Source organism: Trifolium pratense, linkage group LG4 (genome assembly GCF_020283565.1).
Source record: "Trifolium pratense cultivar HEN17-A07 linkage group LG4, ARS_RC_1.1, whole genome shotgun sequence".
NCBI classification, from domain to species: Eukaryota; Viridiplantae; Streptophyta; class Magnoliopsida; order Fabales; family Fabaceae; genus Trifolium; species Trifolium pratense.
In genome coordinates, this window is record NC_060062.1 from 36082847 (window position 1) to 36154652 (window position 71806).

Sequence of the window (71806 nt, forward strand, 5' to 3'; positions counted from 1 at the left end):
TTTCTTATGGTAACCCTGTTCAACATGTAGCAAGAAGTATTGATGGCTTCAGCCCAAAAATATTTTTCAACATTTGATTCATTTATCATAGTTCTTGCCATCTCTTGTAAAGTTCTATTTTTCCTTTCAACAACTCCATTTTGTTGAGGAGTTCTTGGACAAGAAAAATTATGAGATATACCATTATTGTTTAGGAATGATTCAAAGTGAGAGTTTTCAAATTCTCCTCCATGATCACTTCTTATAGAGACAATATTGGTACCTTTCTCATTTTGAACTTGTAAACAGAATGTTTTAAAAGCTTCAAAAGATTCATCTTTATGTTTTAAAAATAACACCCAAGTGAACCTTGAAAAGTCATCAACTATGACAAAACCATAATTTTTGCCACCAAGACTAGTAGTTTTGACAGGTCCAAATAAATCTATATGAAGTAGTTCAAGAGGTCTTTTTGTTGAAACAAAATCTTTTGGTTTAAAACTACTTTTAACTTGTTTACCCTTTGCACAAGATTCACACACTTTATCTAGGTCAAAACTAATATCAGGTAAGCCTCTAACTAGATCAAGTTTAGAGAGTTTTGACATAGTCTTCATACTTATATGTCCAGCCCTTTTATGCCAAATCCATTTGTCTTTTTCAAGAGAAACAAAGCAGGATTCAGTAGGCAGTTCATCTAAGTATATGACATATACATTCTTTATTCTTGATCCATAGAAAAGAGTTTTGTCAGATTGTTTTATTTCACATGTATGAGATCTAAAAATAACTTCAAGACCATTGTCACATAATTGATTAATGCTAATTAAGTTATGTTTAAGTCCTTCTACATAGTGAACATTTTCAATTTTTGCAGAATTATTCTTACCAATAGTACCTTTACCTTTTATACTTGCTTTTTCATTGTTTCCAAAGGTAACTGTTCCTCCTTCCTTTTTGTCAAATGAAAGAAAGATTTGTCTATCTCCTGTCATATGTCTTGAGCAACCACTGTCCAAGTACCAAGACTTTTTCTTCATTGCTAGATGACATTCCTGTATTTGAATTTAATAAATTCTTAGGTACCCATAATTTTTTGGGTCCTTGAAGGTTAGTACTCTTATAAGGCATCTTCTTATATTGATAAGATGATCTCTTATAAGGAGGTTTTGAATAAAAATTCCTTTTCAGATTGTTCTGAGAATGTTCTGATCTATAGAGAGATTTCTTTTTAAAACAAAATGGTTCAAGATGTCCATCCTTGTGACAAAATGAGCATTTATATTTTTGAAATCTTTTTTCTTTATGAGGAACAAAAACATTTTCAATTAGTTTCTTATTTTGAAAAGGTTTGTATCCCAATCCAGTTCTACTATATGAATTAACTTGTGATCCCAATATATTTTCAAAAGTTTCTGTGGTACTGACAAACTTTGTTAAATCTTTTTCAAGTTTAGACACTTTTTGTTTTAACATGATATTCTCTTTTTGAATCATAGAACATTCTTTTATTTTATGATTGTCTCTAAGTTCTTTAATTTGCTTAGAAAGTCCATCATGTGCAAGTTGCATATTTTTGATTATCTCTTTCATTATATCATTATCAGATTTATATTCATCTCTTTCTTTAGTTAACTTAGTGACTTCATCTCTAAGTTGACCATTTTTAGAATTTAGAATTTGAGAGTCATATAAAAGATTATCAAAGAGATGTTCAGTTTTTTGACAAGATGAGCAAGGATCTAGAGTTACCTCTTCAATGTTTGCATTTGTCATGAGACATACATTAGCTTCTTGTTCTTCTTCTGCTTCTTGTATTTCATCCAACTCATCCCAGGTTGCCATCATGGATTTGTAAGGAGAGTTCTTTTGTTTAGGACATTCATTCTTGTAGTGTCCAAATTGGTTGCATCCATAGCATTGTATTTTGCTGATATCCACTTATGGTTTAGATCCATTTCTTCTTGGTGGAAAGTTCTTCTTAATCTGATTTCTTCTCATCATTAGCTTTTGTATCCTTCTGGATAAAAATGCTAACTCTTCTTCATCATCTTCTTGAAGAAACTTGTTGTCTTCCTCCACTGCTTCTTTGTTCTTAGAACGTTCTTTAGTCTGTGAGTCTAATGCAATCATCTTGTTTTTCATAGGTTTGTCTTCCTGGAGAATGGACTCATGAGCTTTTAAAGATCCAATGAGATCTTCTAATTTAACCTCAGTGAGATCTTTTGACTCTGTGATTGTTGTTACTATGTGTCTCCAACTCTTTGGTAAACATCTAAGCACTTTTCTCACTCTTTCATGTATAGAGAATTTCTTCCCTAATGAGTTAAGTTCATTTATGATAATTGTGAATCTTCCATACATCTGATCAATTGATTCATCTTCCTTCATTTCAAATAGCTCAAATTTTCTAACACCAATGTCAATTCTTGTTTCCTTGACACGACTTGTTCCTTCATGGTGAGTTTGGAGTGTTGTCCACATTTCTTTGGCCGTTTTGCATTCCATGATCCTGTCATATTCTTCCCTACACAAAGCACTTTTAATAAATAATTGAGCTTTAGTGTTTAGAAGTACCCTATCTGCTTCTTGAGTTGTCATTTCATCTTTTGTCTTTGGAGTAGTAGAGTCTTTTACTAATGGAGTATAATCACCAACTTCAATCACTGTCCACATGTGCGTATCTTGTGATCTAAGAAATAGTTCAATCTTGTCTTTCCAATAGTAGTAGTCATCTCCTTCAAATAGTGGTGGCCTATGTGAAGATCCTCCCTCTGATATAAACTTTGCGCTTTTATTCATTACTTCCTTCCTGAATCTTTTCCTCTAGCACTTGTTAGATGCTCAACCTTAGAGGCAGAGCTCTGATGCCAATTGAAGTAGCAAAGTTTTCACAAGAAAGGGGGGTTTGAATTGTGAACCTTTAAAAATTGTCCTTTTAAAAATTAGATATCAAAACATAAGTTAGAATGATCTCAGAATAAATAGTATAAGTTAGGAGAATGATCTTAGAACGATCTCTGAGCTGCAAACAAAACAATAAGTGATTTGTGTGTGTTTGTGTTTGCATAAAATTAATATGAGTTTAAGGGAGAGAAGAGACACAATAATTTTATCCTGGTTCACCCCTTAATAGTATGGGCTACTCCAGTCCCCACGCTCCTGTGAGATTGTCCACTAAGAGATTCTACCGATCTCAAGATACACTTCTTCTTTGATCTAATCCAAGATCACAATCTTCCAAGCTTCACTTGCTTGATCTACCTAAGTCTTTCCTAGACTTTATGAGGTGTCACTCAATCAATAGTTACGTATTGAATTGAGCCAATTTTTACAATTTTGATAATGGTTTGGATCTAAAGCTTTCTCACTCAAACTAAGTTGAAAAGCTAGTTACAATAAAATCTCTCTTTGTTCACTCAAAATGGATACTGATCCTAGTATGATAATTACAAAATATGGAGTGAAAGAGATCTTTAAAGAAGAGCTTGAAAACTTGTATCACAAAGACAAGTAGATTGATTGTTGTAGATTAAACTCTTGCTCCTCAATGTTGCCAAAGCCTTCCTTTTATAGTTGAACCTTGAGTCTTCAGTTCCTTGGTCCCAAAGGAAGTTTTCCAACGGCTAGTTGATTCAAAATAGACAGCTCATGCTGAATTGTTGAGTGGATAAGCTCAGACTGTTCTTTCTCAGAACGTTCTCCCTGTTGTTCTTCATATATTCAAACAAAAGAGCCATAATGACAGCTTGCAATGGGCTGTGGATAGTTGTTCTTTGCTTCCTCACCAAGTATATCCGTTATAGACCATTTAGGCACGTTTTGGCCAGCTGTAGATGAGCTTGCAACTTCAAAAGCAAAGGACAGTCATTCTCAGCATCATTCTGAGAGTGTTCTCCAATCTGGGCGAATTTTACACTTGATCTTCAAATGGAGAATGATGTAGAACTGTGACCAGCTGTAATGTGAAGGGAATGCAGCTGTGATGTCCTTGCATAACTATTCACTTGTCCTTTCCATGTACTTCCTTTTCTTGATTAAAAATTAATCTCTTGGAGAATGTTCATTAAATAATGACATTGAAGGTACATGACAACTATTGGTTGAATGTGTGTTGTCTCATCCTTATTGGTCTATGTAATTCTTGTCCAAATACTCTTGATACACCTGATGAGATGATGCCTTGAGAAATTATCATGTTGCACATGCTTGATTATTAACTTTGTCCAAAGAGGAAAGTTACTTTTCTTCCAATTATTCCTTGCCTTAATTGTTCATGAACTGTTGTGATCTTGTGAGTTAAAACCAAGATAAAGTGCTTCTTTGTCTTGTATATGGTTGACTTAATGAAATAAGTGCTTTTGCATTTATTCTTGTTCATGAGGAGAATGTTGCAATTAAACTAGAGATCATTCTCAGACTGATCCTGAAGCTTCTCTTTTTGCCAAAACATAATGAATATCATTGATATTAGAAGCTTAATTGTTCCTGACTAATTAAAACACTCAAGAGCACTTGTTAGATAACAATGAGATCAGAATTACATTTAAAATATAATTAAGATGTTTGTTATCTTTAAAACATCAAATTGGGATTTTGCATTTTGCCTCAACAGCGACGTGGCTGCTGCTGATTGGTCCGGTGGATTTTTATGATTTTTATCCTTTGAACTCAATTATCTCATTGCAAATTAATTTTTTATTTTTTTATTTTTTTACCAAAATTCGTAATTTTTTTTTCTCTACAAATAGAGACTTGGTTCATTTCATTTGAACACAGAAAAAAAACTAAATTTTTCACTATCTTAATCTATTATTATCTTTCTAATTAGTCTTTCTTTTGAAGTTTTAATCTTTTTTTAGTGAAATGGATCCCAACAATTCTTCTATACGTTATTTGTGTGTTGTTTCGTATTTTAAGTTAATTTGCATCGTATTAATTACGTAACTTGTGTGTTGTATTGCATTTTAAGTTAATTTGTATCGTACTAATTACGTTATTTGTGTGATGTATTGCATTTTAAATTAACAAAATAAAAAAAATATTTAAATAAATTTTGTTAAGTGTATTATTTTAATTTAATTTTAATCGATAATTATAATTTTATTTAATCATAAAAACAAAAATTAAAATTTAAATAAGAATATGAAATAGAAAGTGGTGGGGTAGAGAAAGTAGTGGGGTAGGGTGTTGAATAGAAAAACCATTGGAGAGGGTAAAAGTTGAATGTGTATTGAATGATTAGGTGGAAGAAAGAGAAAATGATGTGGAGTGAAAAAGTGGGTGTTGAAGGTGTTTTGGTGTTGAAACCATTGTATATAGTCTTAGGGGATTTGGTTTAGTTGTCTCTCTTGGAGTGTTTTTTGTCTCTGGGTTGGATTCTCTCTTCCTTTAGTAGTTGGCTGCAATGGGTAGTTCATGTATTTAAAAAAAAAAAAATTACATTACATTATACAAAAAAAAATATAACAAAAAAAATTTTAATATTTAAAAAGTGAAATACATTTTTTTTACTAAAAAAAAGTGAAATACATAAATTCTATAAAAATTATACAATATTTATCTTCTTAATGTGAATGTGAATGTGATTTTCATTAATTAATATTAGAGCTGTCAAAGGGGCCGGCCTGGAGGGGCCCGGTCAAATAAAGGGGCCGGCCCAGCCCGGCCCGTTAACTTCATGGCCCGGCCCGATAAGCAAAAGCCTACGTGGCTCGATGGGCCGGCCCACTAATTTTCATAGTATTTTTTTAAAAAAAAACCATATTATACTAAATTTATGTTATATTTCTCAACTAAATCTTCAATAAGGTAATTCGTATCCCTATATTTTCTCACATAATCTCCCAAACAACAATATCTTCCTCTTTATCCTCATCAAACAAACAAACAAATCTCTAACAAATAATCTCATTCTAATCCAATAAGTTTTTTGTCATATTATTATTATTACTATAAAAAAAATTCCAAGTTTTATATCTTTCATTCATCCATTTTAATTTAAGTAAAAAAAAACAAAAATATAAAAGAATATAAAATAAATACAATAAAAAGATAATAGGCTTAAAATAACCATATTCCAAGTTTTATATCCTTCGTTGTAATTGCACAAAAAAAAAATTAAAAAATATATAAAAAAATGATATGCTTAAAAATAAGAAAAAAACATATTATAGATAGGAACAAAACAAAAATAATAATAACAAAACAACAAAAATAATTTAAAAAATTATATATGAATTTATGCATAAAAATATGACCAAAATATATCAATAAAAAGATTATACAATTTTTTTAAATAATTTTTTAAATTTTTTAAGGGGCCGGCCCAAAAACCTGTGGGCCGGCTCATGAAAAAACCTAACTCGATAAGATCCGGCCTGATAAGACCCAGCCCCTTTTTATGAAGTCCGACTTGTATAAAACGATAAGACTAATGGATCAGCCCGATAACCCGACACTTTTTGACAACTCTAATTAATATGCATGCATTGATCCTATGCTTCTTTCTTGTTCTTTCTTGGATTCTTTTGGTCATCCACGTGGCAATATGAATAACTGTTATTCGAAAGAAGTTAGCTAGGATCTGACATTGAATAACGTGAGAAAAATCGTAACAAACAAACTAAGCTTAATTTTATGGCGGCAGTTCATAACTAAACAAACGGTCCCTTTCACATTCCATTTCTAGACATTTATTCTCCATGCTTTATTTAATGGATCATTGTTCTTTTTTCTTTTCATGTGGATGATATTATCAGTCAGAACTTTAAATTTATGATATGTTTATATGAGTCTAGTAAGCTTAGTTCAGTCGGCTGGAATATTGTATTAGTATACAAGTAGTGGGTTGATGTTTGAATCCCAATCATTCACTTATTAATATTAAAGGTGAAATTTTTAGTCATTAAACTATTTGACAAAAAAAACATAGTTCTTATACTTCGACTATATTTATGTCTTACTGTATTTTGCAACGAAATTTTTAGTATCTTCGTATACCTATACACACCCAAAAAACGAATTTGACTTTCATATTAGGAAATATATATTTGATAAAAATAACATTATCTAAGTAAAAAAAAAAAGGGAAAAAGAACAACTATATCATGTTGTAGTTTTTCCACTTAATTACAAAGGATGGCACATGTAGAAACAACTAACCAAAGTTAGAAAGTGTATAGGACCCATGTGGGACCAGCTTTTGCCACGTGAACTGATGAAGTCATGCATCCACGTGGCAGGATCAATTGTTTGTGACTTATTTCATGCTTTACCCAATATCAATATGGATGTCAAATTCTCTCACCCTCCTCATCATGCTTTCCCTTTCATGAATCCATCTTTTTGTGCTTTTCTCCTTTATGAGTTTATGCTTCCTTCCTTTTGCTTTTTCCTTCCTAATCTTCTTTCTCATATGATATAAGTGTGACCAATGTTAAATTGTAAGTTCCTTCAAATTATATACACTATCGATTTTTTTTTAAGAAATATATACACTATTGTTGTAAAATTATTTTACATTTACATTCAATAATATATTGATACGTTATATTGTATTTAAAAAAATAACATATCATATTTATTAAATGATATGATAATACATACTAAATGTACGTGTAAAATAATTTTACACTGATGTTATATAGAGATTAAACTCATATAAATATACAATATACAATTTACTGCAATATATACATTCACTTATTTATGAAATAAGTAATTATATAACTAAAAGTTGGTAAAAATAATTTTACACTGATGTTATATAGAGATTAAACTCATATAAATATACAATATACAATTTACTGCAATATATACATTCACTTATTTATGAAAGTGTCTCTTAATGAGTAATTATATAACTAAAAGTTGGTAAAAATACACCTTAAGGTATATTTTTTTTTTTTTGTAAGGAAGCTAAAAAAAGGAAAAAGAAACTAAAAAGAATGATTATTCATGGAGGAAGAAAGTTCTCATTGCGTCATATCTAAGAATATCACGAATGTCTTCTGGAGAAGAAGCATAAATCAAAAAATCGACATCTGAGGAGGCTCAAAGTTTAGCGAAAAAATCTGCACATTGATTCCCCTTAAGGTCTATGTTGTTAAAATACTCTACCTAAAAATAAATAGATGTAAGAAAATGATTCAAAAACATTTATTATAATACATCCATTAATATTTTTGAATGTGTGTTTTAGCAAGTTGTAACTAAAAAGTGTGGTTAGTCAAAAAAAAAACTAAAAAGTGTGGTTAAATACACTTTAAGATGCATGTTATTATTAGTCAAAATAAAAGATGCATGTTATTAAAAACACAACTTCATAAATATTAATTGGTGTATTCTTTTTTTGGTACCATTTTTAGTAGAAATACACTCATTAATTGGTGTATTCTAGCATAAGAGGATGGTTGATGTCTGCAGCACCTCCTAACTTGTAGTTGTATATAGGAATATATTACTAGAAAAATATTATGTGAACATAAAAGTAACAAATTAACAAAAATACGAAGCATGTACTATTTGATTTTTTTTAATAATTTTTTGAGTTGTCCCGATGCATAGAGTAGTTGAGCTACGGTGGATGTGAATTTTCTACATTCAAAAATCTTACATTCACCTACATTTAGTTTAATTTTAATTAAGGTCAATTTTATCATTAACACTTACCATAATATTTTTGTTTTTACTATATTACACTAGTACGAAGTTTTTATCGTCATTTAACCGTGATTAATCTCTGTATGATGACACATAAGGTAAACTCTTCCCTTTCAATCGAATTTTTTCATCTCATAAAAATATATGTTAAACATCGCATCATTCTATAAAAAACATCGTGAAAGGGCCTCGGCCATAAGTCAATACATTTTTTTGGTTTACGATGGAACTGATGAATGATGATCTAACCTAAGATATCTAGTATACTACTCAAATTCTTTACGACTAGACCAAACCTAATAGTTTTAAGTCGATACTTAATCTTCGATGAACTAAGATTCATTTGAAAGGTTTATCTATGCAAATAGATATTCTTTAATTTCATATGCATCATATTTTGTAGTGAGTTGAGTGTCCTTGCTTAGGAGTGAAACTCTTTCAAACCTTTATTTACAAGAGTAAAAGGAACAACATATTACAAAATTCAAACACTAAAATATGATTGGTAAGTTGGCATACCCATTATAGTTGAAAAGCAATACAAATCCCATAGGTGATTCTTATTTAATCTTTTAAAAGCCAAAGCAACAACTTCTAATACATTTTTAGTAATAATAAAAAATAAAAATAAAACAAGCATCATTCACTTCTATGAAGCATATTATGCATGTTGTTACATTATGTCTGAATTGGCGGTGAATCGTCAAAATAATAGTGACACTCAAATTTCATTTTTCGTTAAAATTATAGTTGTTCACCGTGATTTTACTAATCTCACCGTCAATTTAAACATACACTTAATTTCATTCAAGTCCAGACATCTTCCTGAAATGTAGGACAAACTGGTAAACCTTTTCGGGGTCAGGAAGAACTTTTTTCACAGATTCTCTTTCCAAGGACCTTTTAATCCAAGCAGAGATTTTTGGGGAATGATCTTCAACTTTGAAACCACCAAGCTTTTCATATGCTAAAAACCATGCAGAATGTGGAATGGCTATGATGTCAACATAGCCAAAGGTATCACCACCAAAGTAGTCTTTCTCTCCAAGAGCTTCTTCAAGATGCTTTAAAACTTCAAGGAAGTCCCTTGTTCCTACTTCTCTCTCTTCTCCATTGTTAGCCCAAATGTTCCTCCCATTGTCAAATACCTTTCATACATGTCACCATATTCAAAATCATATATATATATATGTATAAATGATGAATCTTTACAACATTTTAATCTATAGCTATGGACAGAGATTTTGAAGTATTGTACACTTTGGCTTTTGAAATTAACAAAATTTTAAATGAATTCTAAAATTGATCTCCTTTTTTTCACATTAGTCCTTTTAAAGACAATTTCAAGCCTCCAAAAAATTTCGGAGATCAAATTAATTGACCTAAAAGGGCTAATGTGATTGTATAGTTTCAATTTCGATAATCATTTTAAAATTTCATAATTTTACAACCAAATTTTCTGATACATATAATTTTAAGACGAAATTGATGATAAACTCCATCTTTTTTATATAGATAAGAGTGATCACCGACGTAAATTTGGTTTCATTCAATACGGGTGATAATTTTATACATTGCAATGATTAGAATTTCTAAATTGTAGGATGCATGTAAACTTTTAAGAACTTAATTATTATATACTGATTAGTGTTAACAAAAAGGTCTTACGCGCATATTGACTATAAAATTTGTGTTGAAATTTTTTACATAGATGTCCATGAAATCAGTAAGATATGTTTGAATTGAGGTATAAGATGAAATAAAGTAGGATAAAATAAGATAACATCCATTTTTAATCTATAAGTTATATAACTTTATATATATATATATATATATATATATATATATATATATATATATATATATATATATATATATATATATATATATATATATTTTGATTTTTGGCTTTCACCACCAGTTTAATCTGATTCGGGGATCAGTTCTGACATCAAGTGATTTCAGTCCCCTCCCGATCATAGTTGTGGGAGATATATTTTGATTTTACTCAAAAGAGTGGAACCAAAAAAAATGAAAGTTCAACTTCTATTCTTTTATATATCAAAATTCAAAACTCAAAAACTACTTAACAATAGTGCAACACTAACCTTTTTGTCAATGAAATCAGCCCAAAATCTAGCTTGTGCACGTTCATATGCATTAGCTGGAAGCAATGAGTTTTGAGGCCAAACTTCATCAATATAGTTAACAATGATAGCAGATTCAATGACAGGTTTGCCATTGTGCAAGAAAACAGGCACCTTTTGGTGAATAGGATTTGAAATCAAAAGAAGCTCACTCTTTTTTCCAAATAAATCCTCTTCATTATCAATATGTTTAACATTTTTTTCTTCCAAAGCAATTTTCACTCTACCACAAAATGGACTGGCCCAAAAGTCCAAAAGTACAACACTGTCTCCCTTTGACATGTTAACAATATAATATTTTTGGAGACTCTTACTCTTTATTTTCTTTACTACTTGTGAGTGATGACTTGTAATTAATGGTGAGAGATATTGAAATTTATAGGGCAATTTATTTATTTTATTTTATTTTTAGAATATGATGTTTACTATGTGTTCTTTGTATTTTCCATCAAAATTGATGTTACTACTACATTGTTGTAAGTGTTAATATCTATATGTTTTGGTATGGACGTGGGATTAGAGGAGCATATGGACAGTATCAAATTGCCGGCAAAAGGTTCTATGTATTTTTGTTTCATTTATTGGCGATATATACAAACTAGGTATCCAAGAGAAGTATAATTTAATCTTCTGGTTACAATTTATGTTCATTCTATTCTATTAAATTTTAAGTGAAACCAACATAGTAGTTGGAACCGAAAGAGTTGGCAACACGACTCTTCTCTCAAAAATAATTCGAGTTCGATTTCTAAAGTCGCTCATTTAGGAGGTAGTTCAGATTAAAAGAAAAAAGATATTTCTCTACCGACTCGAGTATTAGTCTTATATATAGTAGACCAAAAAATCCAAATCTTGGGATACCTAAACTGTCTATTGAGGGTCAAATATCATAATTACGGTAGGTTGAAAGAAACAATAAAGTGAAAAATAGAAATTGATTAAATTATTCTACATAGTAATCATTGGCTCATTGTTCTTTCCCTTTCTCCTTTGTATGGTAGGTTTTGTTTGCTTGCATGGAGAGGATATGACAAAAAAAAACTTTCCCCGTACGGAAACATTTGGACGGAAGGAAAGATAGACTATCAATTTTTTTTTTGTTAAGTTGTTTAATGACTATAAATTTATCTTTTGAGATAAATAAATGGGATATCCTGAATTTGAATCTCAATCCCTACATATAAAATATAATATTCCTACTACCAATTAAATCATGTTCACGTTGACAAAATTATATTCGATTATAGGTTAAAATCTAATATTAACGTTATTATGTTTTGTTTGTTGTTGATTTTTACTTTACACTGACGTTGTAATTTCTTGTTACTATGTTACATTCATGTTAAGATACTTTTCTCTATCGTGGTAGGGTGACCAAAGAAATTCTCTTTTAAATTAAGGGAAAAGTTAATCATTTTTCAAAAGCCATCTAACATTTTGATTATATGCCATTTACTCATTTTGAATGAAAATTAATTGAAGCATATTATTCAAAAACAATTGAAGCATGATGCTGGAGAGCATCATACATACACCTAGATATATTTGGTCTATAAACTAATTGACTAGCACATCACAATTTTTAATGTGAAATTATTTATTTAGAAAACAATTACCATGAATCAGTATTTCCCTTCAACCAATATTTTTACATGAAAAAATTAGTGTGCCGTTGATTGAATTTTTGGAAATTATATCATCTCTTAACATAAATTACACTTTATTGTGTAAAATTAAAAATGAATTGGGAAATCAATATAATATGAAACCATTCTATACATCTATATACAAAAGAATTGCATCTTGTGTTTTTCAGTGAAATAGAATCGAAAGGCTAAAATAGTAAAATTTATCCCTACTGCAAAGCATTGGCCTCTGAAACTTTCAAGCAAACACACATGTGAAGGAAATACTCAGGATTCATTAAGTTGTTAACCACCCAAGAAAAAGGTACTTCTAAACTCGGTTCTATTCCTTGAATGCGCACGCACTTGATTTCTGCAATCTCGACTGTGTGGCTAGATGACTCGGGATCACATGAATTTTCTCCCTCTTCCCCTGCACTTTGGTTTATGCTTGCATCTCCTTCATTACCAAAAGAACTTTCCGGAAAGTACTCGGGCAGAAGTCTCTTAACCGCATCGTTTAAGCTAAAGTATTTGCCTGCATGCAACATATATAACACACTTAATAAACAGCGTAACTATGATAAGAGTTATAGGATAGTGGCAACTCAACTATTCCATGTTTACCACTATGTGCATGTGAAGTATACAACAACAACAACAACAAAAATCAGAAACTTTATATCAATAATACGTGCGTCGTGTAGTAGGAATGTTAACTATAGCACAAGATTGTCAATTGCAGATCGTGGAAAATACCAGATTCTTCAAATTCTGCTACACAGCAGAGCTATTGCGCCACTATTTGACAACGTTTTGTAATAAATACCGTATTAAGGAACAACATCGATTTGTTCAAATTTTTGTGACGTTATAGCGCTATTAGAACTGTTACTTAACAACACTTGCTATAGTCGCACTGTAGTGGATGCTTCAATGGCAAATAGATTATCAAAATCGCAAACAAAGGCATGTGGTGATTTTTACGTTAATTAGCTAAGGATGATAGTATCATATGACACGAAGACTTCACTACACACACATATTCTCCATTTCTCCTCATGTAATCAGAATCCCTTTCTCTAAAGTAAGGATAGCTTCTCTGAGAAAAAACCTTCAAGCTATATCTATTATTTGGACTGCATCCATTGGCTCTCATGCAACATTAAGAATCTGGTGGATTATCACCATCTATGCATCTTGAGATAAAAGAAAGAACATAAGACAAACATGGAAGACATTCAATTTAAAATCTCTATGGATGATTTTCTATAAGACACGACTTACCATCTTCCTTATGAATCTCTACGGGTCGATTGATATATGATACTTTGTCCCAATTATCAATCACTGGAGCATCTTCAAAATCATCAAAATCTTCGTTGACAGTCCACAAATATAAACGAACAGGAATTCTACCTAACAAGATAGTAGATGTAAAAAAAAATTCAGTTTAATATGGATGGAGTAAAGGTGTGCCTGCATGAAACCAATTCAAGTCACGTGATTTTAAAGTTTGACATCTCGTGATTTTAAAGTTGTATGTAAATCCAAGACTAGATGTTGTTCTTATTGCTTAAGATCCTAGAGTAAAATATAAATGATCCATTTTGTGAATTCTTCAAAACGTAAAATTGGACGTCTTATTATAATGTAGTTGCCACTAGTAAGAGTCATTGTGAAACCTAAATAAGTCATAAAGCCTAAATTCTATAAAATGCCAACCTTAAAATACCAACATATAGTCTACACAGTATTGGAAATTATATTACACAAAAAAGTTTGTATAGTGAGAGAACCAATCTCAAAAAACTTATTGGAAGTTCTTTTTTTTTTTTTTTTGACAAAAACTTATTGGAAGTTCTAGATTTCAAAAGTTGGGGAAAACACGAAGCGGTCCATAAAAGAAAGGTAAGCGGGAAAAAAAAGGCAAATTAGCTGAAAAAACAAGTTCATGTTGCTCACTTGTCTTCACTTGTCCAACAGCTTCAGCATCCCCAGTACTTTGTTGAGATTTAGTCGAGGCTGAATCGACATTTTCTGTATATTCATCTTCAAAAGTTTCCAGCTTAAGCTTAGATGACACCCGGCTATAAGATTCCAAATTACCTGTCATGCAAATGAGGGTCGACCATGAGAAGTGAGCAACAAATTTATTCTCCGTAAATTACCAACAGCAGATATAGCCGATGTGTTTTACAGATTTCTTTTGTTAAATTACTATATTTTGCTGAACTTATCTTTTCTGGCAAATAGTGGGAAATGTATGTTAACCGTGTCACTTTTAATAACTTTTGGTGCCTACGAAGCTGTGATGCTCATGAATAGTTGCGAATATTACACATAGATATAGAGAAATTTTCTTCATTATGAAAGCGAAAGCAAAATCAAAAGAAGCTCACTCTTATTTCCAAATAAATCCTCTTCATTATCAATATATTTCACACTTTTCTCTTCCAAAGCAATTTTCAAAATAGCACAAAATGGGCTGGCCCAAAAGTCCAAAAGTACAACAGTCTCCCTTTGAAATGTTAACAGTATAATTGTTTGGAGACTCATACTCTTTATTTTCTTTACTACTTGTGAGTGATGACTTGTAATTAATTGTGAGAGAAATTGAAATTTATAGGAGAATTTATTTTGGTTTTTTTTTTTTTTAGAATATGATGTTTGCTATGTGTTCTTTGTATTATCTTCAAAATTGGTGTTACTACTACATTGTTGTAAATGTCAATATCTATATCCTTTGGTATGGACGTGGGATTAGAGGAGCATATGCGGACATTACCAAAAATTGCCGGCAAAAGGCTCTATGTATTTTTGTTTCATTTCAATTGGCGATATATACAAACTATGTATCACAAGAGAAGTATAATTTAATCTTCTAGTTACAATTTATATTCATTCTATTAAATTAATTTTAAGTGAAACCAACATAGTAGTTGGAACCGGAAGAGTTGGCAACATCACTCTTCTCTCAAAATAAAATTCGAGTTCGATTTCTAGAGTCGCTCATTTAGGAGGTAGTTCAGTCCTAATAAAAAAATCAGATGTTCCACTACTAACCAAGAGTTTAATGATATTCTACTTAATGAAATCAACAAAAAATCCTATCTTTATCCTACACGCATAAACAGGATTTTTTTTTCATTGTAGAATATGAACAGAAAAACAAAATAAAAACATAGGAAGCATATAGGCATTAATAACAAGCAAGAAGTAATCATACCATTCAAAACGGAGCCCCAGAGATCCGCCTGATCAGTTTGAGACATGTTCATGATATTCTTGCAATTCCCAGTTATTACATATGCAGCCTACCGTAAAAATTAAAATCCAGTTAGGCTCAGTGAAAATAAGAACATTAAGCATCTCACATATATTGCCATCGAAATGACATTACAAATTTTATTGGAAGTTTCTTTCAATATTTGTAAACAATATTTAAGCTGATAGTGGACTAAAAACATATTTTAACAAAAGGTCAAAAGCTAATCTTAAAAAGCAAAAGGAGAAAACAGTTCTACATAGATTTTAACAAAACCACGATTGGAGTAATAATAAATGTGTGCAAGTGCAATATTGCAATGTATTCAGAAAAACACTAACTCTAACCTCAACAAAGCATTTCAAAGCAAGGTTGTTCAACAACTACAACATTAACCAAGTTCCACTAATGTTATCCATCTAAAACCATAACCCTAGCTACTGACATCATAATTTTCTTACTATCCTTTTCTTATACTATATTTACTAATGACCCTTGTAAAAGACTAAAGTGAAATATGTCTAAAGAATCATATATGCAGTTACTATCAAATTCTATTTTGTCATACATAGGCATGAGGTATCATTTTATTAATCAAACACGTACATCATAAACACGCTCAGAGAAATAAGAGATCACACAACTGACCTCTTTCAGTGAGTTAATAAAACTCCACTTTACACTGTCTTCGCCTTCACATGGAAGCAGTAAATTACTTGGATATCCTCTAAAGTGTACCTACAAATCAGAAAGTACATAGATTGAATATAGCTGTGCATTGGAAAGATAGCTTCATCATGCCATTAAATGTTTGTAGTGAATTAAACAAGATAAAATTTTAATTGAAGTTTTCTTCAATCCCAAATTCATTAAAGACTTCATTTATTTTTGTCATTATAAAAAACTTCATTTACATCAATCAATGTGGTGCTAAATCAAATTAACTAAAGAAGAAAATCAACATAAAATTTAAAGATCTTACTGTTAAATTCCATGGCCTTTCTGGCTCCATGCATAAAAGATCAAAAAGAACTCCAGTTGGTATATACCTGTACAAGCCATGGCAAAAAAAAGTTTCCAAGATTAAAATTTTATTTTCCATGACATATACTATGCTTGCTGCTGAAGAGTGCAGACATGTTTCTTGTTGAGAAAATAAATAGTTACTGCAATGTAACAATTGAGAAACAATGACAATGTAGCACAACAACGATAAAATGCTTTAAACATCAATGAATGGGGAAATTAAAGGGTAAGCAAATCAATACTATCATCGGTGAAAGTTTATTCTAGAGTAAATATCAAAATTGGCCCTTGTAGGACTCTATCAGTCTAATCTCTCGCTCTAAGGGATTGTATAAGTCTGCTGTTATTTGCAGGGACTAGATAACATTAAGCTGGTAATATCGAGAGGACGAATTTGAAACTAAGTAAATAATGTCAAAGATGCATTTGATAACAGATTCATAATGACGGACGAACTTTGATTAACATTTTGCAATATTGATAATTTAGGAGACTAGGTTGATTCACCCCTACATTTTCAAGAACCAATTTGAGTATTACTCTTCATTCTAATATATCTGATCTTAGGACAATGCCCTATCTCTACACCAATTAAACACTATGTAGCACTGACACTTCTGACCGAAGACATACTCACACTTCTGACCGAAGACATGTCCTGGTGTCCAACATGTGTCGATGTCTGACACCGACACATTGATTACATTGAATTATGTCATTTTTCTCAAAATTTCATCGGTGTTGACAGGTGTTGACATGTCCGGTGTCCGTGCTTTATAGATTAAACATAAATACAATAGAAAAAAACTACAAAATAGTACCACTTGAGAGGCAATCCTTTGTACTCAAACCAAATAGTGTCAACTCCAGGAGGAAGTGTAGCACTGAAGTGAGGCTTCAACAGAGAAATCAACAAAGGCAAGTACCCTATCCTAGGTGCCAAAACCTAAAACCACAAACAAAATGTGAAAACAACAATCAACAATCAATAATAGATAAATAATGGGAAAATATGAAAATTGCAGCATGTGAACTGATTAACTAAAAAGGTAAGATTTTTAAGGTTTAAATGAAAAACCCATGATGTAAAAATTTAAAATTGAAGTGGTAAACAAGAAAATATGGTGAAAAAATGAAAAAAGAGGAAAAGGGTGTGTTGGTTCATACGAGAGCGGGTGGAGGGGGAGGAAGAGTGGTGACTTCAGATTCATGAAGATGAATCTGAAGAGGAATTGCCCCTTTCCATACGTATTTCTGCGCTTCACTCATCGCTTCTTCTTCTTCAAAGATCTCTTTCTCTCTCTCTCTGCAGTCCTTTGATCAACTTCAACTTTTACTTCAACCCTTCTTTTTTTCTTTTTGCTGTTTTTATTTATTTGTGTTATTATTTTAATACATTTAAATTTATTTTAATTTTAATTCATACTCATCTTGCTTTTATTTTTGGTACATGGACGAAAATTGTAAAGTTATCATAGACTTATACACTCGTGTGAAAGAGTTGGATTTCGAACCCGGTCATGATATTCGATCAAAAAATTTCAGCATTTTATTTTGCCCTTATGGACATACTCATCTTGCTAATTGCTATGTTGATTTATTTTTTTGCCTATATATGAAATGACAAATATAATTGAAACTCGTCTCTAACTAATGATTCTAGTCTAGATTTAAATAAGATGGAGTGTTCAGTTTAGTAATATTAAGAGGGTTTTGCTAACAAGTGTCTTGGGCATTCTTTAAGCATTCAATTTAAATAAATTATTTATTTAAAAAATAAAATATTTTAATTTTCAATGTGTTAATTTCACACATTTCCATAAAAACTTACTATTTAAGGTGTTTAAAGAGTGTCACAGAACATTCATTAGCATTTCTCATATTAATATTAATAATATTACAAGTTGATGCGAGACTTATGAATGGTGTTAACTTGTGCCTTTAAGACCATCTCCAATGGTGTAGTACCTATTAGGTACTCATGGTACTTATTAGGTACTACCATTGGAGCACAACACATTTTAGTACCAAATATGTACCACTTCTCAAATAAGCACCCTCTCTCATAGTACTTAATAGAATTTGTGGGACCCATTTATAAATATGTAGAGTTATTGATGAAATGTGTAGTTATTTGTGAGACCGGTTTAGAATTTTTTAAGAGGTGCTGGGTTGGAGAGATTGAGTACTTATTAGGTACTATTATTAAAAAATTATAAATGAGTGATGTGTACATGCGGGACCCACTTAAGTACCCAAAATTGGATTTCTCCATTGTGGATGCTCTAGGGCACATGTTAAGCTACCTAAAAATAGAAATATAACATTTAATGATACAAAGAATTTAATGTTTAGAAAATTGAATACACCACAAGTTCAATAAATTGTTTACAAATTTATCTTCTTAACATGTGCTCTAAGGGCACAAGTTAACATTATCCTTAAACAAAAATTGTTAATTTGGGGATTAATTTAAAATCTAAAAATATAGTAAATTTTGATTTTGGTCTCAAAAAATAAAAATTAGACTGCTATCTGACTCTATAATTCGTTAGTCACTTTGGTTCATGACAATAAAAATTACTATTAACTTTTCAAAAAAGATGATGCGACACCGGGGACTAAAATGAATAATAATATTATTCTTCTTCATCTTCTTATTCTTCCATCTTCATCATCACCAATCTTCAAGAAAACCGTAAAGAAATAAAAAAACTTAAGTGTGAAATGAACCGAAGTACCGAACTAAAATTAACCAAACCAATTTTAGTAGTTCATGAACCGAACATATAATTCAATTATTGTTCTCTAACTAGAACTCAACCGCAGTTACCCAAATTAAACTGTTAAAAATTGAACTGTGATATCTTGATTACATAACAACTTATAAGAGAAATGGAATTTGTAACTTCTAATTTTTTTAAATCATAATGAATTAAGGGAAATAATATTCATTATTTTAATGAAATGGTTTAAGTTGTCGAATTTATAATCTCACAAATCAAAAAAATATTTTAGTGTTAAACAAACTCTTGGTACAATAAATGAGCTCTAATTTTTTTATTTATTTTCTCTAAGTTTTTTCATAAAAAAAAAATGGTTTTGAGTCTTTTTGACCCCAAATCACCTCTTGTACATCTCTTTTCATTTGCTTTAATCTAAATAAATGATTTTCACATAGATTATATTTTTGTTTTTTATGTGATTTTGTGCAACATTATTTGATATCTCATCTTGGTGCGATATTTGTTAGCTTTCCTGTCTTGTTGCGATATCCGTTTGATTGAATCGACAGATAACTTCGATCAACTACCGATTCATTATCTTGACAAATTTATAATAATAAATAAAAAATTATTTATTTGCATAACCTAAAAAATAAATGAATCCAAATGGACTCTTATTATTTAAGTCTAAAATTAAGATTAAAATTATATATTAAAAAAAAACCCACTAGGTTTGGCCTAGTAATAATAAGAAGTTTGGATAATATGCTATGAGCTACGACTTCGATCCTCAGTTTATTGTAAACAAACAAAATAAATAAATAACCTTAAAAAAAACTCAACAAATGTTTGGAATTACCGAATTAGACAAAAAAAATATAAAAGAAAAATTTAAAAAAAAAAAAAAACAGATGCAAAATGACACACAACATTGAAAATCATAGGTCACCGGTTTTTGATTCGAATTGGCGTTTGTGTTGTGTTGTACTCCACCATTGTAAGTAAACAATTCTTCATTCTTACATCAATTCCATTCTCTCCCATTTCCCTTTTTCAATTCATTCTCTTGTTATCACGTTTCCATCACCAACTTTTCCCCCAATTCTTTTTACCTTCATTCACAATCCATTCAAATAAAACACCCCACCAACTTTCACTACACCCCTTTTTCTGGGGTATTGAAAAGTTTCAATTTTTCTTCAGATCTCACCTTTTTTAACCATAAACAACACTACCCACAAAAACCCATTTCTGATTTATGTAAATTTTTCAACAATGTTTGGTGCTGTTCAATTTGGTTTATTTGCAGCTTGTGTTGTTTTGTTTGTTCCAATGGGTATGGCTGGTTGGCATTTGAGTCGTAACAAGGTTCTTTTTTTCAGTGGTGCACTTTTCATTACTCTTGCAGTTGGTGTTCATCTTACTCCTTATTTTCCTTCTGTTACTGATTTTATTACTTCTGTTAAATCTTCATCTTCTGTTGTTGTTGTTGATAATAATAATGATCATGATGTTGTTGTTGTTGAAGATCGTGAGACTTGTGTTTCTTTACTTCATGAGATTACTTGGGAGGTTATGCCAAGTAAGGTTTTTGATCCTTTGTTGAATAATAATTCTTTGAATTATCAAAAGTTTTGGTCTTGGAGTAGATTAGATTCTGTTGATTTATGTGAGTTTCAGAAGCTTAAGAGAAATGACGTTTTGGATTTGCTTAATGGGTCTTGGGTTATGGTTGCTGGGGATTCACAAGCTAGGATTTTTACACTTTCTTTGTTGAGTTTGGTTTTGGATTCCAAGCGGGTTGAATCTGTTAAGAGTTTTTTGTTTAAAAGACATAGTGATTATCATATTGTTGTTGATGAGATGGATTTGAAATTGGATTTTATTTGGGCACCTTATCCTAATAATTTGACTGATTTAGCTACGAAGTTTAAGCGGAAACATTTGTATCCGGATGTTTTGGTGATGGGTTCTGGCTTATGGCATATGCTTCATGTTACAAATGCTTCTGATTATGGTGCTTTGTTGAGGTTGTTAAGGAATTCTGTGACATCAATGTTGCCTGTTTCGCCGAAATTTGGCAACGATGGGCCTGTGATGGGTTCTGTTTCTTCGGTTAGGTCTCCGCATTTGTTTTGGTTAGGTATGCCGACTTTGATAAACTCTATGTTGAATACACAAGAGAAGAGAGTGAAGATGAATGATGTAGTGCAAGGTGAGTATGATAGGGAGGTTCGGAAAAGTAGTATATTGAGGGAATTCGGTGGTCCGTTTCAACTACTTGATATAGGGTCCTTGAGTTTGAATTGTGGAATCAAATGTACAGACGATGGTATGCATTATGATAGTGCTGTTTATGAAGCTGAACTTCATATTATGTTCAATGCATTGCTTATAGAATCACATCAAAAGCTTTAAAGTATACTATGTTAGTGTTTGGAAACAGAAATTTCTGTAGTTGCACTGTGGGTTAAACCAGAAGCTATGCCGTAGAGGATTGGCCGGTAGCGAGGTGAGATCTCAACAAACGCAGAAGTAAATATCCGCTATGTGGTATTGATTCCTTCTTCAAAATGCTTGGCTCCCTCTATGCTAAGGGATATATACACGGTAGGATACACGCAACGATTTTGAATTTTATAAATTGAGTAGTTCTTCAACCATAGCTTGCAAATTTTTGCTAGGTTGGTTAAGGGTTTTACATTCAAATTCAATTAGTTTTAGAGTGATTTTTATAGCAAGTCTTAGCACATTTGAAATTCTTTTGTATTGTTCCAATGTATGCTAACAGCTCATGTATTAGTCACAAAAGTTGAAAACTCAAATTTCTGTACAAACAGTTGATACATGCTTTTAACCACACAATTTAATTGGGATTCATTTCTAATTTCTTTATGTGAATATCCTTTAGGCTAACTTGAATGTATTGCATGATGATTTCTGTTTATTAGTTTCTTTTTTCGTCTCATCTTTGTGTTGTGTTATGGTAGAGCAGATTGATTAATTGCTGAGATCAAACTTGAAAACCATAACCATTGTTGGCTTTCTTTAATTTGTTAATATACAATCAGTAAAAAGCTGTTTTGTGTTGTATTTTTATAAATGAAATGTTGTTGACATGAGTAGAAAGTAGAAACATTTTGGGGCTTATTGCTAGGTATACATCATTCTAATATGATGTCATTAGGTTGAATGTTAGGATACAGAATGATGGTGAATTAGAGTAGTTAAGGGTTGTTATAGAAGTTAGTTAGTTGAGGTCGTCATAGAGCTACTTGTATAAATAGGAGAACACAATGTAGCGTTGATTATTATTAAATATTGTTAAACATTGTGAATAGAGTAGTAACTCTGTTGTGAAAGGGGACACCCTTTGAAGGAGAGATTTCTCTCCTATTCTTTCCTATTTCTTAATAAAAGTGTTCTCTCTTAGGAATCCAATTCTTGGGTTCCTAACATTGAATCACTTCACCTCTTTTTTCTCTATATGTATGCTTACGGATTGATGAATATTTTGTCAAAAAAATGAATGATCATTCATTCGAAGTTTTGACGAAACATTCATTATTTCAGTTATACTTCAACATTTAGAGAAATGTATGCTTACAGATTGATGAATGTTTTGTCAAAACTCTAAATGTATGCTGACTAATTTATAAAGGTTTGCAATTTGAAGTATGAACGAAATAAACGTTTATCAGTTGGATTAATTTGGATTTCAATCCCAGTCCGTTTAGTCCACAGACCTAAAATAGCGGCCTACCTGAATACCCAACTCTAGTGTAGTTACTACTTACTATAGCAGAATTGCATATTGTTCCCTCTTCGTTATCTACGGTAATTTACTTTAGAGATCTTTTAGCTATAACATAGCATGAAGATATTGCAATACTAAATGTACTCCATGTATCCAAGTATGTTGAGAGAGTAGCATTTCATTAGACTTATTAGCCAGTTTAACATATTCGTAATGGAGAAAAATATTGTCTATAAGCTCTCTTCTAACATAAATACAAGGCTTAGTAAGAGAAAATTTTGAGCTTATAGCTTATAAGCTCATATGACCAAAAGAGATTTGTTTGGTACTTTCTCCGTCCCTAATTATTAAGACAGTTTTGGAACATTTGCTTGTCCCTGGCTAAATGTAAGACCCTCTCCAAATTTTCAGATACATTTATTACTCTTTTTTCAATATTATACCACTAACTAATATTAACAATTTGTGTTGGAATATGAAAAGTCAACATTGAATACATTTGGCGTTAAAATCATTCAATTAGTTATGAAGTTGGACTTCATAGTTCATGTTATGTTCAAATGTTCAATGCATTGCTTATAGAATCTCATCAGAAATTTTGAAGTATACTATGTTAGTGTTTGGAAACAAAATTTTCTACAGTTGCACTGTGCGTTAAACCAGAACCAACGCCTTAGAGTGTTGGCTGAAAGCGCGGTGATATGTCAACAAACGCAGGATTAAACATCCGCTGTGTAGCATTGATTCCTTCTTTGAAATTTTTGGCTCCCTCTATGCTAAGGGATATATACACGGTATGATACGCTAAACGATTTTAAATTTTATAAACTGAGTAGTTCTTCAATCATAGGCATAGCTTGCAAATTTTTGCTAGGTTGGTTAAGGGTGTCACATTCAAATTAGTTTTAGAGTGATTTTTTTATAGTAAACTCATTTAAAATTCTTTGGTTTTCTTCTTTTATGCTAATTCAAATGTAGTTGCACATTTGTATGATAACTTCTGTTTATTAGTTTCTTTTTTGGCTCATCTTCATGTTGTGTTAATGGTGGAGCAGATTGATTAATTGTTGAGATCAAACCTTGAAACCATTGTTTGCTTTATTGGACGAGTTAATATTCAATGAAAAGCTGTTTTGTGTTGTTTTTTTAGAAATGTCATTAGATTGAATCAATTCACCCCTTTTGTCTCTAAATGTATGCTTACAGATTGATGAATGTTTAGTCAAAACTCCCGAAAATGAATTATGATACTTTCGGAGTTCTTCTGACATAACATTCATTATTTTGTTCATACTTCAACATTTAGAGAATTGTTTGCTTACCGATCGATGAATGTCAATTGATAAAGGTTTGCATTTTGAAGTATGAACGAAATAAACGTTTATTATCATATGGATTAATTTGGATTTCAATCCCAGTCTGTTCAGCCCACGTGCTTAAAATAGCGACCTACTTGTATACCCAGCTTTAGTGTAGTTACTAGTAAATTACATAATCTAGACAAATTTACTATAATCATTGAGCAATAACATTGTATGAAGAGATGTCAGTATCGATTGTAGTCTATGTAACCAAGAAAGGTGAGTGAGTAGCATGTCATTAGACTGATAGCCAGTTTGTCTGGAGAAAAATGCATTCTTTAAGCTCTTCTAAGACTGCTTATTGTTGCTCAATCAGCTTATATCATTGGTGTTTTTATTTGCATTTTCATTTCCTTAATAGTAATCCTAGAATGTTGTAAGGAAACTGATTTTATTTGTTTCTTATTTTGTTTGATGTGTTCTTATGTGACTCGTGTATCATAGATTCGTATCGATGCTAAAAAATTCCTTTTGAGTATGCCCGTTGATTGGTTTCAATGTCTCTTCGGTTAGAAGTTGTGGATAGTATTAATATAAATGTTCTATGCTATTTTCTGGAATGTTGATACCAAAAATCAACATGTCCTCTCAACTCAAATAACTAAATGTGAGTTAAACCAGAAAAAATAGTATAAGCTGCGGAATTATATACATTGCTGAATTATTTACTTTCTTGTTTGAAAGGAGCTTAAAAGATGCAGAAAGATCTACTAACAGAGGTGATATGATTCTTAATTCAGAGGTAATGAAAATGAACTCAAAGGAAAAGTAAAAGAAGTGCCATGGAATCACAAGTTGATCGATTCAAACACCTGAGATGGCTAAAATCCGTCACACACTCGCATTCGCCTAGTGTTTTTTCATAACACCTGATAATTACGAATAAAAGAAGACTTAAGAATGGTCCTTCAAAAACACACACTCTACTCCTTTTAAGATCATGATAACATAGCTCCGTGACTAGCTAAACTAGCCATGCATGTCTATCACTAGGGTTGTGCACGGTGCATCCTCCTTAAAACTAGCTCTCGGATAAGCTAAATTATCGTGCGGTGCTATCATCCACCAAGGACAAAAAGGAACTTTAACTCCTCCACTTACCGGTGCTCTAGACAAACATGTCTCCTCCAACTAAACTCTCACACCCACATATATTCAACTTGCAATGGCTGAAATTGATGATAGGGGAGTCTTGCTAATAAGAGACCATAGATAACCTTAAAACTTGAGAGCAATTTTAGAAAGCGTAAAGATGAATTATATTGAAAGTGAGTTTTAAATGGTAAATCTTTTGAGGTTACTGTAACTTAACTTGATCCTTGAAGATGTTGTGAAATTTTAATCTCGACGGTTAAGAATTCTCTCGGCAACACTTTCCTCCGCGGCCGGACTTTTCACATTGCATAGATCGACCAAGAAATGAAGTAAATTATAGTTTCATTTTATTTCTCTAATTTTCTTTTATTCTGCTTAAATTTATTGATCCACTCATACAAAATCCAACACGGTTTCCTATATTTTTAGATTTAGTTCACATGTGCAAGAAAGCTATAATAGTTAATTCTCATTCTTTTCCTCTATACTCAACATATCGTTAACATTTAAATTACATATTTAAAAACTTGTCATATATTAGATTATAAAAAACATGTCATATTATTGAACTGTCCCGCGCATATGCACGTGGGAATATTTTTTTTACTCAAAAACAACAATATTGATTCGTTAATTCAAATTCATAGGAACACATGTAAAGATCAAAATAACTAATAAAATACACATTAATTGCTAATAATAATTCAAATTTAGCATTATAAAAATGCTTTAACCTAGACTCATCTTCAGACATTTTTTATCATGGATTTCAATTAAAATCCCCTTTGTCCCATTTTTTTCATTATAAAAACAGGAATTTGGCTATTAACTTTTTTTTGGCTATTAACTTGATGGTTATTTAATTTGCTTATGTATTATTATCTGTTCTTATAAAACCGGTTACAGCAACCTATGCATTATCTTTTTATATATCTGCATAATCTTAGGAGAAGTCGGTTTCGGTTTTTAAATTTAAGGTAAATGGTATCTTCGACACTCTTTGAATATTTTATTTAAAGAAATAATTTATTTAAAAATTGAAAGTGCGAAATATTTCAATTTCTAATGCGTTGACATATTTTTATAAATTTTTAACAAAAACTTAAGATGCTTAAAGAGTGCCTCGAAATACTATTTAGCATTTTCTTTAAATTTAAAATAAATTAAAATTTGTTAGCTTTCTGAGATGTCACTTGGTTGAGAATTTCTTTTTCAATCCAGAGGTACTTAGTTCGAGACCCGCACCGAGAAAAGAAAGAAAAATTAAAATTTAGGGACATTTTTTATACTGTACTTATAGCGTAACACAATCGAGTTTCTTCTTAATCGAGAAACCAAACAGTTTTGGGCGCGACGACGTGTTTCACTTCCCTCTCTCTGAATAAGAATGCGACGCAGAGGAAGCGGTTCACGACGGAAGAAGAATCCATCTTCACCGTCACCCTCAGGTAGTTACTTTCTTTCCATTCCCATTCGCTTTTTTTCCCCTAAATGAAACTTTATTCATCACAATAAATAGGTTGAAATTTTAGCACACATAAGAAATTCCGGAATGTCTTGAACAATGGGAGTTAGTTTGAGTTCAATTAAGTAATTTAATTATCAATCAATAGTATAACGCGATCGTTGAATTCGATACTCAGAAGAACTATTCAGTACATTTATCAAGTTTTTTTTAGTGAAAGTATGCTTGTGCTTACTATGTATGCAATGTTGTTTGTTGTTTTACCTAACACAGACACCATGTACAACAATAATAATGACACGTAGACTCTCGTAAAGAAAAGAAAAGAAAATGGAAGCGATTGAACGTAACTATCAGTGTCGGTATCCACCTGATACAACTCTAATACTTACAAGTAGACAATGGTAATAGTTTAAGAAAATGAAAGTGATTGAATGTAACCATATGTGTTAGGGTCGTGTTGGTTTCAGTCGGATACAACATTGATACTGACACGTAGTCATTGATAATAATGTAAGAAAATGAAAATGATTGAAGGTAGTTATGTGGCACATGGCATTAGGCCGCCCCTGTTGGTGATAGACACCAAATACGCTTTCGATATGAAGTGTGAGTACTACATATGATGCAACTTTAGTATTAGGGGTTGAAATTAAAGTTTTAGTTTTTACTTGAGTTAGTCATGGATCACTTAGTAGAATTGAAAGGAAAAAAAAATTGGGAGGGGTGTTGTCTTAGATTTTCCCTAATCTTACAAACTAATGAACTAACTCTGTAATGTTTGAGGTGGTCTAATTTTAATTTTATTTCAGTGTCGTATGTATGGTTTTCAATATGTTTTGTTTGAGGATGTATATTCTAATGTTTGTATTGTTTTTGGCTATTTCCTGTCAAATTTGCAGATGGTGAAATGAATTCCCAACACAATGCCGAAGGTGGAAACAAAATTCAATCACCTAGTGACAATGGTTTTAATAATATTATGTCTAACAACAATTACTGAGTATAATCATTTTACCTATGAGTGATCGTTGTTAATTCTTGATTTCAGGATCACTGACTGAAATATCTCGGGATGCTGTGGGAAAACTTCTATGTCGTGCTAACAAAGTTGGCACTTCCAAGAAAAAGAAAATGGTTGGTCTCTGTAACTTCCCGTTCCTTTTTAGTAATCTGTTCAGTTCAGCTCGCACGGTGACTTTGTTACATATATTTTAACTTCACTGTTAGCCTTTGAAATTGTATAACCATGGCCAAAATCAAGTTCTTCTTATCTTGTTATAGGTTGAATTTGTGCCAGAACAAAATGGAACTCAAGTCCGGGAACCGATTGTCCCATCAAAAACTTCAGAAGTTGAACACTGCAGTAGAAATTCTATTGGAAAGGATCCTGCGGAAGAGAAATGTGGTCATGTGTGTTTAGACGAGGGCTACATGGATAAAAAGGAAGAACTGGATGACTTGGATTGGGAAGATGGTACAGTTGCCACGGATGATCATTCTATGACAATTGAATTGAATGTGACCCCTGATTCATCTGTACCAAAAAAAATACGCCGAGTTTCTGCGGAAGACAAGGCCAGTTGTTATCTTTAAACATCAATGAAGTTCGATTTAGTGGCAAAATAAATTTTAGCCAGTTACTAAATTCTTTTTCTTTCTGAATTCTTTAGGAATCGGCTGAACTTGTGCACAAGGTTCATTTGCTTTGTTTACTTGCTCGTGGAAGATTAATAGACAGTGCTTGTGACGATCCTCTTATTCAGGTAAACTGTTATTGATATTTTTTGAATGGATAACATGTTCTTCTGAATAGAAAAGGAAAAATCAGCATTGCTTTGTTCTTAGTAGCTAAGTTCTTTAATCTGATTTTTTCACTGTTTTAAAATTGGTTTAAATATGATTTTAATCCCTGCATATATAGTGTTTTTAGTTTTAGTCCCTGTAAGCTTTTTTGTTTGTTTTGATTCAGTCCCTTTAAATTCAAAAACTGGTATTTTTAGTCCCCGACGTCATGCATGGTCCAATATAATCATGACATGTTATGCCACATGGCCCAATAAAGTGACTTTAGGGACTAAAAGCTTTAATTTTTTAATTTGTAGGGACTAAATCCAAACAAAAAATCTTACAGGGACTAAAACCAAAAGAAAGACACTATAGTTGCAGGGCCTAATATCATATTTAAACCTTTTAAGTTCAGTTGTTAATATAGGGCTTTCCATATGATATTTGCATTTTTGTTTATACTCTGTTTTATTTTCTTTCATTAAGTTTGTGTATTATTCAATTTTCTTAATGCTATTTTCTCGTCTAAACTTTAAAGCTTTTTCACTCAGTGAATTGCTTGTTAAGTTGTACATTTCTTGATAATGGCAGGCTTCTCTGCTTTCTCTACTTCCAGCACACTTGCTCCAGCTTTCAAATGTCACAAAACTCACTTCAAAAGCTCTACATCCTTTAATATCATGGGTATGGTTTGACTTAACTAGTATACGTATTTCTTTGTTTTATTTACTGGGGCAGTCTTGGACTCTTGGGCGGCTTCATGCTATATCAGTTGTTATATCTTGTTTGATTCCTTGTGTGACACTTGCAGTTTCATGACAATTTCCATGTTAAAAACTATACAAATGGAGAAAAGGCACCACACTTTGCTTTGGCATCCGCTTTAGAATTTCGCGAGGGCAGTCCTGAAGAGGTAGATCTCTTTAAATAGAAGCTTTGTTGTTTTTGTATTTACTGTATGATATATACTTTACTGAATTCCTAGTTTGTATTTTAGTAAGGTTTTGGTAGGTTTGATAGTTGAGGGAGTTAGAACTACTTAGTTGGTAGTTGGGGGTTTGATGATTAAATAAATAAGGCATGTTGCCTATAAATAAAAAGAGGGATAAGAATGAGAGGTATCTTGCCATTTGAGAGAGAGAATATTTGGTGTGAGAATTGCTGAGACAGTTTGAAGTGTCGTAAAAGGATGGATTGGTATGCTGCGAGAATGCAATGACCCGCATAGTGGAGACAGTAGTGAAACTTTGAGGAGAATCAAAACCATAGATGCTGGTTACAATAGAGATGTAGAATAACAAGATTCATTATTGAGCCATGAAAATAATCAAATACAATAGCCAAAGAAAAATACAGTGAAGTGGAAGGAAAGGCAAAAAAAGGATATAGAATTAGAATCTGTGGCATATCAAAATGAGAGCAAGAAATTGGAACTAGCAGTGTTAAAACACGAGCAAGAAAAAGTTTTTCTAGTACATGAGGAATCATGAAAATTTGAAAGAGCGATAAGACTTGGTACATGACACTGGGAAAGAAAGTCAAACGGATAACAAAATAAAGAAGAAAGAAGCTAATGAACCCTTAACAGAGGAGAAGCAGAGAAAAAGAAATTGGAAGAACAGAGTGAGGAACAGAAGCCAGAAAGGTGTTGCCATAAGTCATGTCATGGTGAAGGGGTGGTGGGAGAACAAAGCCCAGATGGGTCCTGTTCTAGGACACAATAGAAGTGTCAATGGGCATTATGTGGGTGATGGTGTCGATACAGTGATGATGGTGTCAGAAATGAAAGAACCGGCAACGACCTGGAAGGGACATAAGCCACAAGAATTTGGCTTGTCCACTGGGAATGGGACACCAGCAACAGAACTGGGGATGTTAAGTTCTCTCCATTTGAACTGCATAGTTGTGTTGCAAGTTTAATGGCCAACACTGCCCATATGTCAGAGAAGAAGGTTAAACAAGTATTGGTGCCACAAATTCAAGGCCGAACTGTAAAAGAAACGTGGGCATGATCAGAAATTCAGGGCAGGGTCACTTTTTATCCATAAGGCAACTGACCTAATTTATTACAAAGTCCCTAAATTTTCTGATTAAGGATGGGCAAGAGGTAGGACGGAATATGTCTAACCTCATGGGCCAAGTCCATCCTTTTTGAGACATGAAGTGAGCTATAAAGCAAGGGAAAGAAGTCAATGAATACGAAAGCAAAAGGAGGGTCCAAATGATACAGTTGTAGCATGAAGGGGAATGAGCCGCACAACAACCTTTCTTCTTGCCACTAATGTGATTCATAGCACACATGATGCTGTTGAAGAAATTGTACAGGTGTGGCAGAAACTGCAAGGTGTCACAGTTATCACTAGCCAACAGGTGAGATATGAACAGTTGATCACGAAGTTTCTCTTAACTAGTACAACTATACAAGAAGAGAGTGATCCATACTTGTGAAACTTTTAGGGAGGGGGGTATATTGATAGATTTGTTAGTCAAAGGAGATAGAATAATGTAGTTAGTAGTCGGCGGCTGTTGGCTGGGATGATTAGACAAATAAGTCATGTTGGCCATAAATAACAAAAGGGTTGAGAGTTAGAATAGAGGTATCTTCTCAATTGAAAATACTTGGGGTCTTTCGGCATTAGGAGATGCAGACCCTCAAAGTTTTGCAATCTATACTGTATTAAGGGGAAGTCTTCCCTAATTCTTCTAATAGAAATACTAGTTCCTATCAGGTTCATATTCGTTGCAACAAGATTAGCCAGGCATTAAATGGTTGACAGTGCAGGATCTTTTGCTAATTGTGTCTCAGAATGAAATTATTTGACGGTCTTTGACTACTCTCTTCATCTGCTTATAGTTGACTTAACCTAAAGGTTGTTTGAGATAATTTACAGGAAGATTTTTTTTTTTTGTGTGTGCAGCTTGCAGCTTTATCGGTGGCACTATTTAGAGCTTTAAATCTTACCTCCAGGTATTCCATAAGAACTTGGAATGATATCTTTCTTTAGTTCATCAATTTTTATTATATTGGTTTGAAAAATTTGTACATGCATTACTTTAATAGTAATGTTAATAGCAACTTTTCTGTTTCACCGAAAATTCCATGGAATCATATCATTTATATTGTTCAATTTCAAATGAATGGAACAGCCCTTCCAAAATGGGATTACATGAATTATTCACTCCAATATCCTCTCATGTCTTGTCAGCTTTAACCACCTGCGGGATCTCAGTTTTTATTATTTGGGATGGGAGTGTAATATTCTAATAGCGATGGTGTATGTGATGAAATGAGTCTGAAAAAGGAAAGATAACAATAGTAATATGGTCTAACATAATATAGCAATTACATTTTGATCTTCATGGTGAAAATTTTGTAGAATTATAAAATTCAAATTCAAGAGGTATATAGCCAAGTCAGATGCATAGTTTTAATGAAGAGATTAAACTAAATATGGCCACTATAAGGTTTGGAGATTTCTTATTGAAGGTATATTTCAGGTTTGTGTCCATTTTAGATGTTTCACCTCTTAAACCAGATCAATCCTTTAGACCAATTGCAAGTGGATCTAGTAAGGGGATATTTAATACTTCAACACCAATGGTATCTAAGAAAAAGTTGGATTTTAAGTCACCGAAAAAATCGTTGTCTTATGAGAAACAGAAACTCTGTGAAAGCTCTCTTGGTCATTCATGGAAAAGTAAGAAATGCATTGCACCAAGCAATATGCATCAGTCTAAAGATCCTTCTGTTGCTGAAGTTTTGAATCATAGTGTGACAAACTTCCCAACTTCTGAGGTCCATGATATTAACCCCGAATCGCATATAACTGACAAATCTCATAAACCAAAGAGGAAGGGGGATGTTGAATTTGAGATGCAGTTGGAAATGGCTCTTTCTGTTACAGCAATCGGATCTTCTAAGAGTAAAGAGGAGTCAGGTGAAAATGCCGATTCCTCAAGTTTTTCTTGTCCATCAAAAAGAATAAAAAGAGTTGTAGGTGAAGAATCTTCAGCCTCCCCCCAACTAATTTCTACAGCAGTTGGATCATTGAAAGTAGGATCTCCTTTGTATTGGGCAGAAGTATATTGCAGTGAAGAAAATTTGACAGGAAAGTGGGTGCATATCGATGCTGTGAATTTGATTATTGATGGAGAAGACAAGGTTGAAGCCATGGTTGCTGCTTGCAAAGCATCTCTGAGATATGTTGTTGCTTTTGCTGGTCAGGGTGCCAAAGATGTGACCCGCAGGTTTGATATTTTCTACTTTGTATATGTTCAGCATTGTTTCACAGTAGTCGGTTTCTTGATATCTTTGCATAAACACTTGTTTACTGCTTAAGTTGCCAGTTTATTTGTTTATGGAAATTTCTCATATTTTTAGAACAACATGCAATTTTGTCACAAAATCCCATTGAAAACATTATGGATCACTAACAGAAAGGCAACACATGAACAAGTATTACTGATTGCAATATGTCACGCACTTTTTCCCTTTTTAATGATATATACTTTTCATTTGGTGTTCTATATTTATCTAGCTCTACTACTCGACTCTTCATGCATGCTAATTTGTAGTTTCCATAAGGCTATAAAGTTACATTTCATTGCCTGAAAATTCTACTACATATTGACATATTAGGTACTGTATGAAGTGGTACAAGATAGCATCACAACGAGTTAATTCAACATGGTGGGATTCAGTGTTAGCACCACTGAGAAACTTGGAGTCCGGAGCAACTGGAGGTGTAGTTCATTCGAGAACAAACCAAATAATTTCTACAGAAGCAAACATGAATGATTCTTTTGTTCCTACAAGGAGCTCTCTTGAGGATATTGAGTTAGAAACTAGGGCATTAACTGAGCCTCTTCCAACCAACCAGCAGGTAGTTTCAAAAGTAACCTTAGCCAACATGATGTTTGATATTGTAGATAGTGATATTATATGACCCTCTCCCTCTGCAGGCCTACAAAAACCATCCACTTTATGCATTAGAAAAATGGCTTACAAGGTATCAAATACTTCATCCAAAGGGTCCAATTGTGGGTTTCTGTTCAGGTCACCCAGTTTACCCTAGGACTTGTGTTCAAACCGTTATGACAAAACTGAGATGGCTCCAGGAAGGGCTGCAAGTAAAACCCAATGAACATCCGGCAAAGGTCTAATCCGGTTAACAATGCTCAATAATATTGTTTCCCTGATTTCCTTTTATTTTTTCCTTATTAATACGTACTTGTTATTGATCCGTTACCCAAAATAAATTCATCCAGGAGCTTAAACGGCCCAATAAGCCTCAGAAAGTACAAGATTTTGAAGCTGATGACTATGACTGCACCACTGATTCTAAGGAAAATATTAAACTTTATGGGAAGTGGCAACTTGAACCATTAAATCTTCCTCATGCAGTGAATGGAATAGTTCCTAAGGTATTGTCTTTACATTCTACGAATACTCTTTAACGTATAAATAAGGGTATAAGTGTGAAAGACAGTATTCAACTGTTTACCCTTTGGAATGCAACTTGTGATTTGCACACTGGATTGAGACAATAATTTTTGGACATTGGTTAGATTTGGGTCTGGAATCGTAGATTTTGTTACACCAACTTTGCGTTCTTATTGGTCCAGTGCACAACTGTTCTGATGAATATTGTATTTGTTCCGAACTACCATATTCCGTAGATTTAAAAAAACTTGTTTTTGCTCGTTTTCTAGAATATAGAAATTTTCGAATTGCTGACGGTTACAATTCTTGTTTTACGTCTAGAACGATCGCGGTCAAGTAGATGTTTGGTCTGAGAAATGTCTTCCACCAGGTACTGTTCACTTGAGGTTTCCAAGGGCATATGATGTTGCCAAGAGGCTAGAGATTGATTCTGCACCTGCTATGGTTGGTTTTGAATTTAAAAATGGCCGAGCATATCCTGTCCATCAAGGTATTGTGGTGTGTGCCGAGTTCAAGGATGTACTGCTAGAGGTATTTTTTTTTCCCAATGAATAAGTTATATTGTCGCAGTATTGCATATAAACTCAAGTTTGACTCGTGAAAATGTTTATTCTGTATTTTATTTTATTTCCCTCCGTAAATCTGATGAAATTAATTTGATGTATTTTCTGCAGTGTAAATCATGGTAGCTTAGTTTATTAATATGGATTTATTTTGCTTATATTCTTCATTCTTAAAATCCCTTGGCTCCTTTAGATTATTTTTGAAAAGTAAGGACCAAAATTGCAGGTTCCCTCAAGTCTGTATAACTTGCTTTCTTCCTTCTTAACTCAGGCATTTGCAGAAGAAGCTGAAAGACTACAAGAAGAAGAAAAGAAAAGGGACGAAGCACAAGCTCTTCGTCGGTGGTACCAACTTCTTTCATCGATTGTAACTCGTCAAAGGTTAAACAATCGTTATAATAACAATTTGACATCAGAGGTGCCGAATGATGTCCATTGTATAAATGATAACGTGTCAAGTGCCGCAGTTTGTGATAGTGATGATAAGAATCAGACCTCCATACAGCATCAGATGGAGAAATGTGATACTGATCTTGATACTTCGTTAAGTATCCCGGTAAAAGACCATGAACATGTTTTCTTGAAAGAGTATGAGAGCTTTGATGAGGAAACCTCTCTGTTGACAAAGCGATGCCAATGTGGTTTTTCTGTTCAAGTAGAAGAATTATAACTTGATGTATAACTAATTAGTTCATGATGTTGGGAGTCTTTTACCCCCTAATTTTGTAGTCTCTAAAACTCATAATCATTAATCTATTAGAGACTTAGGATTAGATATCTTTGGCTTTACAATCGGATGCAAGATATAACGTGATGTATATAGTGTAAATCCGTGCTGATTGTAACAACCTAATTTTCCATTTCTTTTCGTTTTCTATTGTTTTTCTATCTTATGCCCTCATTTTATCCACCTCTTTCACCACATATTCTCCTAACGAGGAACTCTTAGATGAGCACAAACGCAAATGAAATACATTTAGACACACATACATGAATGGAAAAAAATAAGCTGGCTACTTTAATTTTGTCGAAGATTGGAGTACTGATTAAATACTAGTTCATTACGATCCTTGCACAAAGCATTAATAGAAATGCCAAAAAAGGTCATGCAACTCCAAGACGTATTTTCAATATCTTCATTGTCAATGTTCCATTCAAGCCAATACATGATGAGACCTAAGCTAAAAAAATTTTGCCCAATAATCGGCCTTGATGATTGGGGACCAAAATTCATTGTTTCATCACAATATCTTAAGACATGCATAATAGATGCTGATCCTTCTTGACAACGGGAATAACTACTGTCTTTTGTCATGTTGATTATGTGTTTCTCCTCATTAGTCATAAGTCTTCCATGGACTACTTTCCAAAGAAAAGAACAAATTATGTTGGGACCTTTCCATTTCCAAACCGGCTTGAATAGGTGGAAATCATTTCTCGTTGAGATTTTTGTCCATGAGAATATAATAAGCCGAGTTGATAGAAAACTTACCATCTGTAGAAGTGCAGCCATTTGGGAAATATGAGTGTAACTCTCCAGATGGAGGTTTGACACCATAGATTTTAGTACAAACATCTTTGCATAAAAAAATAGGCAAAGTAGAGATGTGTATTTATATATGTAAGTAATGCGTATTAATATATAGGTCTCCCTAATTTTTTATTTTGTTGATCTTCTTTGATGGGTTTGGTATTGCCCCCCCCCCCCCCCCCCCCCCACGCACCCCCTACCCCATTTTTTTTTTGTTTTCTTATCAATGTTATCTTTAGGGTGTTGTTGGTGATGGAATTCCGACTTTGTTAGGATATCATCAAATCATTATATCAAGGAATCTCTCTAGCAACATTTTAACTTTATTTTAAAAAATGATGAATTAAATATGAATTTTTATATTTTTTGCGCTTAAAATTTTTGTATTTTTTCCCGGTTATCTTTGATAAATTATAAAAATTTCTCTTTCAAAAGGTTAATTTTTTTATCGATAGATGAATTAAATATGAATTTTTGTGAATAACTAATATACACTAGACATAATATCGCTTATAACTATTTTGAAATAACTACTAGGTATACGTGACAAGTTCATCAATACGAAGTATTTTTTTTTAAATAACTATTAAACACAGGATAAAATATTGTTGATAAAAAATTAAATTACGTATATTACACACAAGGAAACAAGGTCTAATGACATTTTACCATTTGTACCCTTACAAAAACTAAAACATTAATTGAATGAATTTTCTCTTTCTAAATAAAGTAAGGATAAAAATGACTTAATATATCGATCTTTATTATTTCTTAATCTGTGTGCAAGTCAGTAGGGCTAAATCAATCTTTATTAATTCTCAAATAAACGCGCAATAAAAAAAATACAGGATATATATTTATCAACGATGCCTAAAGTAACTGCAAGTCAGTAGGAACTCATACTACTACTTCATCCGTTTCAAAATGATAGAAAAATAGTTGTCGATCATATTGTCACATGTAATCTTACCTTACTCTATAGTTATCATACCCTAGACAATAGTTTTTGCAATGACGAATAATTTTATAACGGGACTAATTTCGTACTATACAATATTCGCTCTACAATAAAAAATATCACGGCAACGCTGCGACCCGTGTGTACGCACGGGTATTATGCTAGTAGTTCATTTAACTCTTATAACGTTAAGAGCAACGATTTTTGAGTTTTTTTTTAAAAAAAATATAAGTAAATACTTGTACACAGCAGAGTGATGACCCTGTGTTAAGACTTGAGAGCAGTGATGTTGTATACTTCCTCAGGACATAATGATAAGCAAAAAAACACTTTTAAAATTTATTGAAAAAATAACATATTCAATCTATATTATTAATTAGATACATTATTTTTTAATGTACCTAAAAAGTGGTCTTTTGTTAATAATTGTGTCCGGAGAAAGTATATATTAGATTTTGGTATATTAGATTTTGTGACCAAATTTCGAACAAGCAGCTGACAAAAAACAGAATATTTTTTTAGCTTCAATGCAAAAAATCAACGTTAGAACCCTGAAACACTACAAAAACTCAAACATAGATGTTAGTGATGTTAGCTAGTCCTTACTTTGACTAATAGGCAACGACATGCAATGAAGGGAAGATCTATTTAAGATGTTAGTTTAATGGTCTTTAAGGGTCCGTTTGATTTGCAAAATATAAGTGTTGGACAGAACAGTACATGATAATACAAACAACACAGGATAAAGTTTAAGGTGTTGAACAAATTTTGTCTTTGTACGATGTTTGGTGGACAAAAAGTTATTTTGGTATTTTAGACAATTTGTGCATATGACAAAAAATTGTCATGTGGCTCAGTGGGGCACAAGAATTTAGGTTTTTGTCCAGTTCATTGGCCCTCAGTTTGTCCTGTCCCAGGAACAATTTTGATATCAAACACAGTACAACTGAAGTTGTCCTGTCCAATCGCTTATTTTTTATCAAATCAAAAATAGTTCAATTTCTCTCAAAAAATAATTGTAAAAGTGTTATTAGCATTACTTTAATTAATAAAAATTCTTTCATTTTTCAATTATTATTTTTTAATAAAAAAGAGAAGAGGAGAAATTTTGCAATGTTTATCTTTATCCTCATGTATCTATCATGGAAATGGATTCTGTGCAGTTGATTTTTCTATGCAGTCACTTTATAGTCGTCCGATCGTGATCGGATGATTTAAACAAATACAGTCAATTAATACAACGTTTAAATCATGATCGTCCGATCTTGATCGGACGGCTGTAAATAGTGTGAATGCACGACTGTACCAATAAACCGACTGCAAGAAATCCGGATCCATCTATCATTGCTTCATGCGTTCATTTGACAATGAGCAAAACAATCCCCCACATTTTACAACCAATAAAAACCAAAATCACTTTCAACAACCACCCAAAACCCCCTAGCCAAACCCCAGATAATTTTGGCATCTACAAATTTTAAAATTGTGACACACTCATCTACTAAATTGAAAACTACTCTAATATTTTTGTTTAAATTTTTGGAAGATAGTGTTAAAAATGGTGAACTCTGTCAACAAAAATATTAAAAATTGTGCATCGAATATTTTTGCTAGACAATATACATATTATATATGGATTGCATCTTATATTTTTCAATGAATATTGTATTGCCGTATCGTTAAATTTAAAATTCATATCATCTAGATAATTCATGTAAAAGTTTACAGAAATTTAAAATAATTTGATATGTTATTGAAATTCACCAACATTAAATGTTTAATTTTAAATTTATCGGATAATTTAAAATTTATCATTAAAGGTTTATACACTTTTATTGATAATACTGTTAATTTTAATTGATCTCAATAACATATTAAATTTTATTATTTTACTTTCCTCTCAACTCTACAACTACAAATATGATTTTATTTTTTTTTGTTATTTTTTAATGTGTTTTCTAGAGATAAAACTATTTCTTCAACTAATCTGCAAGCGTGATTTTTTTTAACTATAAAGTTTGTGAACATAATTTTTTTAGCCACACCGATATATCAGGTCTGGATCCGTCCCTGTATCGAATACGTATCGTATCCGATATTTATATCGTGTCCATACTTCATTGGGATTCTCATGGTAGTCAAACTACTATAACAAAGTCATTACTTAGACTACTTTCACGGGTTGTTATGCAAGTCAACTATTATCGTACAGTGACGATCGAAATAGGGCGGTGGATGTTAGATCACCTATTTTTAGTTATTGACACAAAAGACAATGCCAAAACACGTGTGCCTTGGTTGATTCAACAGGGGAAAAAGGCATCCATTCTTTGTTAGCAACGGGCTTCCATGGTTTTCATGTGATTATAGGTACTCTTTTCTTGATCATATGTGGTATTCGCCAATATATTGGTCATCTGACCAAGGAGTATCACATTGGCTTTGAAGGCTGCTTTCAGTTGGTAAAGAAGGGGGATGATCACTACAAGCTATCAGTGTTGTCTTAGATTGAACGTCGACGTCCAAAACAGTATTTTTACAGAAAGCCGACAAGGAATTCCATTAATAACTGGCCGTTTTGATTCTTTGGAACAACTCGATGAATTTAGTCAGGATTTAACCCGAACTGTTCGCCAGATTCCCGCACATTATGCACTCGTTCGCCACTTTGTTTTCAACTTTCCCACCTCCTGGGCGAGACAAGCTACCAGCGCTCAGCCCTATGCCAGAAAGAGATTGAGGGCACATTCCAACCGGCTAAGAAAATTATTCTCTTTTTTCACCAATGAACATCTACCTTTCGTCTGTAACGTGCATTTTTTGCTTTATTTAATAGACCTGATTCTCATGGCGGTCAACAAAATTCGAATGAACAATAAAGTTATGACTACTTTCAATGAGGTCAATCCCTAAAATTTAATCTCATTTAGATCACAAATATATGCAGCATGTTTCTAACAACTGCGGCAAAAAACCACCACAAAAGAGAAGCTAGGTATTGATGCGCCGCAACGCATAAGTTTGATATTGTAGCGTCTTAAAAATATACAAGATTGAAATTAAATCCCATTAGATTTAATCATTGGTCACTCAATTTTGATTCCAAAATTATACTAATAGATCACCATCACCTCACAAATTTGACCAAAGGTATCAATCTCTGTCCGTGTGAGACACAGATGATGCAAGAAGGGGACACAAATTGCAGAGAGGTCAACCCAAATCAAGAATTTGAGAAAATATATGTCGTGGTGTACGAGGTTCTTTCAAAGATTTTTTTTCAGATCTCAAGCAGTGTCCAAATTCCTTTCCCTATCTATAGCTACAGTACTTCATAATTCTTGAAGCATCCCCTTGTTTTTAAAATCCAAGTTACTCCTATCCTAAATCACATTATGACAAAAAAAATTATTTTTTTCATATGAAATTAAGATCTAAAAAACACCCTTTTCCACATGAATTATGACACAACTTTTGAAATCAAAATGAGATCTAAAAATGACCCATTTCCACATTATGAATTATGCATAATTTTTTAAAATCAATCGAGATCTACAAAAACACCCTTTTCCAAATTATGCAACATTTTTTAGATCCAAAAAAAATACCCTTTTCAACATTATGAATTTCTTTAAAAGTTATACTAGTAATTTGAGAACATAACAAAAAAAAACAAGATCATAATATCAGCACAAAGTCACTGTCCTCATTGACACTTAGAAAAACCCAACAAAACCCATCTCATAAACTAAACTACCACTACATCAATTTTACAAAGGCAATTACTTCACATTAATGACATGACACATAATAATAATAATCATAAGACCAAACCCACTTCTACACATCATCACTAATTCATCTTAATCTTATCTTAATGATAGATTAAGACACCATCTATCATCTATCTTATGATTCAACACTCACTTCTGTCATTTGTGGCTTCACCTTAGGAGGCCTACCCCTTCCTCTTGAAGTTGGAACAGCAACAGCAGCAACACTTGGACCATCAACATCATCAGCTTCAGCATCACCACCAGCACCGCCGCCACTTGGATTTGAAACATCCTCAGTTCTTGCAACCTTCTTTGGCCTACCTCTAGGTCTACCACTTCCAGAAGAAACCTTAGGAGGCTTAGGTGGGGCATTAGGGTCCTTTGGAGGACGACCTCTTGGTCTTGGTGGGGAAAAAACAGTTGCTGGTGGTGGAGCCAATGGATCTTTTGGCTTTGGTGGCCTACCACGTCCTCTCTTTGGTGGTGCACTTGGATCAGGTTTCATGTAGTTGTTCTTTGCAAAAACAAGATCACCATTTTCTTTCATTTGGTTCAGATGATTTGAAAGAACAATTGAATGACCTTCTGGTAATTCACCATAGATTGATTCTATGTAGTTTGATATTGCTGATTTGTTTGAACCAGTTGGTTCATTCAGTGCTTCCAGTGCCTTCAGTATCATCTGCATAAAATAAAAAAATCATCAACAGTGTCAAAATAAAGATTCAATTTTTTTCACTAAATTTTCTACCATGTTGTGAAAATCATGTAACATGTTAATGGGTTTTTGAGAAAACAAAGAATTCAAGTTTAATTTAGCTGAAATTCATGAGATGAAAGTAAAAAAATCATTTTTTTCTAATTGCCTAAATTCTTGAAAAACCCTAAAAAAATTCCTTTAATTGATTAAAAACAAACTAAAGATTATAATTTGGTGAGAAAAATAAAATACCCAAGTAAGTAAAAATGGTTAGATCAGTGTAAAAATTTCAACTTTACTAAGAAATATTATTCTACAAGGTTAATTTTCTAGGAAAAATAATTAAAAAGAGGGAAATTGATTTTGGGGGTGAATTTACCTCAGGGTATGGAGGAAGTGACTGAGGCTTATTAACCTCTTGAGTAGCCATTGAAGTTGCAAAATAGTGAGAAAAATAAAAGAGCTAAAAAATTGAAGACTAAAATTTTGAGGAAGTTGGAAAATTTTATGAGAAATGAGATTTTGTTTTTGATGTGTGTGTTTGTTACAAGATCTGAGGATTGAATTTAAAGGAAGATAAATGTATTAAAGATTGGAAAGAAATTAAATATATTAAAAAAAGCTTACTCCTCTTTTTCCCAACCTATATCTTGTGTTCTTCTAAACAAGAAAATGAACGGCTAGGAATTAATAAAATGATGATGATCTGATGGTTGAGATTCTATTGTGGAGAATATCACATGGATTGATGACATGGCAAGTGTGTGTTAGTTCACAGAAATATTTGGAGGTACCTACTGTCTTTTGCATGCTTTGTTCTTTTGGATGAGGTTATCTGATGTAGACTATCTCAATTTTGAATATTTTAATATTTTTTAATTAATGAGAGTTTTTTTTTTTTTTTTTGACTAAACATTTATGGAGAGTTGAAAATGTATTCATTGTTTTTTTTTAAAATTCTAAAGGATATTATTTAATTAGTTGTTCAATCAATAAAAAAATATACCTTTTTTATAATTTTGATTTGACTGAAATTTTAATTATATTTAAAAAATTAAATTAATTTTTTTTAAATTAAAAGAATAAGTTTTTCAAAGTCATGTTGATTAAAATATCATTGAATATGACAAAATAAAAAATATTTAATTATAAAAACAAGAAAATAATTATAAAAAGAATAAATATATTTGCATTCCACATAATATGAGAAGGAAATAATATATATTAGGTTCCGTTTAATAAAAAATACTCTGAGGTCCTTAATATAGAAAAATTTTACTTTTTAGATTCATGGAATTATTAATGTATTTGGTCTAAAAAATGGACCAAATACATCAATCATTCTTTGAATCTAGAAAACAAAAGTTTTCTTATATAAGAGACTAGAGGGAGTAATTACTAAAATAAATTGGATATTAGTACTCTTTAGACAAAGAACAATGTCATATCATATTTTTATATTAATTTATATTAAAATAAATTTAATTTTAAATAAATTTTTCCCACAGGGTACTAGTACCAAACAAAATATTGGGGTACCTAAGAGATAATTTTTTGGGAAGCACTGACGTCTTAAATAGATTCTCGCGTTTTAATAAGTCGGAGTCAAAAGTTGATATTGAATACATTATTTTTTGTGATCTTCGCTGATTTTCAGTATAAAAGTTTGAAATTTCTTACTTCATAGCGTAATATGGCATAAAATTTATCAAAGTGACGCATTTTAGAATCGTTTTGTCAAACTAAAAATGGTGTCAGTCGTACATGAAAAGTATAGAAAGCATGACAATGGGGTAGAGCAGGGAAGGATTTTGTCATTCCCAAACTTGTTTAATAGTCAACTTAAAAAAATAAATAAAAATTATAGGTTTCAATTTGGTCACTTACGTTTATTTTATGTTTCAATTTGGCCTCTTACGTTTAAAACGTATTAATTTGGTCTCTTACGTTTTTACCGTTTGCATTAGTTAGTTAGTTTTGTCACATGTGACAACCAGTTTGCATATGTGGACAGACACGTGGACACTTGGACACACTGATACGTATATAGTTCAAACGGTGTTAGTGACAAACTTAACGGAAATGACTAAATTGAAACCTATTGGAAATGTAAGGGACCAAATTAATATTTTTTAAACGTAAGAGACCAAATTGAAACCTAAAATAAACGTAAGGGACCAAATATGTAGTTAAGCAAAAAAATATATGAATGTAATTTAATAATTTGTTCAAGGGTTTCTAATTTAAGTAAAATTTATTTTTGATTTAAACGGAGCGGGTTCACTTACGAGTTCGGGGTTGGTATCAATGTCCCAGTTACCCACTCCAAACCCTTGTCATTTTTGGGAGGTGCCGACCTCTTAAATAGATTCTCGCATTTTAATGAGTCAGAGTCAAAAGTTGAAATTGAATGCACTGTTTTTTGTGATCTTCGCTGATTTTTTGTATAAAATTTTGAAATTTCATTTACTCCATGGCGTAATATGGCATAAAATTTATCAAAGTGACACATTTTAGAAACGTTTTACCATAATAAAAATGGCGTCAGTCGTACATGAAAAATATAGTTTTTGTTTTTATTTCTGAAAGTCTTGCATAACAGCATAGTAATAGTTAGGCTAAATTGGACAATTGGTCCCTTAACTTATTTATTAGTTTCATATTGGTCCCTTAACTAATTAACGTTACAAATTGATCGATCCCTTAACTTTTAATTATGTTTGTCATATTGGTCCTTTCCGTTAGTTTTTCTCAAAAAACGTTAACTTTCCTTACTTGGCTACGTAACACGCTGAAATGAGTTGTATGTTGAAAACGTGTCATTAGCCATTTTCTAACGTTAATATATTTTTGAGAAAAACTAAAGAAAAGGACCAATATGACAAACAAAATTAAAGTTAATGCACCAATTTATAACGTTAATTAGTTAAGGGATCAATGTGAAACTAATAAATAAGTTAAGGGACCAATTTGTAACGTTAATTAGTTAACGGACCAATTGTCCAATTTAGCCTAATAGTTAAGGAAACCGAAAAAGTAACTTTAATGTAGGCATGACAATGAGGTAGGGTAGAGACCAATTTTACCATCTTAATGACAGTAAATTATATGATGTTTTTAGTAGTATTTTAGGATAGTTTTTAGTAGCTTTAGTAGCAATTGAAGACCAAAAGCAAGCAAAAACCTAGAGAAATGAAGTTACTTGGCCAAGAAGCAAGAAAAGTAAAAAAAAAGCATCAAAAAGGGCAAAAAAGGAAAAAATTGAAGAATTCATCAGACCATGATGAGGACCATTGCAGCACGATGAGAAGTCGGTTAAAAAAATAAAACAAATCAATCCATCGTAGCACGATGGATCGCATCGTGGCCACGATGAGCAGATTTACAAGCCATCGTGGGTACGATGTGCACGATGGATACGATGGAAAAGCCCAAATCCATGAAAAAACTATAAATAGAGCTCTCCTCCTTCACAATTATTCATTCAGAAATATTGAGAACTATTCAATATTCAAAGAGAATTAAGAGAACTCTAAGGAGGAGGCAAGGAGGGCTGAGGGAGCTCCGAAGCAATAAGGTTTCTTTCTTTTATTGTCTTTGTAATTTTATTTTCCTAGATTAGATCGAGTAGATGAACTCCCTTATGAATGCTTGAGAACATGTAATCTGGTTCGAAAAAGATTATATTCAATTGTTATTTGTTATTATCTATAATTGTCTTGTTTTAATGCTTTGTTCTAAAGCTTGACCAAATTATAGAACGAACCCATAGGAATTAGCTGATCATGTGACAACAGACTAATAGGCCCGAACCTAAAGACAATTCAACCAACCTAAATGAGACCATTAAATTCAGTATCTGCGGTTGGGGGCAGGATTAAGAATTACACTTAGTTAAATTCTGCATGATTAGGGTTAATCAAACAAGGTAGGAGAACACGTGACAACTTGTTACAGGATAAAGAAACGTGACAAACAAGGGGGAAACCTACCAGCGGTTGACTAAATTCTTTTCAAATTGCAATAGAAATAAAGAACTGTAGCACTGAACTTATTTTAATAGAAATTAATCTGTTGGATTGAATAATAAATAATGAGGCAGGTAAAATGCCACTTACCGAGCAGGAGTAAGGGAGTGATTCGAAACCCTTAATCACCCCTTGAATCTTTTTTTGAACAAGCCAAAATGAGATATATTAACACAAACAGCCTCCCCAACACAAGACGTACCGAGGTAGACTACAATAGTTTACAAATAGTCAGATAATCAAAACCATAAAACAAATCATACAAGGCCCAAACAAAGTAAAGGACTAGACCACCAGCTATAGTAGTTCGAAGCTAACATAATATTCGTCGTCTTTAACCACCTAAAAGAAAAAAACATGATCTTGTCCAACAAAACATGATACGTGTCAGTTGAGCCTTTGAACAATCGATGGTTTCTCTCCGTCCATACAACTCAAACGTAAGCAAGCCAAATGAGCTGCAGGAAAGATCGGCGCGCTCGAGATCCGCCTGGTGAATATGTAAACTGGACAAAGTAATCACGTAGTGTAGTGAACTCCACCAAAGAAATGTCAATCCACGAGCGAACTAAATCCCAAAGAGGTCCAACAGTGCTACAGGAAATGAATAAATGACGGGCCGACTCTACCTCTCCACATCCAAAACACAAGTGTGAACAGTAGGAGATAAAACACTTCGAGCAACCAGGTTTAGTTTCATGGGTAACCTGTCACGCAATAAACGCCACGCCAAAATGAAGACCTTCAAAGGAACCTGAGGGTGCCAGATGAGGTTTTCCGCAACATCCATATTAACCGAATCAAGAGAAGTCAGAAGCTTATATGTTCCCCTAACGGTATAGCCTGTATCAAGATCTGGGCGCCACTGCCACCTGTCAGTCAACTAAGCCTGCAAGGAAATGGTAAGAAGTAAAGACTAACAGTCTCCCAACATCTCCTCCTCCCACGCCCTCAGCTGCCTCCTCCACTCCCACGCCTCCCCATCCACCCTCACCATAAAGCAAACATCTCTGCCACCGTACGCGGTTTACTCGCACATCCTTTTAATTTAATTGCTATTTATTTAATTGTTATTTATTTTATTCCTCTTTATTTTTATTTGTCAAAACTTTTTCAAACCAACAAAGCGAATGCAAAGCATATTTACTTTCTAAATTCCTAAGCGAAACTAATAGTTTTGCCACAATCACTGTTGAGACGATAACTTACTACTTTATTACTTAATAATAATTTTATAAACTGGCAAATTCCCCATCACATCTGTAAACTCAAACCCATAAAAATCAAATATCCCTGTGTCTGTCCGAATTTTCAACAGGTATGAAAACTATATCCCCAAACCCGTATATGGACGAGGTCAGGTATATATCCTCATCCCACCTCGTCCAACATGAACTTAGGTTGCATTTTGGTATTTTTTAATTAGAAAAAAAGTTAAAAGTTCAAAACTATTTTCTTTCAACAATATAATTTTTTAAGGAAAGAAAAAAATAGATAAAACTACTTGTTTAATTCTCAACTTAAAAATAAAAATAAACATATGAATGTAACACTTTTTAAAATTAAAAATGTATTTTGATATTGGTTCCTTAAACAGTGCTCCGGGGCACCATTTAGCATTTTTCTTATAAAGGTATTCTTTATCAAAAGATTTCCTTACTTCCTTATAGAAAGACTTCAATTAGTAAGCTACCAGAAATTTCTTGCTTGATAGTCTAGAAGGTCAACCTGACTCTCTAGCCCTAAAAGATACTTCTTGCCTTACAGAAGGACTTCCTTGTATGAATTACAAGTTGTTGCCACTAACAGACTAGTTACATGATATCTTAGTGTGATGCAAAATCATGGTCTAGGATTCTAACTCTCATAGAGAGGATTTACAATAATAATCCTATATCAATCTGAGCTTGTATAAAAGACAAACTTAGTTGGTGTACAATGATCAAAATAACTATCAACATAGAGGATAAAACTAAAGCTCGTAGACCATTTTGTTCTTGGCTTTTTAAGATTCTTCTAGAGAATCAAGAACATGTCTTTTACATATCAATTAAGAAGTTGAATGCTTAATATTAACATTAATACATTCGTTCCAATACCTCTGATATATCTCTAAGTGCTTTTGATATGTCATCATCATAAGATGCATTAAATGTGTACTATTCACATCTATAAAGCTCAAAGCATAAGCACTCTAGTGCGTTTCCACCTGGAAAAAAAGATCATGAAATTCACTTGTTGAATTGTCATGATTTGCAGAGTGTTCTTGGTACATTGAAGATTCGGGTGCATAGAATGGAAACACTCTTTTAAGGTTTACACAATTGACCAGATTGTATACCTTGGTGAGTTCATTGGTGATTTCCATTCATTCAGTGTATGTGTGTTCTTCACACATATCTTACTCAATGATGACAATAATGTATATGATGTTTTTAAGTTTATTTTAAGTCATTTTAGTAGTTTTAGAGAGCCAAACATGAAAAAATACCTAAGGAATGAAGTTACTTGAAGAAGAAGAAAAGGTCAAAAGAAATTACACAAAAAGAAGCAAAAATAAAAAATGCTCTGAAGCCATCCTGCCACGATGGGATGCATCGTGCCACGATGAGAACAAATATTTGACGAAGATCTACAGCCTGCATTGTGTCACGATGGGAAGTTTGTGAAGGATCATGCTACAATGGGCACGATCGTGGCACGATGAGCGCGAGTTTGGAGCACAAGAAATCCTATAAATAGAGCTCCAAGCCACCATAATTCACACCAATTCAAGAATCCAAGGATCAACATAAGAGAACGCAAGGAACATAAGGAAAGCAATCTCCCTACTATTGGGAGTAGTTCTTCTAGCGCTTTAAAGAGGTTACTTTGTATGTGTAATTTTCTAAACTCCTTGTTATATTACTTGCAATTCAATTTATTATCTTTAAGGGTCTTGCTAACGTGTGCCCTAATGTTATCTTTTCCCTATTATCTCTATTCTTCATGTTATATTCATAGGTAGACGTATATATGAATTATTCTCAAGAATTATCTGTCTAGTAATATAGATTTTAAATCTTGATCTGTGATAATTAATCTAACTGGCACTAGGGATAGTAACATTGAACTCGAGGTTAGAGACTATAGAATTAACGCTCACGTAACCAATGTTTTCATAAATTCCAACTTTGTCTATGAAAGTAGTGGGTGTCTTTAATTGAATATGGTGATTTCAGTATGCGAAAGAATATCTCACTACTTTTGGGTTAATTCATCATGATAATAAAGGGAATTCCAAGAGATATAACGCTATATTACCAAATAGGAATATGAGAGGAATTCGAAATAACCTAACCAACTTTCTCATCTTGAATTTCTCAATATCTCAAACTCATCTTTAAAAACAACTTTCAACATACAATCTTTAATTTCAGTTTAATTCCTAAATTAAAACTATTTACTTTGTTACACAATATCCGTGACGAATCTATATAGATATTATTACTTGACGATAAAACTGGCACACTTGCCAAGGGTCGCATCACTCACTCATTCACACATTTTTGTGTGTTTTCTAAGACACTTTTGTGAGTTTTTTTTTTTTTTTACACACGCGTATTACAACTCTTCTATTTATAGACAACTAGACTAGATAAAAAGAGTTGTTGTGATAGCCGTTGCCACTGATAGTACGATCGTTGGTGAAGAGATTGAATACCTCGTACTATATTTGTCTTTTTGTGCAACCGGCGCATGTGTCATTTTCATAGGATCACACTCTTGTACTATCCATGATTTGCGTGATATGACCGTTAGAAGGAAATATTCTTCTTTGTATGATCATTCCTTTGATCATAAGATGTAATCCTGATTAATAATTTGGCAAGTGAACCAAACTATAATAATTCGTATACAAAGGGATTGTTCTTATTTTCAACTAAGTGTATGTTTGGTTTCAATTCTGGAGCATCCAGAATTGATTCTGGACGTGTAGAATTGATTCTGACTTGTTTGGTTTCTCAAAAGTAGAATTGATTCTGCCTCCAGAATTGATTCTACTTGAAGCTAGAAATCGTAGCTTCTGATTCTAGAATTGATTTTTACACTCAAATTTTTTGTTCAACTCACTTTTTCATGAATATATCCAAACATAAACCACTTCAGCTTAAAATCAATTTTGGGCAGAATCAATTTTACAGAATCAATTCTGCCAAAATCAATTCTCTCCGCCGCAGAACCAAACACACGCTAAACAATTAAATAAATTTAGGATTAATAATTAAAATGCAAGATTTTTTTTTTTAGAGAATTGTTCCCTATTTGGTACTCTAGGTTCTAGCCATCAACAATAAAACCCTTATAAGCACGACAATATAACAAAATAGGTCGAGTCCAATTCTTGGCTCATCTATCCCGTTTATGTAATAAAGTATCTTAATTCCTTAGACGAAACTAATGTTATCAAAAACATTAACGAACGTTATATTAACAATCATGTCAATTAATTCTATATTCCTATAGCAATTACAATGACAAACAATTAATGTAGTTCTGGAATCCTAGGATCAATAATGATTTATAACTTAAAATCAATTCGAAAGTGATTAATTAACGAAAAACAATAAACATAAAATTAATTGAATAATTATAAGTTTTTATTGAATAAATTAGAAAACACGTATTTACATTGTTCAAATAGTTTCAAAGAGACCTTGTTTTCTTTTTTTTCTTTTCCAATCGCTAGTTATTCATAACGGTAACAATAAGCAACATAGAAAATGAAATTAAATCAAACAACATGGTAAGCCGTTCTCTTCTTTCTATTCTCCAGCGCAGCTTTTTTTTCGTTTCTATCTGTAGTGTGCGTGATGATCCCCTTGATGTGTGTTGATCTTTTCTTTTATATTGAAACCAGCAAGCATAAATCCAATGTCTTCCATTTGTTTCACATAAGCCCATCACTTTACACTATAATATGCGCTAAATAATTGTTGAATATGTTGGTTGTTGTGTTGTTGTGTTGGAAGTCTCACATTGCTTAGGTTCCCGGGATGTGAAGTGTATAAATATGTAAGGGCAACCTCACATTTGAGTTAGCTTTTGGGGTTGAGATCCAAGCATATTTAACAATGTCAATAATATATATAAATATTATAGTATATAATATGATATTTAATATATAAAGTAAAAGAAAAAGAAATTATTAATGTTTGGATTTAAACTATATATGTTGTTATATATATATCCATAAAAACGCATTACAAAGAGGGAAGTTGTAGAACACATGGTGGAAACATCAAGAAGTGATTAAGGTTTATTTGAGTTCTAGCATTGGAGGACACATGAATATAGCTAGAGTGGGAGAATGTAAGCGCAATGTGTGTCATTTATTGTGGCAATGGAGAAATAATGAAAAGCATACTAGCCATTTTATGAGGCCAAAGTGCACCAGCCACGGTAGTTTTGCAGAGACAGCAGAGTTGCATGGTTGTAAGATTCATTAGGTGGGAGTCACCACCGATGGGTTGATTTAGGCTCAACACCGAGGGATCGTGTCGTGAGGATGAATTTATTGGTTGTGGTGGTATCATTAGGGGTAACAAAGGTGAGTGGTTAGAGGTAGTTTTGCAAAATTTATTGGACAAGGTAATGCATATATAGTGGAATTGTGGGGAGTATTGGAAGACCTTTAAGTATACTAGAAGTTTAAACTTCCATTGTGGTGAGAGCTATTACTTGTAATGGTGGTGGAAGAATGAGCTAGAGATCATTAGTGGATAAGGTCCGTAGGCTAATTGATTTGGATTGACGGGTTGTGGTGAAACATTCATATCGCGAAGCAAATTAATGTGCGAATGCATCAGTTTAGAAGTATGAGTTTAGAACAATCATCAAAATTTTGCATGTCCTATATATGCATACTTATAATTTATACCGTTTGAATGTGTACTATCAAAAACATGAAAGTTTTTTTAGTAGCAAAGTCAAAGTAGCGTCCATTTATACACATTGATCCACACATGATTTTCTCTTGGAGAGACCAAATGATGATGTTCCTTCTCCTCTCTTTCAACATAATGGGCCTCATACAATTTTTAATTGTAAATAGCCCAAACTCACAGCTTAGATATGATATGAACACATACTTTAAATTTGTAGTATGCACATCACCAATTCAACAAACCATTACATGACACTAGAAATAACTTTTGGTTAGCATGCTTCTACATGAAGCACTTTGAGAATTGACTCTCTGAAATCCTACATGTGTATTTTCATCATGATCACCTCCAACATAGCAAGCTGCAATGTAATGCAATGAAATGTCAAATATCTTCCTATTATGAAGCATTGATGCTAAGATAAAAAAATTGCACTCATCTCCCTTAAATTTGTCTAAATAACACATACACCCTTTATTATTTTATAATAAAAAAATACCGGCATTCACCCGTTTAACACTCATCTCCCCTCAATTAGATGTAGAGCTGTAAATTTAGGGGCGACCCAAAGGACTGTGCATTAAGCTGGACCAGTCTCTTTAATTACATGCCTAAAATATTTGGGTCAATTTGGTCCGACCCGACTGGCCCAATGGACTTGGGGCCCTTTTATATTTATGGGATAATTGAAACTGTTTACTTGTTAAAAATCCGAATTTGGCCCGGCCTAGCTTATTAGGCTTGATTGGGCCGCTAAATACGTGATTCAAAGAATCCATCGATTGGCCCCACCCAATCTGGTTTTTTGGCCTGCTTGGCTATGGTTAGTCAGCCGTGCGGACCGATTTGGCAACTCAAACTAGAGGCGATGTGTGTTTCACTTAAACAAACCACAGGGGAGGATGGTAAATAGATAACAAATGAAAGTGGTGAGTTTTTGTTTAAAAAGTAGTAGTAGTAGTAGTAGTAGTAGTAGTAGTATTGTGTTATTTAAGCATTCTTTAAGGTAAATGCATATACCTTATGCCTACAAGTCTTTGCTTGGTGAATGCAACATAACTATACTGGATGGATCATTGTCGAGATCCTTAAGGCGTAGTTCAACATTCTTAAGATCACGAAGATGTTGCAAGATTTCTTGAAGCAAATCTTTTCCTTCATCACCACCATTTTGTATGGATCCCATACAATGTTGTAGAAACTCTCTATCTGTTTCAAGAGCTTGTAACCTGTCGTAAACGCGATCAACTTCTTCTTCAATACACACTTTCATGCTATCCATTTCACTTATTATCGGAACTGTGTTTTGCATTTGCATATCATTTGATCCATTCTCCAATTCTCTGTCATATGCAAATGCTTCTTCATCATTTTCATTGTCAGCTTCATCTAAATATGGAAGTAACTTCTTTGCCAAGCAACCATTAGAATAGTCTTCTTTGTCACCATATCTTGATGAACTCTCTTCAAGAAACTCTTCACCATCTTCCAATGAAACTATCTTTTCCTCTAATGCTTTGAGTTGATCTAAAATAGAAGCTTTTTCTTCCTCAAATTCTTCTAAAGTACTATCAAGTTCACTTACATGTTTTACACAATCTAATGCCATCTCTTCCAACTTAGAAACTGAATCATCAGCATTTTCATTGTTATCGTCTTCCTTTTCTTCATTGTTAAGATCGATCGATAATTCATCGGTGTATCCGGTGTTGCAACAAGAACAAGAAGAGTCTCTACTTCTTACACTTCCATCTTTCATTCTTCTCAACAAACTTAGTTTCTCTTTTGCTTCATATTCCATAACTTTTTCCCTATACTCTTCCAATTCTTTCTCAAGTTCTTGCTTCTCTCGCTCTCTTTTCGTCATTAAATCGTTCAAAAGCTGTAAAGCTTCTTGATCATATTCCGCCTGTTCTTCCATCATTCTTTGGTATTGCAATGCTTCCATCTGCATTGCTGCTTTTTCTTCCTGCAGCCTTGTAATCATTGCCATTGTTTGATTTGTAGCTATGGCTGATGCACTTCTCTCTTCTTCTAGTTCTTGATATATAACACTGAGAGCTCTTTGTTCGTTTTTTAGTGCTGTTTTTAGCCGGTCGATTGTTAACACCGGATCACCGGATTCAACCTCACTTGCAACACTACCATCCACAGATTCTTCTGCTCCTGATTCTCTTTTCTCATACAGCATCAATTTCCTATGCATGTAGAGCATTGCATCTGCTGAAGTAGGAGTTTCAGGAAGTTTATCTTCTTCTACTTCACATGTTTCTGGGCATGATTGATGGATTGTTTCCTCCTCAACATTTTCAAATGATGTTGTTTTCTCAGCCATTTCATTATCATTTACACCGATTTTATCGGTATCTGCATTGTTGTAGCTCAATTTCAGTTTAGAGGTATTGAAAAAGGAAAAATTTGTCTTTGTTCTAGAATTGAATGCTTCATAATTTGATAATGCAAAATTAGTACTAGATGAAAAACTCACATAGATTGTTATTTGCAATGAATTCATCAAATGCATTAGGAACTTCAATGTCATCATCACTTGTAGAAGATTGATCTTCTGGTATGGATTGATCTTCTTCTGATGGAGACAGATTAGATGTGTGAGCAAATGCTGAAATTATGAATGTTTAAGACTATTTGTATAAACAGCTTAATTAAACGCTTATAACACAAACCCTTATCATATAAGTGCTTATGTATAAGCTATTTTTATAACAAAAGATAAAATAAAGTCAAACTATTTTCATATATAAGCTATAAGCTATAAGCTGTTTTCGCTATCCTGAAAAGCTTATGGAAATAAGCTGAAAACAGCTTATATACATGTGATAAGCTGTTTCCATAACCTCTCCCAAATAGTCTCATAAATGCTTATGCTAGTATATGATCTAAGTATGATAAATTAAGTTATTTTATGCAAATATATGATCACAATTAATATTGAACTAGCATAATAAGAGAAATGAAACAACACATTTCATGCAATGTCTTTGTACCTGCTGAAGTATTTTCTTGTTCTTCCATATCTGCTTCTAAACTTTTCTCATCATTCGATAAACTGCGAGACATACTTAGCTTATTCTGAGAAATGAATTTTTCAAAGGCATTTTGAGCTTCAGCATCATCATCATCACTTGATTCAGATTCATCTTCTTCTGTGCATTCATACGAACAGATCCGTTCTTGAGATCGAAAAAGATCAACTGCATGAAACCAAAAACATGTCAATTTATAGTCCCCAATAGAAGCATATTATGCATTTTGTTTTGAAGTGCCAAAAAACTATAAATCAAGCAATTTTTCTGTACCTTGTGCATTATCTGGTTCTTCTGTGACTGCTTCAATACTATTATCATCATTCACAGAAGTTTGAACTACTGAAATCTGATTTAACCCTTCAACTTCCAAAGTTTGAACTACATTCTCATCCATTGAGAGTAAAACTTCCCCTTCTAAGATACTCGGTCGCGGCTCAACTGGTAACTCACTTGCAAAAGTTTGAATCATCTGCTTCCCCTCCTTCGGATCCTCAATCAATTTGCATGATTCAAAATCTACACAAGTGATAGAGTCTATTAACTTAACAGGTATCAACCGGTCGTCGCCACAAGCTACATAATTCTCAAAGTTCATACTGATGATTTCAATTGATCTATCTTCCAAGTGTGAAAGCTTCATAATAGGAGTATCAGAAAATGGATGAATAAAATTATCAGCACCACTTGGATCATCTTTCTTTTCAAAGTGCTTATTGATGATTTCAAGCGATCTATCTTGACAATGTGAAACCTGCATAATAGGAGAATCAGCAACACTTGGATCATCTTTTTCTGCATCCTTTTCATCAGAGTTCAAGTTTGAAACCGAACTCGATCGATCCTCAGCCACTTCTCTAAGGATAAAACTTTCAATATCAAAAAGTATCTGATGCTCATCTGATACCTCATCATCATGATCATGATCATGAACATGTTCTTGTCCATTGTTTATCTCAAATTCAAGATACTTATCACTTTCTTTTTCATCATCTTCAATTGATTCAACAATGAGACAACCTTTGCTTAGATAGTTTCTATCATCCCAAGGAGGGTAAAATTGGTTTTTCAAACACTCATTGCAGCAAGAACACCTATTTAAACTCTCACCATTTTCATCATGTTTTTCAGGACTCACCAATGAAATAAAACCAATCTTATGTCTCATACCAAAGAAATTTTCAACTTCATGATGATTTGGCCTAGATGCCAAGCAATTTTCACACATGCTTTTCACTTCTGATAATCTTTGATGATTTGAGCAGTAACCAAGGTTTGAAATCTCAGCTGCATGAGTCTCACAAACAAGATCAGTATGAACATGATCAAGCCTTGAACAGAAAATACAAGGTGGTTTAAGGCCAAAGAATTTGGCAAATTTTGTGATAAGATAACTAAACAAAGAGTTTAGAAGAAGGAGTAGAATTAAGATCCATTCAAGAAATGCATAAACTAGAATTACAACTATTTTGTTGTTGGTTTTTCTATGTAACATGGTTGCAAACTTGTTAGTAGCCATTGATTTTTCCAACTTTCAAGACAATGTTTTTGTTTTCAATAGTACATAAAAGAAAACAAAACAGGTTGAAAAGAAAAGGCTTCGTAATTGGCAAAAGAAGAAGGGTCAGAGAAACATGGAATGGAAGTGATTCTGTCACTGTAACAGTAATGTTATGGAGAATTAATAATTAACTTTAGGATAAAGTAGATCTTACCAGTGGTATACTATTTATCTTTGGTTATTTCATAGCCCGACATGATTATTAATATTGTTGCATGCAAACTTTATTTTTTTATCTGTCTTACCATATTGTATTATTCTCATATATGTGATTTGTGATTTTACAAAATCTTATGATTATTTAGTATGAAATATGAATGTATAATACTATTCTTGTCTGGGTTCACGAAATCTTTGTGGGGATAATTCTCGAAGAGCAATCTGTTTCTGACAATAGAGAACAGATCAGAATGTAAAGAGGAAGTAATTTTTTCGTTCTTAAAACCGAGGCCAAATGACTCCTTATATAGGAGACCAATAACAGAAAACGAACAGGCACACCTTTTCGGAAAAAACGGTCATGTCTGTTGGGAAAGGGTACGACTATTCAAACGGTCATGTCTGTTGGAAAGGGTACGACTATTCAAACAATCATGTCTGTTGGGAAAGGGTACGACTATTCATGTCCCTTGGACCCTGGCAGTGCGCTGCCCCGCACCCCGCCAGGGGCTACACCCCTTGGAACCCCGTTTCAATTATTCGTATTCAATTACATGTTTGGCTTGACGAGCGTGCACTCCGCACTACCCTGACTCGTTTCAAACTTAACGCATAATTGCATTGGCCTATAGTAAATCACATTACTACCAAAATACATTGTTGATACTAAAATTACCAACAAACTCCCCCCATTTTAGTATAATCCTTGATTTACTTACAGATATAACGATCAAACAGATGCATAAACGAAAATGTCTTGCGATTGAATTTTCATCTTAGTACAAATACACATTCCAAATACTCGAAAATCGGGGTGTCACAATGATTGAACCCGTCAATCCATTTGAATATCTGAAGATATAGTACACATATGTTTCTTACAATACTCTACTATTCATACTTGACACTTTACAAGCCATGTGTCCTTATCCATTAATAAGCATATAGGAAGCCAAGTCCAAGCTTCTTGAAGCGGCAAAACTTCATGCTTACATAGGTGATCCTTTTTAATCTTGCACCTGCATTTGCAATTTTTCAAAAGAACCATTAAAAAGATATACTTTAACCTAACCATCACTTGCAGGTCTGAGCACATACCTTGGGAAGATTAACACAATTGCTCCAATCTTTAATTATGATCTTTCCACATTGAATTCTACTTCTAACGTTGTATTAGAAGGGAATTGGGTATACCATAGCTAATAGATTTAAATGGACTTTAATCCCATCCCAATTACCGACTTCTTCACTAAGTCTCTAGCTAACTCCTTCGTCAAGTGGTCAGCTAAGTTTTGTTGCGACCGAACAAACTCAATAGATATCACCCCATTCATGATTAATTCCCTAATCATACTATGTCTAATACCCAAATGTCTAGACTTTCCATTATATATTTGACTATATGCTTTAGCCAGTGTGGCACTACTATCACAACGGATAGAAATTGGTGATATCGGTTTAGGCCATATTGGAATCTCATATACCAAGTTCCTTAGCCATTCTGCTTCTTTACTAGCAGCAGCTAATGCTACAAACTCAGATTCCATTGTGGAACTAGTTATACATGTTTGCTTCTTGGAAGCCCATGAGATGACACCTCCCCCAAGCAAGAACACCCATCCACTTGTAGAGGATGAATCTTCAACATTATTTATCCAACTAGCATCCGAATAACCCTCTAATACCGAAGGAAATCCCATATATGACAATCCATAATTCATAGTACCCTTCAAGTACTTAAATACCCTAGTTATCGCATGTCAATGATGTCTACTAGGATTACTAGTAAATCTGCTCAACTTTCCAACCGCATAAGCAATATCTGGTCTAGTGCTAATCATAGCATACATCAAGGAGCCTATAGCTCTTGAGTATTCGAGTTGATCCACAGGTTTACCTGTATTTGGCATAAGCTTTTCTCCCGGATCCATGGGAGTACTTACTGGAGAACAATTTTCATAATTGAACTTCTTGAGTATTTTCTCAATGTAATGAGATTGTGTAATTACAATCCCTTTATTCTCCCGTTTAATCTTAATACCAAGAATAACGTCCGCTTCTCCCATATCTTTCATGGAGAACTTTGATGACAAGAAATTCTTTGTTTTATCAACTTGATTTTGGTCGGTGCCAAAAATCAACATGTCATCAACATATAGACAAATGAAAACTCCTTTACCGGATGTATCAAATTTGCTATATACACATTTGTCAGCTTGGTTTAGAATGAAACCATTAGACAAAACAACCTCATCAAACTTTTGATGCCACTGCTTCGGAGCTTGTTTCAGCCCATACAACGACTTAACTAGCTTACACACTTTATGCTCATTACCAGGCATTACAAATCCTTCAGGTTGCTTCATATACACTTCTTTTTCCAAATCACCATTCAGAAATGCTGTTTTGACATCCATTTGATGAATTACTAGATTATGAATAGCCGCCAAGGCAATCAACAATCTAATAGTAGTGATACGAGCAACTAGAGCATAGGTATTGAAGTAATCAATCCCTTCTTTTTGTCTAAAGCCTTGGATAACCAATCTAGCCTTAAACTTGTCAATTGTACCATCGACTTTCATCTTCCTTTTGAAGATCCATTTGCAACCCAATGGTTTGCAACCAGGTGGTAAATCAGATAATACCCAAGTATTATTTTCCATGATAGAACCAATCTCTTCATCAATTGCTTCTTTCCAAAACATAGAATCTCGAGATTTCACAGCTTCATCATACGTTCTTGGATCCTCTTCTATACTATAACAATAATAGTATTGTGTATCAATCTGGTCCTTTGATCCCTCAACTAAATATAGTTGAAAATCAGAACCATAAGATTTAGCTTTTCTAGCTCTTTTGCTTTTACGAGGTTCGAATGTCTCACTTGCTACTTCATTTGAATGATCATCCTTTAGAGATTCATCCAACTTTGGTATAAGGTCCTTTGGTCTAGGTGTAGAAGAGAAACAATTCTCATCAAATATCGCATCTCTCGATTCTATAATTGTGTTAATAGAGATCGAGTCATTAGGTTCTATAACATAAAACCTATAAGCATTGGAATGCTCAGCATATCCAACAAAGATGCAAGCTACACCCTTTTCACCCAAAGTTTTCCTTTTAGGATCCGGGAGTCTAACCACGGCCCTGCAACCCCAAACACGTAGAAAGTTTAAGTTGGATCGTTTCTTATACCAAAGTTCATATAGGGTAGTCTTATTCCTTTTATTAGGAACCCTATTTAACAAATAGCAAGCCGTTAACATGGCTTCTCCCCAAAACCCGTGATCTTTGTTAACATGCAAGTTTTACACTTTTCATTATTTTCATTAAAAACAGGAATTAAATCGTCTTTAGACATTTCATGCATTCTTTTATAATTTACATGTCCTAAACGAGCATGCCATAACGAAAAATTGATAACATTCGAAGAAGACATAAATATCGAACCAGAATCTTTAGGAACTCCATTCAAATTCATCATAAACATTCCATTATTATAATATCCAAATCCTACAAACACACCAGACTTCGATAAAATATATTTATCGGATTCACACACTTGCTTGTATCCAAGCTTATTCAATACAGGACCAGAAATTAAATTCTTACGTAACTTAGGAACATACAATACATTAAACAAAGTAATAGTCTTTCCAGAACTGAATTCTAGCACCACGTTTCCTTTGCCTTCAACGGGAGCGAAGTGATCATCTCCCATGTATAGAACAGAACCATCTTCCACTGGAATAAAAGTCTTGAACCAGAAACGATCCTTGCAAACATGTGTTGTGGCGCCAGAATCAATCCACCACGCGATAGCATCATCCTGCACATAAAATGCCTCAGAAGTTAGTGAAACCGAATGTTTAATCAAACTATTCAAATCACAAATTGATTTCTGACCTTGGTTTTCGGATTTGTCCTTAGACCCCTTTCCTGAACCACTTGCGTTCGCGTTGTCGTGCTTTTTGCCGAAGCGGCAATCCTTCTTGAAGTGACCTGTTTTGCCGCACTTCCAGCATTCTAGTTTCGGTTTCTTGTTAACACCGAAATTGCCCTTTTTGTTATTGAAAGCACGCTTCTTTCCTTTGTTTTTGTTGTTATCGTTCTTACCACCCTCTTCGATCATATTAACCGAGGGTCCAACAATTTCTTTGCCTTTTCCTTTGTTATCCTCATGCGCTCGTAGAGATTCCTCTATGCGCAAGTGACTTCCAAGTTGGATCAAAGACAGTTCGTCTTTTCCATGTTTCAGATTGTGTTTGAAATCCTTCCATGAAGGAGGCAACTTATCTATGATGCTTGAGACAGATATTGTTTCATCCATCTTCAATCCATGTTGTGTGAACTGTCCAAGGATTCGGAGGAGTTCATTGAATTGTTCCATGACAGACCTCGATTCAACCATTTTGTAATTGTTGAAATCGGTCACCAGGAACTTTTTACTGGATGAGTCCTCTGCCATGTACTTGGCTTCGAGACAATCCCACAATTCCTTTGCAGATTCCACGTTTTGGTAAATATCAAATAAGGGATCAGACATACCGTTAAGAATGTGCCCTCTGCATATGTAATCGTCGTTCTCCCACTTTGATCGGCGTCTCAGATTTTCAACCGTGTCATCCTCCCCAATTTCTGGAATCGGTGTAGACAGGACGTGCACCATCTTCAACGTTGTCAACATGAAATGCATCTTCTTCTGCCAACGCCTGAAGTCTTGTCCTTGAAACTTGTCCAATTTTCCGAAACTTTTAGTCATCTCCTTGACGGTGTTTCCTCCTCCAGCCATGATTATCAGAAAAAATACTTTGTTCGTTTGTTAGAAATACGGTATGATAATCCTGGATATCTTCGAAGAATCGTGTTCGTTCACTTTCCGAACAAAGTATTTCGACCCTATTCTTGTCTGGGTTCACGAAATCTTTGTGGGGATAATTCTCGAAGAGCAATCTGTTTCTGACAATAGAGAACAGATCAGAATGTAGAGAGGAAGTAATTTTTCGTTCTTAAAACCGAGGCCAAATGACTCCTTATATAGGAGACCAATAACAGAAAACGAACAGGCACACCTTTTCGGAAAAAACGGTCATGTCTGTTGGGAAAGGGTACGACTATTCAAACGGTCATGTCTGTTGGAAAGGGTACGACTATTCAAACAGTCATGTCTGTTGGGAAAGGGTATGACTATTCATGTCCCTTGGACCCCGGCAGTGCGCTGCCCCGCACCCCGCCAGGGGCTACACCCCTTGGAACCCCATTTCAATTATTCGTATTCAATTGCATGTTTGGCTTGACGAGCGTGCACTCCGCACTACCCTGACTCGTTTCAAACTTAACGCATAATTGCATTGGCCTATAGTAAATCACATTACTACCAAAATACATTGTTGATACTAAAATTACCAACATACACTAATTTTTTAAAATCACAAACAATTTTCGTCCGGTATCACAAACAATTTTAAAATCAAACATAATACAACTAAAGTTGTTTATACCTTATTCTTCGGTAAATCAAACGCAATCAGGAAAAAAGAATATTTAAGTATTATATACAAATGGATTAACAGCACTTCTGCCTCATGCCATTTGGGCGAGTTTTGATTTTCCTGTAAATTTATTTTTTACAATTTAACTCTTGTAATTTCAATATTCCTTGTTTTTAGTCCCTTGTGGTATCTAGTAGCATCTAACTCTACTAAATAGATGATGTGGCATATCGTATCAACGGTTTTTTGATGATTTGACATTTTTTTAAAAATCTAACTCAACAATTTTAAAAAAATAAAAAAAAATTTGCCCCTTGCTATGTAGACGAGTTTTGATTTTTTTTTTCTCCTCTAAAATGCCACCAAATACTATGAGAGATTAAAATTACGGAATCTTCATATTACAAAGGTGGAATCGCAAAGAATACAAGTGCGAAAACTAAAATTCACTAAATAGTAGATGGAAAAGGGCTAACCATGTTTTGTTAAATTAACACAAGCACTACTATTTTTGTCAGGTGTTCATACTACCATGTTTTGTTAATAGAGTCAAATATTTATAGGTCCACATATTTAGGGAGAAATGGAGTATTTGGTTGTGGAACAAGTTGTAGTGAGTTATTTTTCCTTTAATTCCTTTAACTTCTTCACATGTCTCCAATTGTTATAACACAGCAGAAAACTTAAGAGAACATGTAACCAACCTAAAAGAATAAATTAGAAAACAAACTATAGACAGTCCTTGTTCCATTAATTTGGTTTAAGACTTTGGACCACTCTCCACGCTCAAGGTGGTCCTCACCACCATCCATCCATGTAAATGGCTAGTAGCCAGTAGGTCATGCGTTTGTTATATGCCCAAAGTACTATAAACATAGGCTCTCTTCAATTGGGTCAGCTTCTATACATCAATACTAGATTTGGTCTAGTGGCGAGGAATTTGGGTAGTACTTATAGGTCGTGGGTTTGATCTCCAACTCATTGTAAACAAAAAAAAATATATATTATGTAATATTTTTATAATAATAATAAGAAGAAGAAACTTAGATCAGGGGAAGCACACGGATCTGGGTTATGTGCATTCAGAGGGAGCCTTCAGTCAATAATTTGTGACCGTATAATTGAGATTGGACGATTTAGATTTTAACTTTAGAATTATATATTAAACATACATAAAAACACTGTATTAAAATCCAAATTGTCTGATTTTGATCGGACAGTAACAAAGATATGACTGCACACCAATCGTACCAAACTTGACTACGTCTGATCCTTTTTCGAAGCACATTTCATACATAATCGGAGAGAACTATGATTTGGATGAAATTTATATGTAATCAATCTACTTTAGAATTCTTGACTTAATCCAAATCACAAAAATATGAGTGGAAGACTCAACTATTTGTGTCTACCACAATTCGTTTATGCACTATATCTTTATTTATTAAAGCAAAATACATGCTAATCAAGTTTTCCCTCCCAATTTGTCCGCCTAAATAAATGGCATAATTGTAATTTTATTACTATTTTTATGCAATTACTTTTTTGAAACTTAATTAGCCTAAACAACATTTTTTGAAACCTATCCGCTAACCAATATGCTTCATTAATTATACATAAATTACAAGCTTCCTACGGTATTTAAATTAGCTATTCATATTCCCACCTGTGACAAATGAGCATATGAGTGAACCAAACCTCACCTGTGTCGCATTCTAACCTTATTTGTAGTTCCGCTTTTTTACAATTTTTTTTTTGAGATGATCTATTTTGGTTTGGTTCTTTCAATTTTAAATTTTCTGCTATGAGTGTTCTCTTAAATTTTCTAGGTGAGTATAATTGTGTATTTTCTACTTCCACCATGTTTTTGTTTGAATTTGTATGTGTTATGCGTTTAGCTCTGCTTTTAATTAACGATTGCAGGTAAGAGAATTTTCTTTAAATTTATTTATTGTTGTAAATATAATATTTCTCATATTTTTAATCTCGACAAATATCACTATTTTGTCTTATGTTTTTTATAAACATTGTGCATAAGATAAAACATACTATATGATTAATATATGTAATATAATAATAATATATTTTTAATACATAAAATTTATATATAATATTACAATACTAACTTTTTTTCTCACGTAGAAATTATCCCGTGCATCGCACGGGGTCACGATCTAGTTTTTCTAACAACAAATGTACTTACTGATGAAGATTAGGTTTAATAGGAATTAATTTTCAACAATCTCCATCATAAGAAATATTTACATTTAGTGCCACTACTCTTTGAAGATTAAAATACCAAGGAATTTTTTTTTTCCTCCTAAAAATACTTGTTTGGGAGAGTTTCTAATGAAATAGTAATTGCTATTAGTATTTATTCCCTACTAACATGGTATTGGGAGAGTTGGTAGCATAATATTTTTCTAAAAATACAAGTTTTTTGGCTCGATCATTTGGGAGGCATTCTAACCCGTACAAAAAAAAAAAAAGAGAAAAACAAATCTTGCCAAAGTGTATAGCTAACAAAATAAATTTGGAAAAATTTATTTGGAAAGATTTGTTTTTGGAGCGTCTAACAGAAGTCAAAGACCGTAATTACTAATTACGGTGGATGAAAGAAAAAAAGTGTTTATCCCTAAATTCAAATTTTTCAACTATTTCTTAAGACAACATATTCAGCTAGACGTTTACAACATCATTAATATATGAAGGGGGATTCTAGGGTGGGAGACCGATGCATTACGTATTTTGTGGATCAGATTGAATGTGTACATGATATTATGGTATACTGTCAGTATTATATAATTTTTTATTTATTTTTTTGAAAAAAAATTCCCGATTTTTTCGGAAAAAAGTTTTCGGAAAAAAAATTAATTTTTTTCGAAAACAGGTTCCTGATTTTTGGGGGAAAACGTTTCGATTTTAGATAAAAACAATTCCGGAGATTTTGTCTGAACAAAAAAGTTTCCGTTCTTTTTTCGGGAATAAATTCCTATATTTTAGTCGGGAAAAAGTTTCCGATATTTTTCTGGAAAAGTTCCAATATTTTATTTGAAAAAAAAGTTTCAAATATTTTCTGTTTTTTCACTCTTTTTTGTAGCAGCAATATTTTTTTCAGATGAACATTTCGAAACTATTTTCCCCAAAAAATCGGGAACTTTTTTCCATAAAAAAATCGAAAACTTTTTTCCCGAAAAAAGAACAGAAACTTTTTTTCCAGAAAAACTCCGGAATTGTTTTTATCTGAAATCGAAACTTTTTTCCCCAAAAATCGGGAACTTTTATTCCGAAGAAAAAATAGAAAATTTTTCCCGAGAAAATATCAAAAACTTTTTTCCGGAAAAATCAAAAACCTTTTTTCCAAAATAAAATAAAATAATAATATAATACTGACAGTACACCATATTATGATGTACACATTCAATCCAATCCATAAAACTTGTGGTGCATTGGTGAGAGACCTATCATGGTCTCCCACCCTAGAATCCCCCATATATGAATACAGAACATTATGAACATATTTTTTTATATTGACATTAATTAATCATGTACAAAAACATCATAAGGAGCAGTGGGTGACTTGGGATTCTTGTAATAAAAAATTTAAAGTGAAGGGCAAGAATGATGGAAGAAGGGTGTGAAGTGGTTGGCATGATGATAAAGCTAAATTGAAAAGAAAAAGTGAGTTGAAATAAGAGAAGGACTTGAATCAAATTGAATGGTACTATGACAGTGATTTAAGCTCTTTTGTATGAATAAAGATTGGAAATAATGTAATGTGGGATCATAGTCTTGCCTTCACCTTTTACTTTTTAGGTCTCATTTTTCTTTAGCTTTTCAAAAGTTCATTCCTGGATTTAAGATGTAAAGATATATTAATGAAATGATCAAATCTTACCAATTGATACCTTAATGAAATTAAAGGATGGTTGAGCTATCATTAAGCCACGTTTGATTAATATTAGATAGTCCTAAAAATGCCGATTTTAAATTTTTATTTTAAAATATTAAATTTAATTCTAAATTGTTCGATCTTGATTGAACAGTCGCTATAAAATGTAGGGGAGCCGGGACAAAGTACATGATCAATGCAAACCTCTATATGACATTTTAAGTGAATGAGTTGCTCCTGACTTTAAAAAATAACTAAGTCAAACTAATGCACCATACCAGAAAATGCCTGCAAACATGCACCACAATTACATTACATTATATACATTTGTGATCCAACTGTTATTTTGGGCTTTTAATCAAGAGCAGAAAGGGTTATGATAAAAAAAAAATTAAGTCGCCCATCCTTCTCGCATGTCCTTGTGCTTTCATTTTTATCTCTCTTGTAGGTTAAGTAACGAGTCTACAAAAATATAAATTCTAGGAAAACACAGTTCGCAACATAACTTGCGAACTGAGTTTGCGACATTAACTAAAGTGATTCCTATATTTATATTGAAAAATGTTGTCCTCTCTGATTAAATGTAAATATAACAATATTGATTATATGTTGTCGTGCCTTTAAAGAATTTTGAACAAAGTTACATAAGTTTGTTTGAACTCACAATATAAATTCGTATAAATCACAAGCTTATTATACTTTCTCTTCAACAATGAAATTATTCCTAATGAATTATTTGAAATATATATAGTTTGCTTGAGCTTATTGTTCATTCTCTTAGCCTCGGTCACAATGTTTTTGAATTGGGGTAAGCTGTTAGTCAAGGTTGTTCCTATCATGGATTCCATTTTGATATTCCACCTATCCCCATCTTTTGTTTCTTTAAAAGAAGATGAACAAATTTCAAGTAATAAAAAAATAAATTATCCATGGATATAATGTAAATATATATGCATGCATATAAGCATATAATATTTATCTAACTGGGCGAACACATATATCATATTATCCGCCTCCATAGCAGTTATGCGTGGAAGTTATATGCCTTAATTTGAACTCATTTGAGACATGTTGAATAATAAAACTCTTGCTCCTTCTCTAAAATAATTATGTTTATTGTTGAGGATGCTAGTTATTTACACCTTGAGTAAACAAGGTGTACCACACATACAATTGATAGGTCCCATATTTGAATTTTAAAGGTGTCCAACTTCACAATATTAACATTTATCAATCTCTTGCACACTATTTTCTTTTTATTTTAATTAACTAAAAATTATATTTCAATTTTATTTAAAACAATGCATCTTTTTTGTGCACACCACTTTCATCGACGCTTTTTTTTTGTTTTATTATCCACCGCGACATCTTGTTCTTCAGTTAGTTGATTCATTTTATTTATAATTGTGACATATAGCCCTAAAACCTTCACATATCTAACAACATTTATAGGAGAAATCACAAATGAAATCAGTTATATATATATAAGACAAAATACCAAACATAACCAATCAAAGGAAGAATGCAAAAGCCAACAGAGAATAAATTTTCCATAGGATGATTTGAAATATGAGCAACACTAGCAGTCAGTCAGCTTGTAATATATAAGTCCAATGTTGAAATAATTAATTCATTTTTATACCAAAGATGGCAGAAAAAAGTCTAAACCAAACAAACCAGATAAAAGCATAGCTGTTGAGCAACTTATTTAGGAAAGTTCTTATATTACAACAAGTATAGTTACAAATATGCATCTATATATGAGGAAATAATGCATATAACCAGCATATTGGCATCTTACACAAGCAATAATAACTTTCCAGTGATCATATTGGTTAATCCTGGAAATGGATTGCATGCAGTCAACATTTCCTGCAGTTGTCATCTCGGTCGTACATTGAAGATTGGATGGTTACAATTCTAAATTATATTGTGATCAGATTTTAGTAGTTAAAACACAAACCGTCCAATCTCCATCTAAAAATCGATGTTTACCGACTATAGTGACTGCAGCATTTTGTTACTGCAGCCAATCTGGATCCGTTAATCCTACACTAGTTTGAATCCTAGGGAGACATTCATGCTGTACAGTGTAAATTTTTTAATTGTTTCTCAAATTGGTATCTTAATTATTTGATTTTCAACTTTCATTTTCTTCCTTGGTGCTTTCATCCATCATAAACCTCCAGCTATCTCCTTCTTCGATTTCCCATTGCTTTTTCAGTTCATAAATAGCTTTCGATGCTGCAGCTGCAATAGCTGGGTTACTATCCTCCGCCAGCCTCTGCAACATGAACCAAATGCATCAAATTCGCTAAATGGAAAATATTAAAACTATATAGGTCTTGTTTGGGTACACAACCTAATTAAGCTTCATAGCATAACCATGTTTATGTAAATAAAGTCAAATTGTTTTCATATAACCTAACCTATAAACAGTTTTCATAAGCTATCATGGAAAATTCATGGAAATAAGCTGAAAACACCTTATGAACATGTCATAAGTTGTTTTCATAAGCCAATGCAAACAGCTTTTTTGAATAAGTCTAACAAGTGCTTATGTCAGTAGAAAAATTCAAATAAGTAATCCAAATAGCCTGATATTAACATGTATTTTTTTGCGAAAAATGACAAATCACTTACCTGTAATGCCCCCATCCCTGCATTTCCAAGAGTCCACATAGATGGTGCCGATGCCAGTGCCTTGGCTAAAGCTCGTCTAGAAGTTTACATGCAGATGTGGATGGAAAATGAATATAAACAAGGGTCATAATATTTTGCTTTCATGCTTGCCTATACGAACATAATTAACTGATCCAATATTGCATAACATGGTGTGAGGGAATCTAATTTTATTTGAGAATGTTTTAACCTTGTTACAGAATGATGAAAATATATCAATAATGAAGAATACAAACTCACATTGTGATGCATATAAGAGCAGTAACAATAAACCATTTATTCTTGCTAGTTTATTATTGTCGAAAATTTTATGAGCAACCAATTTGATTTTATGAAAAATATGGCTTTTCAACTTGAACTATGCACATTGAGTAGAGAATGTGATCTAATTGCTGAAAGATCATAACATCAAAGGAAGCATACCTAGTACCGACATCAGGGGAACTAGAACACTCAGCCAACAAAGATACACTGTGTTTACCATCCATTGCATCAAGGTCTATAAGAGTTGTGATCAACAACTCGAGCTGCTCCGAGTAGAAAAATGTATTTAATATGATTACTTAAATGTTAACTAGGAATATCATAAAGGAATCAAATAATATATGGTGAATTTAACCTCTTCAGGATCAGTGTAATCAATTCCATCTGCTTCAGAAAGTGCTGATGCCATACTCCAGTAAGCTTCCTATAGATACAAATCTTAGTATATGATGATTGATATGTTTCCTGATTCATAATGAATTTAGGGATCTGTTTCATATAGAAACTGAGCCTGAAAAGAAAATGGAAAAGAAGAAAGACCTGAAGAGCGGTAATCCGTTCTGCCGTCACATCCCCCGGAAAGGAATTTGTGGTTTTTCCATTCTTTTCAAGCATGATTCGACCTCTGACATTATTTTCTGAAAGAGATCCTTTATTTCTGAAAATAGGACTGCACCACAACATTGTTAGAAGAGCAATCTAGGTTCAAAAGAAAACATACAAAAAACGCAAACAAAGAATACATGTTTTTTTATCACGGAGTTCGGTCAATTGTGTCTACGATCTGACTGCGGAGCCGCTGCAGTATCTTTCTATTAATTAAGTTTATGGTTTATAAAGTACAACTTGTGTTTAAATACTATGGTCCAGTTTACAAGATTACCCCTAAACCAAACCACGGTGGCTTTGCCCTCACACAGCCTACTTATTAGTAAACTATGTGTCATATCAACAAACATCATATGAAACATTACAAAATTTATTATATATATAAGCAAGCATGTGAAGTTACTTGACTTACAAGTTATATGTCTTGCTCACCATCATGTCATGGATGTTTTTGATCAGCTGCAATATTTATGTAATAGAACAAATTTATTTATTTGGAGCTAAAACTTTTGTTTTTATAAAAAAAAAAAAAAAAGTTTCCAAAGTGAACACATGCGGAGTGTAAAATATCACCTCCAAGGACATAAGGGCGTCTTCCATGGCACGTTGCTTGGCACGGAAGTCAGCAAGGCGTAAATCAGCCTGAGTTTAAAGGTTATGTATGTCAAAAGGAGACTTGTATTTTCTGGCCATTCATATGAATTACATATAATCAAACACATCTTATTTCTCATTATACAAACTTACAAAATGGACCTACCCATCAAATATATAGATCTATATGGGATAGTATAAAGGAATCATTTATAATTCAAGAAAGTAATTCAGTAATTAAGTGGTGAGAAAAATCAAACTCTAACCCAACAAGATGTGATAGAGATGAACTCAGTCTATGCGTTGAACCAAAACTGAATTGGGAAAACCAAATAAAGCTGTTTGATCACTGAGAACTGAGCAGTTTTGTTTGGTTTAAAACAAAGTGCACAATATAGTCCGGTCATGATATTAATTCTTAAAACTTGTTTATAGTGTTGTAAGATCTTAGAACATGGGTTTGGCCTAAATCAAATCTACAAAATCTGAGAGATGTCACCCACTTATAAGAGCTTTTTCGAGTTACATCACATCCAATGTTGGACTCTCTACACACCCCTCTCACGTCCATGACTGGACATCTAACCCGAGTGCAAGTGCTAAAACCAATCTTGCATAGTCTCTGATTTCATCTCAGAATTTGAGTTTGGCGAAACTCAAGCTTACAAAACCAGCTTATAAAGTGAGGGGTGCCTCCCACTTATAAGATAGAGAAATAAGATTGCATGTCTATATAAAATCTATTTCCAGTATCACATTAATCTTCAACAGAAGAGGAAAATAAGATTGTAACATTTTATGTTATATATTTAAATTCAACAATACATGATAACCAACCAATCATGAATATACAAATATCACATGATACAAGTTATAAAAGTATTGATTATGTATCAAACTAACCAAGAATAAAATTAAAACTGACATATAGAGATTAACAGATTTACCTCCAAGGCCCCATCGCTCCAGTGCTCATCGGCGGCACTTTTCAATCTAGACTGCGCTATATCCTTCAATATCTGCAGGGCATATAAAATAAAAACAAAGAAAAAAGCATTATACCGTTGATAACTGATAAGTACTCTTTCATATTCAACCAGCAAAATTGAAGATTCTAGATGATACATACAGTAGCAATACGATTAAGGCGCTTAGCTTTTTCCTTGACACCACGATCAATTTTCTCAGTATCCTTTCTTGCCCGGGCTATGCAGCATAATAGAGAAAATATAAGTTAACCATATAAGCGATATAATAGTAACTATATTAAAACATAGAAGAAAACTGTATTACATTCTATGAAGCATTGACATAGACACATAGTGTATATTTAAAACTTTAATCAGTTCCAAAAAAACTTTAACACTAAAAAAAAATAATTTCACTGCCTGATTTTTTATTTTTATTTTTTTGGTAAAAATTTCACTGGATGAATTTAGTAATACAAAGTTAAAGTAATATAGAACATTATTTAAACTAGTAATATGAGCTAACCATCAAGTTTGAGAAATTCTGTGCCTAGAAGAGCAACATCTTGGCGTGCACGCTCATCCATCCTCATTATGCCACTGAAGAAACAATTAGTTAACAATAATTCCACACATCAGGATATAACATTGTTTCTTACGGTGTTTAAAAAAAAAATTGTTTCTTACGGTTATTTCTTAAATGAAAGACAT

The 71806-nt window shown here is 32.9% G+C and overlaps 7 protein-coding genes across 14 annotated transcripts in view; 2 read left to right on the forward strand and 5 right to left on the reverse strand.

The window, feature by feature from the left end:
* Positions 1–9446: 9446 nt before the first annotated feature.
* Positions 9447–11072, reverse strand: LOC123920693 (glutathione S-transferase U25-like). The gene is made up of 2 exons (XM_045972989.1): positions 10752–11072; positions 9447–9791 (listed from the first exon to the last, which is right to left on the reverse strand). Exons 1-2 carry the CDS (start codon positions 11070–11072, stop codon positions 9447–9449), a joined length of 666 nt encoding a protein of 221 aa, XP_045828945.1.
* A 1462-nt stretch (positions 11073–12534) lies between these two features.
* On the reverse strand, positions 12535–18058 carry LOC123920695 (autophagy protein 5). The gene is made up of 8 exons (XM_045972990.1): positions 17877–18058; positions 17531–17655; positions 16666–16732; positions 16332–16421; positions 15645–15732; positions 14381–14524; positions 13703–13834; positions 12535–12953 (listed from the first exon to the last, which is right to left on the reverse strand). The coding sequence occupies exons 1-8, from the start codon at positions 17976–17978 to the stop codon at positions 12646–12648; spliced, it is 1056 nt and encodes a 351-aa protein (XP_045828946.1). The 5' UTR covers positions 17979–18058; the 3' UTR covers positions 12535–12645.
* Positions 18059–20350: 2292 nt separating this feature from the next.
* On the forward strand, positions 20351–22322 carry LOC123920696 (protein ALTERED XYLOGLUCAN 9). Its single transcript, XM_045972991.1, has one exon. The coding sequence runs from the start codon at positions 20711–20713 to the stop codon at positions 21851–21853; it is 1143 nt and encodes a 380-aa protein (XP_045828947.1). The 5' UTR covers positions 20351–20710; the 3' UTR covers positions 21854–22322.
* Positions 22323–26888: 4566 nt separating this feature from the next.
* On the forward strand, positions 26889–35782 carry LOC123920697 (DNA repair protein RAD4). 2 transcript variants are annotated; one of them, XM_045972992.1, is made up of 14 exons: positions 26889–27096; positions 28016–28081; positions 28165–28250; positions 28398–28691; positions 28787–28879; positions 29493–29585; positions 29713–29814; positions 31820–31869; positions 32400–33149; positions 33541–33784; positions 33864–34058; positions 34170–34325; positions 34666–34875; positions 35179–35782. In XM_045972992.1, the coding sequence occupies exons 1-14, from the start codon at positions 27036–27038 to the stop codon at positions 35575–35577; spliced, it is 2799 nt and encodes a 932-aa protein (XP_045828948.1). In that variant the 5' UTR covers positions 26889–27035; the 3' UTR covers positions 35578–35782. The 2 variants fall into 2 exon arrangements, with proteins under 2 accessions (XP_045828948.1, XP_045828949.1); XM_045972993.1 differs by having other exon boundaries at positions 26890–27096; positions 28016–28048.
* A 5300-nt stretch (positions 35783–41082) lies between these two features.
* Positions 41083–42541, reverse strand: LOC123920698 (HMG-Y-related protein A-like). The gene is made up of 2 exons (XM_045972994.1): positions 42252–42541; positions 41083–41854 (listed from the first exon to the last, which is right to left on the reverse strand). Exons 1-2 carry the CDS (start codon positions 42300–42302, stop codon positions 41306–41308), a joined length of 600 nt encoding a protein of 199 aa, XP_045828950.1. The 5' UTR covers positions 42303–42541; the 3' UTR covers positions 41083–41305.
* A 9308-nt stretch (positions 42542–51849) lies between these two features.
* On the reverse strand, positions 51850–56696 carry LOC123920699 (probable myosin-binding protein 4). Of its 2 annotated transcripts, none has more exons than XM_045972995.1 (5): positions 55145–56696; positions 54833–55039; positions 54316–54414; positions 52848–54194; positions 51850–52188 (listed from the first exon to the last, which is right to left on the reverse strand). In XM_045972995.1, the coding sequence occupies exons 1-4, from the start codon at positions 56388–56390 to the stop codon at positions 52855–52857; spliced, it is 2892 nt and encodes a 963-aa protein (XP_045828951.1). In that variant the 5' UTR covers positions 56391–56696; the 3' UTR covers positions 51850–52188; positions 52848–52854. The 2 variants fall into 2 exon arrangements, with proteins under 2 accessions (XP_045828951.1, XP_045828952.1); XM_045972996.1 differs by having other exon boundaries at positions 54316–54411; positions 55145–56608.
* A 10963-nt stretch (positions 56697–67659) lies between these two features.
* LOC123920700 (senescence-associated protein AAF, chlorolplastic) overlaps positions 67660–71806 on the reverse strand; it is a 6408-nt gene continuing 2261 nt past the window's right edge. For 5 of the 6 annotated variants that reach the window (XM_045972998.1, XM_045972997.1, XM_045973000.1 and 2 more), the window contains exons 4-13: positions 71622–71695; positions 71257–71333; positions 71075–71146; positions 70107–70175; positions 69946–69992; positions 69465–69594; positions 69280–69348; positions 69084–69187; positions 68622–68697; positions 67660–68262 (exon numbers count right to left, since the gene is read on the reverse strand). In XM_045972998.1, the coding sequence (XP_045828954.1) occupies positions 68119–68262; positions 68622–68697; positions 69084–69187; positions 69280–69348; positions 69465–69594; positions 69946–69992; positions 70107–70175; positions 71075–71146; positions 71257–71333; positions 71622–71695 (862 nt within the window). In that variant the 3' untranslated portion in view covers positions 67660–68118. The remainder of the gene's footprint in view (positions 68263–68621; positions 68698–69083; positions 69188–69279; positions 69349–69464; positions 69595–69945; positions 69993–70106; positions 70176–71074; positions 71147–71256; positions 71334–71621; positions 71696–71806) is intronic. The other variant, XM_045973002.1, reaches the window with a different exon arrangement.

Coding starts and splice junctions, on each gene's coding strand:
- LOC123920697 (XM_045972992.1), top strand. CDS start 27,036: ATGCGACGCAGAGGAAGCGGTTCACGACGGAAGAAGAATCCATCTTCA. Junction 28,692..28,786: donor GAGTTTCTGCGGAAGACAAG/GCCAGTTGTTAT, acceptor TGAATTCTTTAG/GAATCGGCTGAACTTGTGCA. Junction 28,880..29,492: donor GTGACGATCCTCTTATTCAG/GTAAACTGTTAT, acceptor TGATAATGGCAG/GCTTCTCTGCTTTCTCTACT.
- LOC123920693 (XM_045972989.1), bottom strand. CDS start 11,072: ATGTCAAAGGGAGACAGTGTTGTACTTTTGGACTTTTGGGCCAGTCCA. Junction 9,792..10,751: donor CTGATTTCATTGACAAAAAG/GTTAGTGTTGCA, acceptor CATGTATGAAAG/GTATTTGACAATGGGAGGAA.
- LOC123920699 (XM_045972995.1), bottom strand. CDS start 56,390: ATGGCTACTAACAAGTTTGCAACCATGTTACATAGAAAAACCAACAAC. Junction 55,040..55,144: donor AGAACCAGATAATGCACAAG/GTACAGAAAAAT, acceptor GGTTTCATGCAG/TTGATCTTTTTCGATCTCAA. Junction 54,195..54,315: donor CATTGCAAATAACAATCTAT/GTGAGTTTTTCA, acceptor ACAACAATGCAG/ATACCGATAAAATCGGTGTA.
- LOC123920696 (XM_045972991.1), top strand. CDS start 20,711: ATGTTTGGTGCTGTTCAATTTGGTTTATTTGCAGCTTGTGTTGTTTTG.
- LOC123920698 (XM_045972994.1), bottom strand. CDS start 42,302: ATGGCTACTCAAGAGGTTAATAAGCCTCAGTCACTTCCTCCATACCCT. Junction 41,855..42,251: donor CACTTCCTCCATACCCTGAG/GTAAATTCACCC, acceptor TATTTTATGCAG/ATGATACTGAAGGCACTGGA.
- LOC123920695 (XM_045972990.1), bottom strand. CDS start 17,978: ATGAGTGAAGCGCAGAAATACGTATGGAAAGGGGCAATTCCTCTTCAG. Junction 17,656..17,876: donor CTCCCCCTCCACCCGCTCTC/GTATGAACCAAC, acceptor TTGTGGTTTTAG/GTTTTGGCACCTAGGATAGG. Junction 16,733..17,530: donor AAAGGATTGCCTCTCAAGTG/GTACTATTTTGT, acceptor TGGCTTGTACAG/GTATATACCAACTGGAGTTC.